This window comes from Idiotropiscis lumnitzeri, chromosome 13 (assembly GCF_059441095.1).
Source record: "Idiotropiscis lumnitzeri isolate Australia: NSW breed Sydney's pygmy pipehorse chromosome 13, RoL_Ilum_1.0, whole genome shotgun sequence".
Classification (NCBI taxonomy): domain Eukaryota; kingdom Metazoa; phylum Chordata; class Actinopteri; order Syngnathiformes; family Syngnathidae; genus Idiotropiscis; species Idiotropiscis lumnitzeri.
This window is the reverse complement of record NC_142403.1, coordinates 13,094,278-13,157,424: the sequence shown is the minus strand read 5'-3', so window position 1 is coordinate 13,157,424 and position 63,147 is coordinate 13,094,278. Positions and strand designations below refer to the sequence as shown.

At 42.0% G+C, this 63,147-nt stretch overlaps 3 protein-coding genes across 3 annotated transcripts; 1 reads left to right on the top strand and 2 right to left on the bottom strand.

Annotated features, from left to right (window-relative positions):
• Positions 1–18,668: 18,668 nt before the first annotated feature.
• On the top strand, positions 18,669–21,880 carry LOC148324448 (Rieske domain-containing protein). Its single transcript, XM_088312628.1, has 3 exons — positions 18,669–19,003; positions 19,508–19,623; positions 19,801–21,880. The coding sequence occupies exons 1-3, from the start codon at positions 18,814–18,816 to the stop codon at positions 19,897–19,899; spliced, it is 405 nt and encodes a 134-aa protein (XP_088168754.1). The 5' UTR covers positions 18,669–18,813; the 3' UTR covers positions 19,900–21,880.
• On the bottom strand, positions 21,670–38,658 carry cilp2 (cartilage intermediate layer protein 2). Its single transcript, XM_088312627.1, has 10 exons — positions 38,512–38,658; positions 33,662–33,736; positions 31,958–32,227; positions 31,610–31,792; positions 30,254–30,409; positions 29,860–30,177; positions 28,742–28,850; positions 28,198–28,355; positions 24,365–26,790; positions 21,670–24,283 (listed from the first exon to the last, which is right to left on the bottom strand). The coding sequence occupies exons 1-9, from the start codon at positions 38,573–38,575 to the stop codon at positions 24,377–24,379; spliced, it is 3,747 nt and encodes a 1,248-aa protein (XP_088168753.1). The 5' UTR covers positions 38,576–38,658; the 3' UTR covers positions 21,670–24,283; positions 24,365–24,376.
• Positions 38,659–42,727: 4,069 nt separating this feature from the next.
• yjefn3 (YjeF N-terminal domain containing 3) lies at positions 42,728–51,380 on the bottom strand. The gene is made up of 5 exons (XM_088312327.1): positions 51,180–51,380; positions 47,411–47,521; positions 45,286–45,399; positions 44,274–44,424; positions 42,728–43,286 (listed from the first exon to the last, which is right to left on the bottom strand). Exons 1-5 carry the CDS (start codon positions 51,378–51,380, stop codon positions 43,090–43,092), a joined length of 774 nt encoding a protein of 257 aa, XP_088168453.1. The 3' UTR covers positions 42,728–43,089.
• Between the last annotated feature and the right edge of the window lie 11,767 nt (positions 51,381–63,147).

Genomic DNA, 63,147 nt, shown 5'->3' with positions numbered 1-63,147 from the left:
CTATCTATCTATCTAAATGAATAAAATTGTATTATATTGTATCTATTTATTCTCGGAGTTCTGCTGTATTAATGTGATGTGTCCACCAGATGGCAGTGTCGCCTTCGTAGTCACATCCAAAATTGACAGCTTATTATACACATTAGTTGACAGCAATGTAAGTAACTACAATGTAATGACCCTAATATAGTCGAAAATAGATGTAATATTGCTTTTGTAGGTTATCCCAAACAATATGAACAAAGCACACATATTACATAAATCAAATGCCTTTAAAGAAATTGTAATGCTCAATTTTGATTTGCTCGATATGCTTATATTGTCAAAGTAGCTGTTTCCATCGCGAGTAGCCATTCAATGTCCACTTCTGGTTCCTTGTGATCACATCAGCGTAAACCTGTTTGAGCTGAGAAGACATGTATACAAATATATAAATTTTCCTTCCCGGGTAAGGACATTAATGTGCAGTAGGTTACTGTTATGCGTTGAGCAGAGGCTTATTATGCAGGCGTGTGGATGAATACACGCATCACATTGGAATTATTTGGAGGATTACAGAAATTGTATTTTTTACAAATCACATAATCGTAAGTGTATGTGTACACGATGGATGAAAAGAATACAGACGTAAAAACAAGTTAAAAATGTCATGATGGTGAAAAGAAGAGAAGCTCTTTAGAATAACTCCTGGCATCTTAAATTTGTGGCACAGAAAGTACTTACTTTCATATAAAAGAAAGAATCTTGATGTATGCAGCATCTGTGCGTCCTCCAAAGGTTTACACGTAGACTTTTATATCGATTGAAATTGCTTAATTAAAATAAGTCGACACTTAGGCACTATCCACGCCGTGGACAGTTCAGTTGATGCTAAAGTCGAATTGTGTCTTGTAGCAACTTAACCGCGACCATCACAGGTCAGCAGATGCTTTCAAGCGAGCTGGCATCGTCCTCACCATTTCATTTCACTAATTCTTCCTGGCTTGCTGACAATCTTGATAATGCATTGAATTTTGAGGAAATAAAAATTCCTCTCTGTCTCGTGATGCCGTTTGAAAATTGCCCATCACAGCTTGTCTGCTCGCAAACGAAGCGGATTGGAGAATGAATGCAAATTTCACAGTCCATCCTTCTCCGAATTTCCAATTTTCACTGTCCACTTTTCTTTTCGCAGCCCACTTGGAACATGCCGTGCATCTCCTCCAGCTGCGAACATGTCAACAATATGCCCACTGTTCCAGAAGTGAAAGTTATAACTGAAACGTGAACGGTGAGTAACCGCGTTATTTTGTTCTCTTTCAGTATCGTTGGCATGGCCTCAAGTACACGTGCTGGTTCAACCAAAACACATTCAAATACAGTCAACCCGCATCCATCCAATATCGCATCAAAATACTGGGCCTCTTTTTTTTTTTTATAGGATTTATTGCACTTTATGATTCAAAAGCAAAAAAAAAAGTTTTTTAAACACACTTTATTATTTGTGTTGAGAGTACATTAATTGAAATGCAAATTGAACATTTAACCCAGTAGGCCTCTGAAGTCAATTAGTGGAGTTCAGATTTCAAAGCAAACGTGGCGACGCGGCATTTAAATGTTATGCTGCATGCAAATGAAATAAACTGCCAACAGAAGTGCAGTCTGAAGTAATACAACCATGTTCAACAATTTATATTCAATGTTTCTTTGGTTCTTGTAAGATTGCACCTTTTTTTTTTTGCAACATTGTTACATGAATGTAAATGGAATTGGATTTAAACTTAAGTGATTTCGTAGAACGACCCACAATAAAAACAGGCTGTGGGTGTAGCCCCGGTTGGGGATTGTTATTATTGTCATTTTCCGTGTTTCCTTACAAAGGCTGCCTCTCAAATAGACGCTCTATTAGAGTTCTGGAAGGCTCTCATTTTCTTTCCTTTTTTTTTTTTTTAACAAAACCGCATTGCAAGCTGCAACACTTTGAACGTAAATGAGAACACATGTAAGAGGCTGTGATACAATTTGTAGGAGTTTAATGACATCTTTTTGAGATCTCTCGCATCCTTTCTCGTTCAAAGTTTCAACATTGTCGTTATGTGCGATATTATTGTTGTAAAGACGCGCCATTTGAGCTCGAGCCTGACCTACTGGAGCAAAGACGGATGGAAAATGGGCGGTCATCTTAAAGTGAAGTATTAAAAATGCCACAGTAAAATTATTATTTTTATTTATTTATTTTTTTAGTGTGGAATTTTTATGTGTGACGTAAATCACATGCAATTCACCTCTGCTCATGACTTGCCTTAGCCAGTTTAGCGCAAATTAAGAACAAATGCACTTTTGGAGTGGGAGGGAAAAAAAGCAGAATTTGAATGACTGGAATGGATGTTAAGTTTGCTAATTAATTTGTGGTAATCCAAACATTTTGCACGTGACGTGTCACATCTTTTTGGGAAGTGCTGGTCAATTCGTTTTGTTGGAAAGTTTGTCTTTGTGAGAGGCAAATCGGATGCGGATGCCGAGGAGGTAGGAGCGTGCAAAGGGAGGTGAGTTCCTGGAGTCCAGGGCAATAATGGGAATCACAGGACGAGGCCAAGTTCTACCAAGACTCGTAGAAGGAGGACCTTGACCAGAAACACTTTGTGGTGTGCGCATCTTGGCCACCAGAGGGCAGTATGATACAGACAGACAAATAAATGAAGGCGACGGTCACAATTGCTTCGCAAAATATTACAATATTAGTCGTTCTTTGCAGAGGATTAAGAAGATTTGAGTATTTTTTTAATAGAATCTACATGTTGCTCCACCAATTAAAAAAAAAAAAAAAAGAATTAATAAAGAATTATAATTCTTACCTATGCTGGTCATTAGACCATCCATGATGATTGTATTTTATTTTTATTTTTTTTAGCAGTATTGTGTCATGTTGTTTCTTTATCTAAAAGAGACGGTGCATATAAATGAACATAAACATAATTAAAAAAATTAAACATTTAAACTGACACACTGACAACAAACCAAAAATCACATAGAAGCTTTCATTTAAATATTCCGAAGTTGGGTATCCCAAGGCACCATTGTGTGCTACTGGACTCCAATTGCTTGTAGATGCAAGCGTAAGCGCCTTTCAACCCCACCCCAACCTTGCACACACAACAACAAACACACTAAATGTTCCTCAGGCGATCACAGATAGCATGCGATGTAAATGGTCTCATTGCACGAAGGCTTGGTGGGTGTGCTGAGCGCCCCCCAATGCCCGCCCCCCACCCTACAGGCTGCCAAACAGAAGCACTTCCCGGTCACACAAAGGACACGACGTGTCTGGATTCCGAGACCAAAGCTCAGCGTCTGCGATAGCCTTCGGGAGGGACGGGAGAACGGTTCCCAGACTGAAGCCGGCGTGTGGGCGGCCAGTACTCACGTGCGCAGACACATACACGGCCTGCTACTTAACTGCAGTTGCTCGTTGGCCCAATTATGGGATGCTAAATGACACCTGACCTAGTTTGAAGGCACTGCCTTGTTGACCTGAATTATTCCGTGATGTTGTTGATGTCACTTTTCATTTTAATGGTGTTAATTTCATTCACAGCTGCTTATAAATACACTTGAATGATACACGCACATACGCAAAGTATTCAGAGGACTTTTTACAGCCTGGTTCCAAAATTGACAAAATTAATTTGTCCGAACAATCCAGGATGAGAACGCAAACGATGTGAATTATTTGTTTTAGATTTTTGTTAATTTATTATCAATGAAATTAAATATAAGAAAGAAATACCACGTGCACAAGTATTCGCTGCTTTAGTTCAATATTTTGTTGATGCATCTTGGGAGTTTTATTGATGCCACACGTTTGGAAAGGCCCACCTTCGTTTTTGCTGCACCTCTCAAGATTCGTCAGGTTAGATGCTTTGTAATAATAAAATAAATAAAACAAAAAGAAGAAAAAAATAAAAAGTTAGGTGAATGAAAAATTTTCAGGCCACAAGCTCGGAAAAATTATTTTTGAAGTTTTGCTGTTGGGAAAACAAGCTTTCCTGCAACTTGCTTGCTTTGTTAACCGACTAATTGTTGCCATGAATGTGAATAATTTCTATTTTAAAGTTCTTTGATTACTGTTTTGCTCCTAAAACGTCTAGATGTGTTTTATTTTTTATTTATTTATTTATTTTATTATTATTTTTTTTTTTACAGTCTAGTGAGTGTCAGTTACCATTCGGAAAACAATGCCAATTTTCCCCCACTCCTAACATCCCATCTGATTGATAAAGTTTCCGGTAATGCTTTTTGTTTTAGCATTAATTTTAAACACTTAAAAAAAAAACATCAAAAATAATTGATCAATCCTAATTGCTTTTAATTGTAAAACACACACGCGCACACGCCTCCATTATCATGCAATGGACTGTTCCATCTTCTCACAGTGCATTTTCAGACTTGAGCCCGGAAGGTTTCAAAACAAACTTGTCGAGTAACCACTAAGAGCAAGAGCCAACAACTTCTTGCCAGGAGCAGTAGCACTGCTGTCAGTGTCGGTGTCGGAGGATGCAGTCTAGGCATGAAGTGGAGCGCGACATGAGCGACGCGTTTCATCATGAAGTTGATGATTAAAGCAGTCGAAGGTTCCAGCTTACTGGCGTCCCGAATAAACCGGATGGATCATAATGTTATGGGAAGAAAGATGCAATTCGAATGAGGGAAGATCAAAATTTCTAATCTGTATGTCCAAGTGCGAGCTTCTCGTGGCCTGTTTGCTGGAAAACCGCATCCATGACCCTTAATGAGGACGGCTCCATAGAAAATGGATTTAATTTTTTTCTAAAGGCTGCCGATCCACTATTAAATCAAACAAAGCACTGATAAACATTCCAATCCGTTTTAGCCACTTTGCTGAACTTGATGTAACAGATTTGGCCAAGCGCCCCTCAACATTCATTACTAGAAGCCATGAAACATTTTCCACACCTGAGCGACGACACGGACCACAACAAACTTGTATCTTTGTTACCATCTCAAAGTTGACAAGGAGACTTGGTCCAAAGTGGGCTTTGCTGGTCAGGCGCGAAAAAAAAACAAAAAAAAAGTGACGTAATAAGTGCTGACAATTTAATTCGTGGAGACGGCATGAGTGCACATCTGTGCTTTCTTTTCACCTCACGTGTAAAAAGCAAACCTGGATGCTTATCGTAACCGCTGCCAAGAACTGAAGGCTTGAAACAAACCCTGTTTAGATGCTGACCAGCATTTTCCACAACATGTCGTTTGCAAAAGCTACTCAATACAAAGTCATTCCTTTGATTTTTTATTTTTTTTTTTTATGGTTACCATTGCCATAATTTCACATCTGGAAAAGTGAGTCCGCTCAAATAGCGCTGGCGCTGGATGCCTGCAGAAATTGTGTATGCAGAGTGAACACATTCTCAGGTGCACCTGTGATTGCAATAAAACATGTCTGGTCCAAGTAAGGCCATAGACTGCTTCGACCAATTTAAGCTTGGATTTGTACTTCTTTTTCCCAGTGACCTTCTCCACACTTTGCATTGCATACATTGGTAAGCCATAGCAATACTGTCTTGCATAGGCTCATCAGATGAATGCGGTGGATGATTTTAGACGTGCCAAGTCAATTCAGACATGTAACTTTTGGAGTGTGGATTTTAGCTACTAAAGAGGAAAGTGAAGAGCATACTGCCCCGAACAAATAGGATGGTTGGATGGATGGGCTCATGAAAAGATGGCATTTGAACAGGGTGTGTAGACTTTCTTTATCCGCTGTATAGATCATATCAGTGGTCTCTCATATTAGTGTTAACACCACCAGCGCTATTGCTGCAGACAATATATGCCCATATACGTCTTTGTCTTTATTTGTTCAAACAGACAACTTGCAGTCGTTATTTATTTCTTAATTCTTGTTTAAGCGAATGGACAATAGACACTTTTCCTCACTGCATTAAGGTTCCCATTTTTCCTTATACACTTTTTGGGGTAAAAAAGAACGCAATTTACATTAAAAAAAAATTGGACTGACTCAGTTTCGCCAAACTTTCTGGGTCGGTTTGCAAATTTTTTTTAATGTCTGAAACAACCCAATGAAGGCTCAAATTGACCCTAGTAGTGGCTCGGTCCAATTTTTTTACTTGTTGTTTTTTTTTTGTTATTTGTTTCATTTTTTTTTTAAGTCAAAAATAGCCCAAGATTAAAACTGATGCTGTAATGAACAAAATGGTTGCATTTCTGAACACTAGTGGTTCATAAAGAAAAACCTAAAATGATTCCTTACGTCTTATTTGTCAAATCACACAACACCGACTAAATGAAAAAGTTCTGATGGACAGCAAGCACGATATTAACAAAATTGATGCTTTCCTCAAGTAACAGAGCTCGACAAATAATTTGAGCCTTGAGCTACATAAATTAGCTCCGCTTGTGTTTTTCTAACCCGCTCAATCCCAAAAACATATGCTGCTTTAGACATGTGATTCATTTTTCCTCGTAGATGTATCACATTTAAACCGCCGTAATAACATGTCGGGGAGTGTTTTTTCCCGACAAAACACTTTTTTTTTTTTTTTTTTTTTGGTGCGAAACGTGACACAAGCAACTAAAAGTTTGTGCTCTTCAGCAGACATTTCACAAAGGGAATATGATACAGAATAAAAACATGACTTGCATGGTGGTCCATCTCAAGACGCTGTTTAATTTTTTTCTGTCCAGAACTGTATGACAAGTTCGAAATTGATTTTCAAGGATGGCTCATCTAATTGCTCAGGATCTTCACTGAAGTCCACATGAAGCCACCGGACTAAGTAGGATTTGCTTTGGAAACCACTGGTCCACTAAAATTATTTTGTTTGTGTGTGTGCGTGTCCATGCATGTGTGTGTGTGTGTGTGTGTTCGTACTACATAAAACAGCCAATTTAGTTGAGGTCAAAATGATCAGTACGTGCTTTTTTCCCAGCAGCTAAAATCTCAAAGTGATCTTCTTCCAGCTTTTGATGCTTTGCCGGAGCGAGACATTGAGATTTTTGATGATCTCTGTAATGGAAATTTACCAGAGCAGACCACCACATGAGGTCAGATATTAATGTTGTCGTTGCCTGACATGGTGAAGCAGCATGTGGTTAATTGGCCAAGGATATTTTTTACCTTGTGTGTCAAATAACAGCAAAGAATTACTTATGTTATTTGTTATTCTTACGTTTGATAGAAGTATAACATCAGCCATTGTGTCATTATATATATATATATTTGTCCAGTTGAATGCTGGATACGTGGTATAAAAAAAATGGTGGATAGACTAGTTGTTTTGACAACGTGACAAATTATTTCAAAGGTCAACCACAGTCATGGAACAATTTGTACTGAACTTTCAAAGTTTCAATGCATTGTTCATTATAATGTTTATAAATGTGATTGCGAGGTGAGTTCACACTGATTTTGTTCCTTTTTTTATGAATGTTAACCGCGCAGTCTTTAAAAGAGTATTTCCTGTGACTAAACAAATGGCTATTGAGCAGCTTTTGGCTGCCTGTAAAGTCACCATTGATTTATTTTGTCTGCTTTGACACCCACACGTTTAATATGCACTGACCTAAGCTGATTCAACAGCTTATTTTGCCACTGTGGCCGGATGGCAGTAAAACAAAACTCACATTTATTGACTATGTTTTTTTATTGAGGGCGAAGCTTCCTGTTTCTCAACTCTCCCTATGCTCCCGCTATTGATCGCTTGCAGCAGATGGAAAAAGAACAACAGGTATCTGCGGTATTTGGCATGAGGGAAAAGCAGATATTTGGAAGATGGCTCCGATACAATAGCGTGTGTTTCTTAAGTAACCCAAATAAAGATGGAGGAAGACTCAGACGCTCTGCGTGAGTGATTAGCGAGTGATTTTTCAAGTGAGGAAACAGACGAGTGCTGATTCACCGATCGTTCCCGACAGCGGTGATTGGGCACAGGGGAGCGCAGCGTATTTATGTGAGGGTATTTTGTGACGTCAAACGTCTAAAATTCATGGCATTGTACAAATCGGTGTCGGCTCGCGAATGCAAATCAGTGAAGGAGACTATAAGCCATAAATAAAATGGCATTATCTAGCTAATTAAAATCATCAAACGTAGACTTGATCCTGCTTGAATTATGAGTGTGTTGAGCAACGTTCTGGATATATGCGGATTTTATTTCCTGAAACCCTGACTGTGGATGGTATGAGAGACAAGAACTTCTCAATTACAGAGGTAGTTGTGAGCATGTGTAGGCGTACCCAGGTGTACAAACGTGCAAGCCAAGAATGCCAGGGCCGATTTTTTTTTTTGTGCGAGTCTAACCCCTTGTGTGTGTGTGTGTGTGTCTCTGGGTGACTCTGCAGGAGTGTGTAATCTGAATCACCATGCGATTTCTTGGTGGGCTGAGAAGCTATATGTACTGCTCCGACCCGCTTGTCAGGCTTGCGGATCTGTTTTGAAATCAGCAATCAGATAAATAAATAAAACAATTTAGTTAACCAATTTTAGGGGAAGAATCGTAGTTGCCCTTATTTTGCTTATGCCTGCTCTAAAGTCATTTTTTTTATGAATATTTTGTAATGGAGCTGGTTAAATTGTACCCAAAAACATTGCAAGCCTGCATTTTGTCTTTCCTGGCCTGATGTCACCCAGATAGTCAGACACATTTTTCATTCCCCACCCCTGCTGTAGACTGACCTGGCCCTGACTCCATCTGACTGCTTAAAACCAAAAAAGCCATCCCGGCTATTTTGTTGTGAGGACACTTGGAAAGACGAGGGAGTCACCAGGAGGGAGCGTGAGAAGTCAATGAAGTGTAGCCTTGAGCGCAAGAAAAAAGATGATGGGGATGGTATTCCCATCACTCCCCCTGGTGTGCACAAACCAAACACATTATACGCATGAGAACAAATAAACACTCTTTGGGGAGTGATGGTGGCTGTTGAAGTTGACGCGTTAAACTACAAGGCTTTCTGGATATGATAATAATCTAATTGCACTTTATCCACTAAATTAACCATAACTTTTTATTTCATTTACAGCTATTCAGTAAATACATATTTTTTTAAATAAACATGAGAATTATGAGTAAAAGAAATCATGGATTGGACACACACACACGCACAATCTGTACACGATCACATTAGACAACATGATTAGTGGCTACTACTGGCTAGCAGCTAGCTGTTAGCATTAGCAACACGTGCTAGCTCCCCCTGCGCCCCAGCACTGGTTGTCGGTCCGCAAAAGTTCTGCATTTGTATGAACTGGTCCGCGGCGGAAGAAAGGGTGGGGACTACTGCATTAGAGTACTGCGTTACAGCAAAATGTGATAATTACCGTAAGTGTGCGACTTGTCATCCCAACAATGATGAAGTCTAATCATCTCGCTCAGACCTCCGTTCTGCTCAACCATTAAAATTCTAAAAAGATGACTCACCTAATGACTTTAATGCACCATCACGCGTACACGTAATGCGCAGCGCTCCGTGTGTAAGTGTGCATTATCAGGTGCAACTTGACCAGCCTCAAGTGCCCTCAACAACTCACTTGGAAAAAAATGTTTTTGCGTCAAACCACATGCTGCACTAAGCTCTCGGCTCTCCACTGTGATTTATGCTTCACGTGTCTCACGCAGGCTGCCCTTTGCTATTCTTTTGAAGGTTACGTACGCAGTTGTAATTGTTTTACGGGTGACCTGGAAAAACATATTGTGGACTACAGCACCAGGTCAAACGTAAGAGCTGGGATGTAAGAATCAGAAATGAGCATGAAATGATTCAGTTGGTATTCACAGTGATTGTGTTTTCGGTTTACAGACCCTTCATTTCAGTTCTGTTATAACCTTTTGGCATACTGCACGAGGGAAACGGACTGGTGGATAAATTGGTTATTCAGTCTTGGAGGTCGGGGGGAGGGCGGGAGGGGGACTAATGGTTAATTCTTCTCCTACTTTCTTTTTGCGTTTGACCAATACTTTTGGTGCATTACTGCCACTTTCTGGCCACCGGGGTTATTGCACCAAAATTATTTGCCAACCGCCAAAAGAAATTAAACTCTGGTAGGGCTCAGGAATTTAGGCTGCTGCTTTTGACCGAGCTCTAATTTGTTAAAACAGCACATCTGGCATCTTGTGGATGGGCGTAATGATGGCAAAAACGGGAGGTACAAAAATATCGGGGATGGAATGCTGAAAGTTGAGCGAAACAACACATTTCACAGTTTTCTGTCAGCCAGATACAAAACTACCTCCTCGGACTTACAAAGCGACTGTTGACAGACTCATGACTCACACTGGTTGTACTAATAATGGAAGCAGTTGCAGAACTATTTGTGTTGGCAGTTCTGGCAATTATGTAACAAATCAAATCTTTGTTTTTGTTTATTACTAGAGGCGCTTGAATAACTGTTCTATCAAAACAAAATCACACACAAGGTTGTGATGTTGTACGTTAGATATCAATATCTATGCCTATTCCTTTCCTACGATTGGCTTGCGATCATTCCAGAGTAACGTAAATGTCTTGTCTTCAGTCTTTCTGTAGACTTTTGGATATTTGAGCGCTTCCACTTTGATGGAATGTAAAAGTAATCTATTGAAGATTTACTGACAACCAGTCCACTCACTTCCTGCACGAAGAATGATCAAGCACGCAAGGTGTTGCAGCCGCTGGAACAATCTCAAGATGTGAAGAATAACCAAATGTGACCACTGATTTGGAATCCAAAGAGAATCACTTCCCTGAATTCTTTCGCATTCTTTCTGGAATTGTCATGGACGATACATGCGCAAGAACCAGACTCACTCTGATCACCTTCCCTTCACTTTTCCGACTTCTCTGGACAATTACGTACTGGACCCTTTTCCCCCTCCGGCCCGAGCCTGGAAATCCACGCGGCACCTCGTTAGGAGTCGGGCTGTGGCTCCAATGCAGCTTACCTCACCGTTTGAAGGAAAGTCGGGAATGACATTGAGGATACCCTGAGCCTCGCGCAGGTAATTCCAACCAGGTAGCTCTTGAAATCACCCATTTCTTCCAGAACCTTCCCAGATGCAACGCTCAGACTACGGCAGACGAGCGTATCCCCTTCATATAAAGATGCGTCCGCACGTGGGACATTTGCTTTGGATAAAACAAACTCTTCTGCGATTGTGCTGTTTATTTGAAGAGTAGCGTTCAAATGCTGATGCACACCAAACCCAAGTGGATGAAACACTTTATGCAACATGTCTTCTGCATTTGCAGCGTCCACAAATTTGCAAATGGCCAAGCACACATGTTATGTCGATGATGAAGGTGGCTGTACCAAGCAAAAAAGAAAATAAAATAACGGAGTGGAAAGAGAAAAAAGGGAGGGCAGCTGCACTCAGTCTTTCCACAATAAGCCTTGGCAGTTACTTGGAATGTTTGTCCGCGCTTAGCCCAGTAAAACGATTTTCGCAACGCAGCCTGCGATTCACATTGGTCGTGCAGAAGCTGCCAAAGTCATATACATCCACCGTTGACAACGCTGATAACGCTCTGACTGATATCTGACAGAAGTAGAATAATGTTCGTGAAGCCCAAATCATGGCACACAAAAAAAAACAGCCGACATCTTTTGCATCTGAATATTCGCTTTCCCCAGACGGACGGACGGACGGACGGACGGATCTCCTCATCCCCATTAAGTCCCGCACAGAGACGGCCTGGCTGGAGGGCTTGTGATGTGGTCGGACGCCGTGAGCCAGCACGGATTCCATCTCTGCTTTCATGGAGTATCGAGTGTTCCTTTATAGACCTGGCCTCTCTTCGCTCCAGTCCTAAAATTCAACGGGACAGGCTCAAGCGGATAATGATGATGATCTATAGCTGAAATTTTACGATCACTTCGATCCGAGCAATAATGGAAACGTCGCAAAAGGTTATCGCCAAGAAGGTATCTCCAATCATTTTTTAAAATTTTTTTTATTCCCTGTGTCTAATAAAAAGAAAAAGACATGCCCTGATGAAATTCTTGTTTACCTTGTCATAAAGCCTCAAATCTCCCGTGCCCTAGACTGTAATATTCTCTCATATTAGGCCCATCCGCTGTTACCGGCGGTCAGGAAGTACAGTTAAGAGCGCTGCTGTGGGACAAATGCAGATTACTGAGGCTTGAGAGCAAAAAATAAGATTTGCTGTAAACCGAGGCTTCAAGCAAAATAAATCAGTTTGCGACGGCTCCTTTTTATGATCCGTCTACGGATAATCTCTTTTATTTTCCGAGCTTTAAAAGAAATTAACATTTTGGAACGCTGACTCACGTACGTGGCGTCATCAGTCTGTTCTCTCAGCTCTGAATTTGTGTCACACGCGTTCGTTAGATGCCATCTTCGGTTTATCAAAACTGAACTATCACCCTCCTTGTACGTATGCGTAGCTTTTTGCAGCAAGCAATCATAAAAGCGATTTGCTTTTATATTTTGCTTGGGTCTCGTCCTGGCGTGGCATTAACACCCCTGAAGTTTTTTGTTCATGGTGGATTTTAGTCATGGCCTTCCTGTTTTAAAGCGCCTGTCATCAGAGCCGCCGGGTTCTTGCTCCATAGCCGACTCACCAAAAGCATTTCTTGCATATTGTTGAACAGGATGTTGGACTTTGGAGTTGATCAACTTTAGTTTCAAAGAGCTAATCCCATCTGGTTGCATCAGGAATGTGCAACGGAGTCATCCTGGACTGGAAGTTTCCTTTCACTCAATTTGTCAGTGACAATGCTCGTCACCAGTGGCCAAGTATTTTGATTTCATCATTAAACAAGATTATGAGACATGACGTACGCCAATTCAATCACATCGTTAATGGATCATTCCAGGTTTCTTTCGTCTCGTCAACATTTTCAGATGGTGCGCGCCTGTATGTGAACAACGAGATGTATCGTGCGCTTTTTTGCAATCACAAGAAGAGGAATGTACATAGCATGCGATGTCTCTTGCAGACACAAATGTGGTGGAAGGCGCGGACAGACGGCGGAATGTAGCAGAGTGATCCAACATATGGGTGCCGTGCCCTCCGTGTGCCACCGGGACAATTTTAGTCGCAGGAAAAACATTTTGTGGTTTAAGATGCGTCTGAGTCCAGTCGGCTATACTTCACTTAGCAACACTGTTTGGGAAAATACTTTGGAATTTTGCATCCTCTCACCGTTTTTGTCTTCTCTCTGTGTGAGCAAAATTCCCTCCAATCGGGCTATACTGCAAAACTCCGCAGAAATCCGCGGCCTTTCAACGCAAATCTTTGCAGTGCAGAAGTGGGAACGATTGTTGAAACGGGAGTGAAAATGACTGACGTGCTGACAGGTTGATTGGACTGACTTGGAGGAAAGGAAATGTGGAAGTGTAGGCTTTTACAAACATTTCAAGGCAGTAATCAATAATCAATAATTTGGATGACAGATTTGGAGTGCATGAAATCTGTAGGTGTAAAATTACACGTGCTTTTTTTCTTTTTTTTTTTTTAATGCAAGCTGCTGATGTGTGAAAATGGGTTTGTAGGCAAGTAGTTAAAATTTTGGGACTATTGTGAAGTAATAGTATTTTTTTTTTTTAAATAATAATTTCATGATTTCTCTTCCCATGACTGGAGAAGATTTATTTTCCTTTCTCCCAATTAACAACAAAATAACATGATCATTTTACACAGAAATGCAATATATTAGCGATCCTCAACTATTCTTTGCGGTTTCACATGCAGAGCAATATTTTATTTACTACAACTGACTTTGATGCTGAATGTAGTTGATTCAGAAAGTGGCACCTTGCTTCTCTTCGGTGAGGCCCTTTAGCTTTAAGGGAGGGGAGGACGTTTTACAAGAGTTTTTTTTAGAGATGAAAGGGTTGAAAGGGAGTAGCTTGTTGTGTAAACAGTCAGTTTAGATGCGGAAAATAAAGAGACATGACTCACCTTTGTCTCCTCATCTCGTCATTTACCGCAGTATTGATTCGTACAAAGGCACAAATACCTGATTTTCAAAATAAATCATCTTTCAGACACTGATGATCACCATTTTTTTCTATAAACACAATATTTGGGAGATTTTGACTTAAGTCAAATGACAGAAATTTCACAAAGACACTTGAGAAAAAAAATGCCCTTGAACCAAAGCAAATCAATCATACAACTGATACTTAATTGAAAGCCAATTAGCCGCCAAAGGCCTGGTCATTGTCCGATTCAACACGACTTTCCAAAACCCGGACTACAATTTGGAGTGCCAAATGATGTTCTCGTATTTCACCTTTTTTTTTTTCTTCCCTCGAGCAGCTTTGTGTTGGAGTGGGAAAAAAACGTAAAAGGAAACCTTCAGTCTGCGTCAGCCGCTGACAACACTTAAATATTGCGGCTGCGTGATCTTGTGAACCGTCCTTGTCTATCAGCGTTCGATGGCTGCCGCTTGCGGGTATTTCATGGACAGATGAGTGCAGAAAAGGTTGAAACACAATTCTCACCATGTAAAACTGTTTTCTGACCTCCTGATTTGTCACTACCAGGCAGTAAAAGACACCTGAGGCCTTTGTGTTAACAAGAAAGTATCCGTGTATGTCAGGCTTTGTGAGGACGCGCCCAAGTGCAGAGAGGCAAGGTGTGTCAATAAGTATTTATATCCAAATCCAAAACTACGCATAATCTAATCAAGAAAAACACAAAAGTAGATTTTGATGTGCTTTTTTTTTTATTCAAACTTGATAGTCTGGATCTCGAGTGCAAGAATGTAAGAGGCTCCTCGGAGGTTGCTTTGTTGTCATCGCCAACTGTGATGACTACGTGATGACATCAGGCACAATTTTCGGAAATCATTGCAAAGTAAACGGCTTGTCTACGGCTCGTGTTACGCCGGCGCTCCTGTCATCATTCCTGGATGTTCGCAATATTTTCTCCTTTTATTGTTTCCATCCAGCATGCGGTGATTCATATTTGCACTCATTTTTATTTATTTATTTTTTTCATTATAGTTCAATTGTTTTTTATATCTATCTGAACACCCATTTCATTTAGCGCCCAGCATGTTTGTAAATGTTGATGACAACAATAATGTAGGAGCTTTTTCCTCTCTCCGTTCTCCTCGAGTAGCTTGATGACATCCGACGGAATACTTGGCCGCATGAAAATAAACACGGCCGCTGCTTTTCAAAATTGAGCAAGGTTCTACAAACTGCGTGAAAGCTCTATTTTTCAATATTTGCTAGACCTTTTTTTTTTCTTTTCTTTCCTAAAGGCTTTTTTCAGCAGAAATGTCACAGTGATTTGTGTCTCGCTCTCGACTAACTGACTCGGGGATATTTCACTCCACTTCACTGGAAAGCCAAAATGCAGATGTCAACACGTGCTCGCCTCGAAAATGTTCACAAACACTCAACATCATGAGACGCTTTATGAGATCCAAAAATAACAAATATCCAGCGCATGAAAGTGAATAGAATTGATTATATTTTTAAGTGCCGAATTGTGGCCACCTCGCATTTACATTTTTCATTCAGTAAAACGTCTTATTTTACCTTTTTTTTTCCCCCTGTGACTTTTTGGTGATCCGTGAAGGGTGTATAAACCAGCTCCCACCCAAAGTCATCTGGGATATGATCCAGCTCGCCATGCCGGCATAATAATTGAGGATAAGCAGCACAGAATGGTTGAAATTGAGCTTTTTGTGGAGAGGTGCGTGTAAAATTGATTCCTTAAAATGCATGTAATCATTTTTTTTGTTGTTGATATCTAATTCATTCATGTCAGTTGATTTATTGTAAATAATGCTGCAAAATAAAAACATGTTGGTAGAGTAAAAAAAAAAAATTAATCCAAAGTAGTATTTTTTTATTTGAATTAAATAACTGATGCATTTTTTGCTACTATTTTAGAAATATTCATCAAAGGATGAGTAGTTTTAATTTCTTTCATTTTTGTAATGCCACAAAGGTTATTTTTACACTTGGATTGCTGCTTGGAAAGTTAAAATGTGTATTTAAACATTTCCCTTACTTGTAGTTACTTTGTGAGTTGTTATACCAACACCTTGGGCCTTGAACACATGAGATAAATAAATAAATAAAAGAAGCTTTCTTTTCAAATCCGAACAAATCAGGTTGATCACAGTCCACAAGCTGATTGTTGAGCTTCCACCACCTCAGTACGAAAAATTACAATTTTCAAAATATTCATTTGTGTTCCTCAACCAGCACCAACATTATAACTCTGAACCTCCAACAGCTGTGATTTTCCTGAGTGTCATTTTACTCGTTTTATTCCTTCATTTCACACAATATCCTATTCAGTATTATTTTCCATTGCACTAACTATTCTCTTATTTATCTCATTTATATATTTATCTGAATTATTGTTGTATTGCACTGGGGAGGGGAGCTCTCTAATCTCGTTGCACACTTGAGTGCAATGACAATAAAGGGATTTCTGATTCTGACAATGTGGCTGTTTTTACCACGTCAACACGGCCCTTATTAGAATTGGACTGCACTCAAGCTGCACGCGTTGCGTTCTAGCACTCCAAACAAGCGGTCTCTGTTATGCTTCAGTCTACTGACAGCCGCCTTGGCAATCACGGACGCGCCTGCACTTGGCCACCAACGGCAAGCACATTTGCGGTGGAGAAACGAGTACAAATGGATTAAAAACCATTTAGTTTGACTTTGACTACACGGCGAAGAATTTATTACATGAACTGGAAGATTAAATTGGTTGATTTTTATCTCACATGGCTCATTGACTTTAATAGGCTGCATCTTCCTGAGGTTACTTTTGATCTATTGGGTCAAGTATTATTATTTGGAAAGAAATATTTTCCCAGTCACAGAACACGTTTGACAGTGAGGCTCAACAGAAGTGCCGGCTCAGACGCAGAGCTCCAAAACAACTTGTGATGTTAAGATGCACCGTGGAAAGTTAAACCCCCTCAAACGCGAACCTGCCATCAACAGAACGAACAATAAATAACGAGCTTTATGTTTGTACATCCACAATCACATTTTGCATCACTAATTTTTCCACTTTTCCCTCCCGCTTTGGGGCCAGTTTACCGGGGAAAGCTTTTCCATGTCACAGAGCGACCTCCATCATGGAACAGGAAAGGGTCTGTGTGTGTGTAATAATGCAAAATGTGCACTTTTGAACAGCAGCAGAAGCAAGCTCAGCGTTTGGGTTCTAACCGGTGGCGGGCATGCAAAGGGCAGCTTGAGCGCTTGTTTTGGCTGATGCTCGCTTTGATTTCTGCACCAGCTGTTTCTCCAAGTGCTGCAGTCACGGAGTATCTATTGATCATTACCTCCATCAAGGAGGTCAAGTCTGGCCACTTTACTTCCATTTCTCAGTGAATGGATGATAATGACAACATTCAGACGTATGCGAAAAGTGGAAACTCATTTTGGTTTGGCCTTGGAAGAGGTCTGAGCTCAGCTGAATGCAATTGCAATTTTCATCCGTTAACTCCGAGGAAGTTTGTCATTGTTGTTTTTTTTTAGGGTTCAAGCACACAGGACTGCTTAATACGATACTGATGCATAGTGAACTTTCCCACCCCTGCTGAGTCAAAAAATCCATACATTAGGGGCTCTATTTTCTTTCCAAGTCTAGTGCGCAGGGCCAGGCTAGACTGGATTTTGGTATTTTCGCGGACATGTAGAGCTTGCCGCAGTTAAATACAGGTGTTTTGCGTCGTTGTGGGTATGAGCACAGCAGTCCTCACGCCAGCAATTCTTATTATTTCTAGTCTTAAAAGATTCATACTTGCGGAACCACTGGAGTGATGGCGATGAACGGATCTGCTCCTTCTTTGTACAATAATGACACAAATATGTCAACTAGAATTTAATTCATCATGCGTGTTATATGATACAATACACGCATAAGCATTCCCGCGTATTCCATTGCACGCACCTGCTACAACTGACAAAGTGGACTAGACATTAGACCAGACAAAAGCAGGTCTAAGTTTTGGTGCGGATGGTGTTACACGAGTTTGGTGGATTTTATCGAGGCTCTGGCAGACAGATTCTGAGCTCCGCGGGTGTGTGTGGTGGACGTCATCATATTTCATTTATAAATATGACAAAAGCATGCACATATCCCTCTGAATCATTCTAGAAATCAATTAACTGAAAAAATAAACTATGGCGGCATTCCTTTTAAATGTACTTTGCGCTCGACTTCTTGCATGGACTCCAGTGAGCCATTTTATGCTTCTGCAATGTCGACTGCATGCTTCTCCTGCACAAAAGGGAATGAGTGGAGCTTCCGTTGGTCAGGAAACAAGTCGAGTGTATTCATTCCCATGTCTGCTCAAATGGCAAATTCTACCTGTGTGTGCCTCAGAAATGACCAAAAGAAGGAAAACCCCTCATATGCACACAGTTAGACCGCACTTCGCGCTAGACTTGCGCTGGGCATGATAATAAGGCACTTTACTTGAAACCTTTGGGGGTAGAAAATAAATTGAGGACAAAAAATCTTCAGTCTTGCAATCCAGCTGACCTACTTCTAGTCATCTGTTATGTTTTGTTGAACTAATAACAAATGTCCAGTAAATTTAAAGATAACAATCCAAATAAAAATAAGATCCATGTTTTTATTATGAATAATCCGCATATTAATTCTCATCCATGTGAATAAAGTGATAGACAGGAAATAGTCACGAGCACCGCGCGCGTGCACGCGTGGGGAAAGGGAAACGCTGTGACGTGACACTCGGCCTTGAAACATGAAACAAGTATCAAACGAAACAGCACAAATGGAGGTGGAAATACAAATTACTGCGACATTAAACATTTGGAATGCAAGCGACGCCGGTTTTTGATGGCTGCATCCCCGGGAGAGGGCGAGGGGACCGTCGGGGGCGTCGCGTGGAGGCTCATCGGCGCATCCTCGGAGCTTTCCGGCAAGAAATGCCGCCTTGTGTATTCGTCCTTCGGCCGCCAGTCGGACGTGTGCCTCTTCTTCGTCAAGGGGGAGTTCTTCGCCATGGATGCCCGCTGTGCACACTCCGGTAAAAAAGAAAAAAAAAAAAGAAAAAAGCTCGTTTCAAAAGCCGCAGCGTGGTTACAGCGGGCTAGCCATGTTATGGTTTCCCCTCCCCGTTGCCAAAACGGATTTCAAAGTAAAACGGGACGTTTCGATTAGACATGCTGCTAGACGTTATTAAACGGTCGTTTACATTTTAATACAGTTCATTAAAATGCGCATACATTTCATTTGTGACTGACCGCATTATGAAATAAGACACTGGGTGAGTGTTATTTCATTCCGAGGCGACATTTCAAAGTAAACGCTTCTTGAAAGCCTCAAGATACTTCACAAGAATTCAGAGTATGAGAAAAATATATATCATTCAACTAGTCAGGCATTTAATGTAAATTACACATCAACGTGACATCAAATTCCATCAATGAATGTCATATTAATGTTGAATTGACATCAGACGCCCTAATGATGCTAACTGGAATTAATAAAGCACTATAGTTTCCTGATGAACATCTCCTATGTTTCTCAGGAGGCCCATTGTGTGAAGGCGACATCGAGGAGGCCGATGGAATCCTGCGGGTTTTCTGTCCGTGGCATGACTACGACTTTGACATCAGAACTGGAAAATCAGGGACATCGTTGAAGGTGAGAAATGAAAGCGAGATGAGTCTGGAATAATTTTGTGCATTGTTTGAACCCTGTAATGTTGTACATGCTCGATGATTACGCATGGACTCTTGATGCATGTCGCGTAAATGTTGATAGGATGCACCTGAGGATTACTGTCTAAAATAACGCTGATGGTCTAATGTTTTTCATCAGCAACAAGTGCATGAAGTCAAGATGGAGGACGGTGACGTGTACGTGAAGCATGCAAGCTGTCTCTCCTTGCAGCCGTTTCCTTTCCATCCCAAGAGCTGAGCTTCAACCTTCCATACCCCTGACCGGGATGTCAAGTTGCTGATTACGGGCCGTCCTGTCGGTAGCGAGCACATTCGGGGCTATTTATATTTATTTTCCCTGCACTGCGCAGCCATCTGAAAGCATTCCTGAGCCTTATCTGTCAGTTGCTCAGACTTTGTACTTTGATTGCAAGTGAAGTCAGACAATGATGATATCAGGCAATTGTCTGAAGGAGACATCAGGACATGACTTCACATAGACAGACAAACATTTGGAGGGGTGGGGACTTGATCAAAAGTCGGAACTAAACGCAGAAGAAAAATATTTTACTGTTCTCGACTGATACAAAATATTGTGGAATCAAAATTGTTTTTCCAGTTGATGATTTGTTTTTTTTACCTCATATGTGGCCAGTAACCTCTCCGCTACTTAACACTGAGGTCAGAGTTGAGGGTGTGGGTGAGCTGGAACCTATCCCAGCTGACTTTGGGGAAGAGGTGAGTTAAAACCCGGACTGGTCGCCAGGTAATCACAGTCATGCGGACATATGGGCAATTTGAAGTCTTCATTGATCGGGACATACATGTTATTTTTTTTATTCTTCATTAATCCAACCATGCACGTTTTTATTTTCTTTTTTTGTTCTTTTTTTTTTTTTTTTTTAACCATTCTACTGACGCAGTAGGATGGAAGTCTGGTTTGAAAAGCGCCACGTGAATGTTCTCAACATCAAATGAATCATTGACTGAAAAAGTGTTTGTTTTTCTAGCCGTGCGCGTGTGTAATTATTTTTAATCTTGAGCCGCGGTTGCTGTTGCTATATTTTGTGTCAGCTCCATTTTCTGGCAGAGGCACAGCCACCCAGTCACGAAGGTGTTGGTGCCTTTTATATTCCGATCATAATTTCACTGGTTAGACCTTACTCGAGTGCGCATTTGAGGTCTTGCTGTGGGCTTTATTACTCATCGCTCTGATGGCTACACACCTTGGTGTTTAATTTTGTGTGTAGATGCACACAAATGATTTTATTTTGGGTGTTCTTGTCGTCTTTCACAAACTTTTTTAGACAGAAAACCCTTTCTCCATCGTGTCAGTGTTGGTGCACCCTGTCTTGTAATTTTCTTTTGAAGTTCCTATAAGGCGGAAATAAAAATAGTGTTGTAAATTTGACACTCCGCAGAGAAGAGTAATTAAAAACCCTGCCAATTTGAAATGAAATGGAAAAAAATGGCCACGTATATAAAATGAGACTTGAAAACCTCCGAACTTTCCTCACTCAACTGTCAATCCAATACCATTTTTTCGTGTTTGAGCTACGAAAATGTATCTGCTCAAAGCCTCTGCGTGTCTTGACTCCATCCCACTGAGTCCTCATGGAGGCTTTCCAAACCTTGACGAGAGGCGCTTGCCACTAGCTAGCTTGTGTGCTAACTTCCTCGCTGGCTTTATAGATGTGTAAGCTCACACTTTATGACAAACATTTTGCCGTATACATTTCTGCTAATTACAATCCCACAATGCTTTTCGCACCAAACGTGCAAACGGTTGTCTGAATACCACAAAATACATAACACTTGGGACGTTTAAATAATAACATCAAGTTGATTTGTAAATTACGGCATCCACAGACAAGACATGGCTAGCTAGCTAACCCCTCGCTATAGTGGTGAAGGAGGGGCGAAGTGCGTCATGGTCCCTGCACAGGAAATCTGAAAAACTGAATCTTCGTTGAATGAGACAAACTCACAACTTCATCAAAAAAAAAACATTTATGTACAGTTTCTTAATCATACGACAATTATACAATACACCATTTACACATGAAAAGTGACCGGTGTCACCATGCAAAAGTTAATGCTATCAAAGCTGCAATTCAAGGTGGCGGCTTCCTGCAAGCAGAGTGGCATGTGCAATTCTTTTAGTGGGAGAATATTCAAGGATGACCTCTGGAGTCAACTAGGATCGCTCTACTGTTAAATAATAAACATTTTGCAATGTGTTCTGTATGTGGCTCCAGTTACTTCAAGTCTATTGCATACGACTCATTCAAATACTCATATTGTAAAAAAAAAAAAAAAACAGAAAAACATTTGGTTCACAGGCTCTCCTGAAGCGACAACCAATGTCAAAGTTTTAATATTACCTTTGGTGGATAAGTGCCAGAAAAAAGGCTTTTGTGACAAAATTGAAACGACCGTGGCCATTTATGTGTCAGGGATTATATTAATAATATTTTATACTAAAATCAGTTTCTATTGTGTGTTTAACATGTAGTGCAGTGGAAGAGCAAGCGTTCTGGTTTTACGTAGATATAAATATCAAACACTTGAGATTCGAAATTATTCGAAATGTTGCCAATAAGCATACGTCTAATTCCAACAAGTTTGCTGGTTTTCCCATTCTTAAAGCTACAATTCCTCCATCCGAAAGATGAAGACGTTAAATCTTTGTCAGGCGAACATTTTACAACGCTCCTCCAAGTGAAAATGTTATTACGATGACTGCCCTTCCCACTGAGATCAACATTTTCTTTCCACACAGAATCAATCTTGTTTTTGTCTGTTGGAACGGGGCTTAAAGTCGCATCGTTTCATCCCCACGACGCTGCGAATGTTTTGCCTCTTAAGTGTCCTTCTCTGTTCCAAGTAACAGTTTGAGCAACATGATTTGCTTTCCCATGCGAGGCCTTGGCCAGCCTATTATTATTGTTAGGTTGTCGCTCAAACTCCCCCCTTGAAATGTTGTCGTGAATAAGCCGCCGCTGCTATCAAAGCATTCTTCCAGCTTGCATGTGCAACCACTTGTTGTGAAGCCTCTTACGAAGACCCCAATTACTTCACTTTTTCCTCCTTGACCAAACATTTCATCCATCAGCAGCTCTTCTTTCTACGGATGTCTGCGCAAGGCTAACGTTTCCTCCAGTTGCTCTGCAGATGTTTGACGTGACGATGAGCTGACAGACCGTTGCTATAGCTGCTGGATGCAATTATCGATCCACCCAACAATTGTGTTTTGGGGATGTGGGAGAAAGCAAAAACATGCGAACACCACACAGAGATTGAAATTTAAACCCGGATCACCTGACTGACTGTCGGCGTGACCGTTCGACAAGTACCAATGAGATTTTTTTTTTTTACCTAAACAACGTGACACTGTTCAGTATAAATCTTTCATGCAAACTACTACCTGGAAGAAAGCCGGTTCCCTTGTGATGGTAATGACTTAATCTCCTTGCTTTAATGACTTTTTTTTGTCTCCAAAATGAAGTGTGACTGTTAATGAACGTCTTCGTCATATCGCTGTGATGGCTCCCAAAGGAATGCACCGTTTATTTTCTAATTAACTCCACAAGTGTGTTTTTGTCTCAGCCTGTCCTGGGTTCCCCATGGACCGCCGTCGCCCTTGGATGATTTTTTTATTTTTGGGATTAGTTCAGCATGGAGAGGTTATCTTACTATTAGCGCTGCTAACGCTCCTTTTTTTTCTGATAAACATGTTTTAATGTTTAAAATGATGACAATAAAGATAAACTGAGTTACAGGAACATGTTCAACTATTGCTACTGTCTAAATGTGGTCGAAACCTGAAAGTTTAGTGTCGAAAGGAAGAAATTAAATTCCCTTGAAAGTGGCTGTCAGGAAAGGAAAATGATTGGGAATAACTGTAATGACCTCTTGATTGACGTTCTCATTCTCACGCTGACATCAAAGTTAAGTGTTGAGCTGAACTGTCGCTAACCAAAACAGCAGCACCCACCGGTGTACGTGAGTGTGAAGCTGTAAACAATCTCTCTGTGCTGTATTAAAAGTAATCCAAAAGACTCTTGAGATGTGACTCTACGCAAGGTTGCCTTACCTCAGCAGACAAATTGGCGTATCCATGCACAAACCTGAGAAAATTGCCAGAAAAGATCCACTGTTAGTTGATGGACTCTCTCGGTTTGCAGAGAAAGGACTCGGTGTCTGCAACTTTTAGGGACGTTCTTTGGAAAACAGTTTTTACATGATTGGGTGCCACCACCATAAACAGTTTGCTTTTTGATTCAGTCGCTGTTAAAAAAAAAAAAAAAAAAAAACGCCACCGGATACCACAAATGAGACCTATAAAATGTACATTCGCAAAAGTCAAATATGACTTTCAGACATAAAATGTGACCAGAGCTTTTAGATACATGCCAGGTACTGCTTTTCATATAGCCACAGGATGCATGTCTTTCAGGAGGGAGGGGTAAAAAAAAAAATATAGCAAACCCTTCAAGTCAGTATACGATAATTGGATATGTTCAGCCAGGCTCCACATTTTGCTGTTTGTCAGAGTTTGGTGATTTCCGTGGGAAAGAGGAAGTTCCTTCAGCAGAATGTCAGCTTTCACTTCCACAACATGAGTAGCCCGGAGTGAAGGTCTGGAAATGAAAATGGGAAAAAAAAGGAGTATGTTATTGTTCTACGACTCCCGATGGGAATACATTTTGCTTCAAGCCTACCTCTTGAGGCTATCATTGGCGCTGTTGCGCACGCACAACCGTCCTCCTCCTGCTTGTAGTGACAACCCTTCGACCCTGGGTCCTGCCCTGTTGCTCGGAGGGATAGGTCATCACTCGAGTGGATGACCTCTGCACCTGCATGCCTTCCATCTCCCTCATGTCTCTCGCCATCTGTGACAGTGTCTGTCCCGGGTTGGTCTGCAGCCGCTGGAAGAGGCTTTCCCTGTTGATTTTCCTCTCTGGACAGCTGAAAGTCAAAGCCACTCCTGAGTCGGACTTCATCTCTCGGGAGAATCCATCCGAGGTACCGTCAAAGCAGCGGCCGATGGCGATTTCTTTCGCCACCCTGGGATTCTGGTCTGTGACGGTGTATATGCCGTAATTATGTCCCAGAGGATCCACAGGTGCTAACATAGTAAAGGCATGAGAGTCGTTGTTTTGTGCAACTGGCGGGTGTTTGATGAGGTACTCCTGTAGCAGACTGTTGGTCGCAATCTTGCGACAGTTGCCTTGCGGGATGATTGAGATGAGCGATCGATCCACCTCGGCTTGATCAAACAACATGCCACTGCATTTGAACTCAACGCAAGCCGCTGAAGTGTTGGCCTCTCGCATGTCCCGAGTGCTGCGTATATCTCGGATGCCGTAAAGTTTGCCTCTCGTCTCTGGGTGTGATCCTCCCAGGTTTCTCGACCTCACCATCACTTCCTTTTGTCCGTGGACCTTAACCTTGATAAAACATGCTCTGAACTCTTGAGGGTTAGGCCACCATGAGAGGTAGTCCCCCATCCAGGTTGTCAGATCCGTCTCCTCAAAGGGTACGACGTTGTATTCATATTTGTCCTTCTCCACTCTGAAGAATCTGAAATGATTGGCATCAACAGGTGCATTTTCGCAGGCTATTAAATTCTGATACGGATATATTGGCCCATTGGTTTCATCGAAATTATTTTGGTTGGGTTTTGCCAAATTTATTCTGAAAGCTGTTTTCTTCAGAGCTGGGTCTTCATGGTCTGAGCGCTGGTAGTCTATTTTATCCAGATAAGGCTGAGACACACCGATGATGTTTGGATTCATCTTCGGGGAGGAGGGCGCTGCCTCCAGTTCCTCACCACCCATCATTGCTGTTACAAATGCGGTATAAGCGTCAGGCCTCTGGGCGTCACAGAAGGCCGGCAAACAGGCCCCGTTGTGGCCAGTTATGACGCTGTCAAAACGGCCCCATGCTCTTGGGTTGGACGAATAGCCAGGCTTGGGTTCAAGGTTGATTAAGCTGATCACGACACCTTCCAGCTGTTCAACGGGAAGGAATTTGTCACTCATGTAGGCACGGACTTTGACGTAGCAGCGTCTGTTTTCAGGCACATCCAAATTGAAGAGCCGACGCTCTCGAATCTCCATGTTGCCGATGAGAAAGGTGCGCTCCTCACGCTTGCTCCGTCCATGCCCGCCTGTCGTCGTCGTGCTCGAGAAGTCGCCTTCCTCCTCCCAGACGCCAGTGTCAGGATTCAACGACCATAGTTTCATTTTGGGAATGTGCTCTTGCATTTTGACATGTTGCGTGTCAAGAAGGACCTGCACTGCTCCGGCCCCGAGGACCTCCTTGTTGCTCTCGTCACGGAAGTCGACAGAGAACATGCCATAGGTCCTCAAAGGGAGCATGTCACCCTCAGGGTCTACAAAATTAAGGTCGCCAGGGGTGGCAGCAGCTGTGGTGATGTTTCTTGGGTCTATGAAAGTGACACTGGCTTTTACGGTTCCCTCGTAAACTTCGCCGTTGTCTTTGTGGAAGGAATTGGCTGGAATGACCAACTGCCCAATCGGGTCTTCCCCTTTCATTTCTCCCAGGTTGATAGCATTGGTCTCACCTGAATCAATATCAATCGGAGCCTGCTTCCTCATGACCTTCACATCATGGTAGATTGATCCGCCCTTCTTGTCTAAAATGAACACCTTCGGAGTGTCAATGAATTTCTCAGTGGGGTCAACAAAATTTACCACCAATCTCTGCGTGTCAGGAGTCACTTGTATGGTAAAGCCTCCCTGGTATCCGGTGGTGCCCGCTCTCTCTTTGCCAATGTAGATGTGACCGAATCGAAGTGGCTCACCGTTGTCAGCTGTGACCACTCTGCCTCGCACAAGCACCGTTGGCTGCACGCACTTCTGACAGCTGCACTGCGAGACGGACCGGATTGGAAGGCTGTAGCTCCCACAGTTAATGGTCCGACTTTCCATCGCTTGGACACCGCAACAAAACCCGGCGCCATCTCTGCAGCGCATATCAAAGTCGAGTGAGCCAGCACATTTGTTATGAGGGCAGCGGCCAGCGTTGTAAAACTTGGAGTTCGTCCCGGGTTGTACGCAATCCAGCGGGAGTCGGATCAGATGCGCCTCAGGAGTGGAATTGCACGCTGGAGCTCCTTTTGCTGTGGATTTGCGATAAACCAGAGTAAGGTATGGTGATACGACACATAAAAATGAGCAATTGGAGACATGTGAAACACTACTTGTTCTGAATACACCCAAAAGTCCCCAAACAAAAACATCTGAAATTGTGTCTCCAGCACCACTCCTATTCAGTGGCGTAAACTTGCAACCTGAGGTCACCAGGATCTGCAAATTGTCTTTTTTTTTTTTTCCTCAGAATGACATTTGCATTATGCGTGTGTGTGAATAAATAGTGTTGCACACTGTTTGGAACGAATGTGATGTGGCTGAAATAATTCACGCTGATTTGATTTGGCTCACGGTTGCCCCCAGTGGGCAGTATCCTCGCCTCACTCCCCATCCCCTAAGTAGTTTGGTAAATGTAGACGCCAGGGGCCATGTTGCATACCTTGATGACCGACAGTACTCAAAGCTTGATGATAAATGGTGCCAAGTCTCCAAAGTGTGGGTGATTAAATTCTGCAATATTCAGTACATAATATAAAAAGAAATGGCCCTGCACACTCATAAAACCTCAAGCCGTGATAACTTGCTCGTGCTTTAATGCCGTTTGCTCATTCTTAAACCATTTATTGAGCCAAAGCACATATTTTGCATTTGAAAAGTCTATTGGAAGAATGAAAGAATGATGATCTCTTCCCCATTCCAATTTGGGCCTGTTTATTTGAACACAAAGCTGTACTTGCAGGAACTGCTAGAAAGACTCATCGAGATTTTACATCATAATTTTTCTCACCAGTTTTGTGACTGACTCGTTTCCCGCAGCGCATCCAACGATGTCTCACAGTGCTGAACTAAACTAAATCACTGTTCTAAACGAAGAAATGTCTGGAGGAGACACTATGTGCGTAGCGCTACTACATTTAAACGCATACTTGTCGGATTCTCAACAATAAAGGGAATTTATTGTCAAGTTTGCATTTCATCTTCACCTTAATCGTTTGTAGAACTCGCGTTGCTTTTGAAAGTGGCTAGAAATAATAAAAGAAATGGTCTTGAACTTCAGCCAGACTCTGATTATCTTCCTCTTTATCCCCTCCCAAAATGAAATGGCCCATAAAATGTTTCCCCCCGCTTCTCTGAGATGTTTTTTTTTTCCTCTTAATGCACGGACACGGCTCACAGATGAGGTCGAAAGCTTGGGGTCACTTGGTCTTCAGTTGTAATATTCCGTCTCTAAAGACCTGGAATGAATTCTCCTTTTGCTCGATCCTGTGAGGCATTTCGAGTCAATTTGTGGAGTCAGACAGATCGTCACGTTTATCGCACCACTGTGCATTGACCAAAAAGGGATTTGTATCAGTCGAATGCTGGTTTTGGCTGGGTTTTTGTGTTAGGAAAACAAACACACAGTAGCTAGGGCATGATGGATCTTCAAGACTTACCCATGACAGTGAGAGATGCTGGGGAGGACTTAATGCTGCCTGCAGAGCTGCTGGTTTTGCAATAATACTGTCCCGCTTGCTCTGGCTTCAGATCTTTCAGGACAAGCTCCTCTTGGTACTTGTACACTTTTCTGTCCAGTAGAGTGCCATTGTGGTACCTTGACCAAACCGGATTGTAAAGTTATATATATAATATTCCTTCCAACACAATTAAATGCCTAAAAAAAGTTATTATTAAGGCTGGTGTTTAGAAATTCGATAAATCGAATTGAATCGATTTTCATAGCTCAATACTGATTCATAAATCCATACATTGATACTTTAGATTTGTCTTTTTTTGAGTCAACACTAAAGTAAACAGTCTGCTTCCATGAAGGGCAACTGATGATGATGATTTACTCTTGAGAGAATGAAATGGACAATTTCAAGTTAAACAAGGTCTCTGAACAATTAATTGATTCGCAAAATAGTTCTCTATTAATTTGATAACGATGAGCTGGAATAAATTTGCGGGAATAATGTGTTGGCAAAAACTTGGACTCACCAGGAGTATTTGTCAGGCATTGGTGATCCGGTTGCCTTGCAACACAGCTGCACGCGCCCGCCCTCGTAACGCACCTTGTCCTCCGGGTGCTTCACAATGTACGGCTTCTCTGTGGGGAAGCAGCAGAGCCTGAACGACTGCTTCGGGAGCTCGTAACACTCACTTATCTTACACATCATTCATGTGTTTTTAAAGTTATTTGGACTTTTGTTTTGCTTTTTAGTCGTTTCCATGCAACCAAATAAGTGCCGCTGTGAAGTCGTATGAGTTTGGGAATTGTACTTGATGTGTTTGTCAGTTTCATTATGAGAGTCCTTGAACTGTTAAAAATCAACGGTATGATGTGAAAGAAGAAAATGTCAATCTCTGTTCCACTAGCAATGCACCATATGTAACTACACCATGGATATAGTAGTGATGAACTTAAATGTTGGAGGGGGCCATCATTTCACCACACACTTCCTAAACAGATATATGACAGAAATGCTATTTTAAATATGGGCAAAATACGTGCAAAATCTGTGCTTTTAATATTTTTGATACTACATTTTTCAAAGCATGTATGAAAGCCACTATTCTAAACCAAAAACAACAGCTTTGTAGCAAACAACAAAATAATCATTTTCTGTATTGTTTTTTTCCAGTGCAATAAAAAAATTCTGTGTGTAAAGTGCAAGAACACATTTTTGCGTTGTTTTCCAAATTTTAGGATTTAATTTTTTTTTTTTAAACTTATTTATACATTTATTTTTATCATTTTTTGTTTTCCCCCGCGACACCCCGCAATGTTTAGCAGCGTTTTTTTTAAAGAGTTAAGAAAAAAAAAAATCAAAAATTAAAAACAAAAAAAAAATTGGGCCGTTAAAATGAATCTAAGGGCCACGCAGAGTTTGGTCGGTCTGTGGGCCATCAATTGCTCATCCCCACAGTAATCTATGTAATTCATTATACCGTTGGCCGAAAATAAGTGTTTGGGAGATTTGATATTCTGGTTACAATTATTGCGAGAGAGAATTTAGAACTATGCTCAGTTTTGCAATTTCCAGCATTTTTTTTTTTTTTTTGGGGGTTGACTTATAATTTGGACAAGCACTATAGCAATGAATGTATCTACTAACCAGCTGATCTGAGGACAGCCGACACCCAGGAAATGCCTGTGCTGTTACTGCTGGAGGAGACGGTAACGGGGGCAAACTTGTCTTTCCTGATGATGAGCGAAGTGACGTCAGACGAGCAGATTCCCTGCAGCCTGAAATGGCCTTTGGCGTCCGTCCGGGCACGGATGACTTTGGGCCGACCGGCAAATGCCACCAAAGCCCCCGCCACAGGGACCCCCGTCACACTGTGGACGTCGCCGCGCAGAACGTGGCCATCACACACGCAGCGGCCGCAGTCCTCATCGGGACGGCCCTCTGCGCACACGCGCTGGCATTTTGCTGTGGAGACGATGAGGGCAGGTCAAAGACGAATGCCGCCGGTGATGTCAAAATATGTGGCCGCCCTACATCATACCTGGACATGGACTCTTGCCACATTTTTGAGTTTCAGCAGGGCGTCCGGTGCACTGTACTGTCTCCGAGGTCTTCACGCAAGTCCTCCTTCGGATCCTCCGACCCCCGCCGCATGTCACTGAGCAAGACCCCCAGCGACCCCACGGACTCCACTTAGCTGCTTACACACACAATCGGGAAACAATTACTTTAAGGGAAATTAACTAATGATAGACCGATTATCGGCCAGGCGGATAATCGGTGCCGGTTTTTGACATTTTGACAATTATCGGCATCAGACTTTTTTTTTCTTAACGTTGAAGGCTGATAAATTAAAAGCTGGTGTATTTTGACTCGCTGCACCACACTCTCTCTTTCTCTCTGTCTCTGCTGGGCCTGCAGAAGCAGATTGACCCACCCACAGCAATAATGTTTGTGCATCCCTTTCAATTTGACGTCTGCATGTGCGTAATCTGGCTTTCTCTGTGCTGTGCAATACAAGTAATGGGAATCAAATTTTCTCTTGAGGGATTATGTGTATAGAACATTACATACAATCATTTTAATTTCCATCTTGAATAATAATGTCTCAGTGAAGCAGCATGTGGCTCATTGCCCAAGGTTATATGTGTACACTCGTTCCAAGCAACTGAAAACAATTGTATGCTTGTGAGCATGAGGCGGTTCATATTTTGTGTCTATGTGACGACAATTTACATGTTACGCGTCAGAAGACCTTGGATGCTGCTTTCCACATGTCTGTGCAACAGTACTTTGTGCTATTTCGCTCATTTTTGTAAGAATAGGAAGAAGACAACTCTTAGTGTTTGCGGGTCACTCAGAACCTGGTTGAGGTGGCTGACGAACAACTCGAAATTCATCGTAATATTCTAAAAGCTTCAAAGTCCAAAAGAGAATCTAGAATTTGTATAAAAATTGCACACACACACGCACATCTATAGATACATTTATTCCCGTGAGTTGATGTTCTTGTTATTGCATCATTGCAAAGGGCCCCTTTGTAATGCATGTGTTGACCAGTTTCACGAATCAACACTAAATAGGTTGGACATGTTTGTCATAACAGGACGCACGAAAAAAGTTTAATAGCCCATGTGGGAAAGTGTGCAGGAAGTCAGTCATTTCGGTTTCAAGCCGGATGAATTCCAAGTCTCGTTCTTTTGCAAACTCTTACTGCAGGATTTGGAAGGATTGCGAGGGCCCAGTCATCGCTGCTTGTAACTTTAATGATTATAATCACAATTTTTTTTTTTTTTTTAGAATACATTTGAGACAGTTAAATAACGAAGGAGCAAATCTTACCTGTGCCACAAATAGTAGCTAGGCCTCATGTTACTCAAATGAAGGTTGCAATCACCTGTGCATGGAGGGTTGGTGCACTCCCGCCTCTCTGAATGGTGGCCATGGCAGGCAGGAACCAAAAGCAAAGGCAATGGCTGCGTGCTCATGCATCTCCTCTGGCGGACCTGGATGCCCACATCGTTGCAAACTGTTGTCGTGCATGGGCCCCACTCGCCCCATTCGGTCCAGAAGCTCTGCTCTGAAAATCAAGAAGGAAGAAGCATGTTAGAAGGGGGGAAAATATGCACAGTGCAGTGCTAACCTTGACTTTGACGGTTCATTTGTTTTGTGACCAAGCTTGTGACAGAAAGCAAAAAAATGGACCAAAAGGTATTTTCAGTTCCTACTCTTGGACCTCGACTACCTGGTGGGCACTGAAAGCGGACATGGTAGTTGGAGCAGGTGCGTCCGTCGGGTTGCTCCTTGTTGATGCACCAGAAGCCCTTCTCCAGACTGGAGTGGACCACTTCTCCCGTGTCTGCCGCAGCCACCCAGTCAGTGGTGCGAGCCTCCATCGCCATGGGCCTCGAGCACACTCTCTCTCGGTAGTAGAAGCGGATGGCCTCAAGGCGCTCGTAATCTCCGTTCCCACCAGGGTGGTCAATATTAAACCACGACGTCCACTCTGTCAGACCTGCGGGCAATCATAAGGATACAATTAGAAATAGAATAAACACAAATATGGAGTCATTGCATCTTGCTGGTCAAAATCAAAGATGGAGCTAAGCCTTCATATCAGAAAAGATCTGCTCATCTCATTTAAGATGAGCACACGTCGGGGAGTCATTGCGAAGCAGATGAGGCCCGTAGTGCATTCAGCAGGAAAATGAGAGTATCGACAATAAATGAATGCATTGGCAACCCATTCATGGAATGGAGCATTTTTTTTTTTTTTTTTACAACAGAGTAGACCTCAAGGTCTGAAACATTTGTCACCTGTGAATCATTGACTGGATGTCTACCGGCTGGAATCGTAATCACTAAAAGGCGCTCATGTTTCATTCAAACAGTAAGAACTTCTGGAGCCCAGATTGGAAAATGTAATAAACTCAAATGACATCCTGATTAAAAGAGATTGTTTAGATCAAGATGTCGAAATAGAATAAACTGAATTTTCCTCCAATGATTTACAGTAAATTGCCATAATACGGTACATTTAAAAGAATAATAATAGTTTAAAACAAAGTGACAAAAACCTTCATTTATCTATCAACCTGCAAATAAAATTCTAATACTGTTCGAATTATAATCCATCAGATAATTATTACCACTTTTGGGGGGTTGTTTGTTTTGCGAATGAATGTGCCAATCGAAATACTGTTCATGTTTGGCTCTCATTGGTTGTTGTAGGAAATTACAGCCATCTGATTGGCTGTTGCTAAGCTAGTCTCGCGCATCTGCAATTGCTCCATAGCAGGATGAATCGGCGTGTGACAAGATTTACGTCAGACTAATATTAAAGTTGGACTTTTGTCAGTCTTCAAACCTTAAAGGTAATCTGTATGAGACTGCCTGGCAAGAGTTCACCGCTCGAACGGCGTCCTGGTGACTCGGTAAGTGACGCCAATGCTAATATTGCTCACAAATTAGCCACACACCGGACGCCAGTAATGAGCATGCGCAGTAGCAAGCTGGGGAATTTGTCTCTGTTTTGACTGCAACGTGCATGAAAGTTACAGTCACTGTCTTTTCAGTGTCTTCTTTGTTGAGTATTTTTGCAATCTTAAAATCAAAGTATTGTGTGAATATATGCCTCAGGTCAGAGACAATTTACAAAAGGTATTAGATACAATGATGGCAAAGGAACTCAAATGGGGAAATGTTGTTGTAGCTGTCACTCTAAATGGGTGACTGCATTTTTCCACCTGCATTTTAATTTTATCGACTGAGAACTCCTTCTTCCCATATGCCAAGACACTCCAAAAAACATTCAAGACTCAAATTGTCCATTGGTGTGAAAATGAGTATGAATGTTTTTTTTCTTTTCAAGTGTACAGTGGGGGTGCGTGTGTGTGTGTGTGTGTGTGTGTGTATTTTTTTTATTGAATTCCCGTCAGTAGTTCTATACCTGTTGTTTGCATATCAGAAAAACTGTTGAGTGTTGCTCTCCCGCTCCGGACCGATGCACGCTCCCTCCGAAAATCTGTAAACAGAAAAGAAGTATTTTCGTTAGTGCAAACAACATGAACTTCATTCTGATTCCTTTGAAAACAGTCGTCAGCTGGCAACGAAAAAAAAAGTTTGTTTGGATCGGGCAGTAAACTTAAAAACTTAAAGCACGGTAACGGGAATAAAAAGGTGCTAATGCGCCGTTTGTGTGCATGCGTCTTATTATAAGTAACAGGCAGCTCCAGTGGTGAGCATCTCTCCCAGTGGTTGATGTTTTTTATGACTACGCCTCGAGCCTTTCTTGCAGTGCCAGCAGCACATTAGTTTGATGGATTGAGGAAAGTGAGATGTCAACGCCGCCGATCAAACGCCACTCTTAACAAGCCAAAATGCAGCTAGTGACGAAAGACTGGATTGCCTTCTGGCCCGGTCCAAGAACAACAAATGCGATCATTTACAGGTCATTAGCATGGCGTAAACAAGTGATTTGCTGAAAAATGAGATATCTGCATTTGATCGGCAGAGCAGGAGCAGCTTTTGTGGCTTTAAAGCAACAATACAGAATAGTTTATAACTGTATCGACATGCAACGTTCCAAGCTTGCGAATGAGTGGGAAAATGAAAGACTCTTTCAGACTTACAAATTCGTGATCGTCGCCATTGGAACCGGTAATCAGTGGGTTTTTTTATCGACATGTTGGAAACTTTTGGTATGTGCTTTTGAGGATGCATTCATTGTTTTACACAATTCCATTCTATACTTATTTTCTTCTAAACAAACAATGTATCGGTCCTATTGGGCTCCATTCTACCACAGTTTACAAAATAGTTTTGTCCAAGTCAAATTTTCAGTTGAAGTCCAAAGATTTTGCTAATTAAAAAAAACAACAACCTTCTCTAATTTTCATTTGTATGGATATTAGCAGCTTATCATCATTTCAAGATGTTTGCTGACAGAGGCTGTAAACTGGGAAATTGCAAAGAGTTTTACAAGGTGCCTAATGGTTTTAATAAGGTTGAAAGAGGAAATTTAGATGCGCCACGGCCAAATGTTTTGCGATCAAAAGACTTTTCTTTCTTGTATTTTGGAGAAATATGTGAACACGCAATGGACTTTTTAAGCACGTGCCGTGTCACGTGACTTCAGCTCACTAAATTATAACACAAGCCAGAACGACTTATAATTTCCGACGTATATTTTGTTTCCTTTGTCCTTAAAATTCTCACGTGTGCTATTTCCGTCTGCTTCTACGCTTTTCGCACTCGTGAAGTTTAACCTTCAACCTGGACATTTCCAACGACTTGTCAGAAGTTCAAACGGAGCATCGGCCAACCCACCCCAGCGACCCCTCGTAAAGCTGGACGGGAAAAAGAAACATAAACGACACGCCAAAGGCTGCAGGGCATGATGTGCATCACGGGGCCTGGTTAGCAACCCGGTTCCACTTATACCGGCACCTGTGTGCCACGCAAGCTTCCGGATTATGACTCCGCAACAACTGCGATTCTTATTTTAGCGTGTTTTTTCCCCAGTCGCGTTTGCGACACAGTGGCTCTTTGTGACGCACCTCTTCTGCTCCATACATCATGCTGCTGAGAGGGCGCCAAATTAATAAAAGGGGAACGTGCGGAAAAGGCCGAGGTGTCACCGCAAGTATGACTGTGCCAGATGGATGCTGAATGGAAGTCTGGAGCTTGTTTATTACCCCTCCTTCCCTTGTTACATAACTTCTTGGCTTGGACTGCCAAGCTTGCAAGGTTGTAGTATAAATTGATGCATCTTACTGCTTGACAGTGCGGGCAACTCTGGCACGTTGTGTGTTCAGAGATGATCTGTTTGCCATATCATATGGAAGTTGTTTTTATATTTGGCGAGCTTCTTCATCAGGCTGTGCATAGTTTTTTTTTTTTTTTTTTTGCATTTCCCCAGTTTGGATTCCTAAAGCAGCTGCGCCTCATTATGATATGCAATTTTGCTCCTGACATTAGCTAATGATGCACATCAGCTGCATGACTTGTTGTTCTTTTACTGTGCGATGAAGTGTTAGCCTTGTAAGCCTGATTCCGTTCAAATATTATTGAGCACATTCAAACGATCTCAACGTCCTTGCTTGAACTGAAACTAAAAACCGCCCACAGCACAAAGAATCTCATTAGCAATACATTAATCCCACATGTAGACCAAAGATAAGACATTATTTGATTATCATACAGTATATAAAAAGTCATTTGTACTCAAAAAAAAAAAAAAAGCATGAATCAAAAAATGTTCTGCATTTTATAGCCAAATTCCATTCCTACCACAAAGACGAGACCAGAATTTGTCGGAATGCACTGTAGTCAATCAAAATCCTACGGTGAATCATTATTTGGATGAAAACACTTTAAGAATGAGTATAAATGAAAAGGAGGAAGTAGAGAAGCCATGACAAGGTTGCTGAGTGAACTCAAAATGTCGGATGTCGGTTCTGTCGTAAACCAAGAATCCACTTTGCAGTTATACCTTGATTTATTTTGAGTTGAACAGCTAATCGAAATCAAATTATTTCTATCGAATTCAAATCACGTCAATCAAATCCCATTTCATTTTTTTTATTTATATCGTGTCAAGATAAGTTTGGCGCACATGTTTACAAATGACACTTTTATTAAACTCGTTAAAACGTGTGACATTGACGTGATGAAGCCGCGGACTTGACTTATATTGAATTAATTCATGGATTCATTCGTTAAATATGGAATTAAATTAATCAGCTGAATAAATAACTACACCGTTAAATAATTCAATAAAATTGTCATGAATTAAATGTTTCATTCATTAATTAATGACAATTTTAATTAAACATACCATGGTGTATTTATTCGTTTAATTTTGGCACTTTCAGTCCTCCACAGGTAACAGGAGGAATCTCTGAATGCAGATCATCACAAGATATGATGCGGAAGCCTCTTATGTGATGTCTTTGCTGGTAGCTAAAGCCAAGAAGCCGGCTTATTCACGATCGCTGAAGACCTGAGAACCGATCTCTTCTATGATCCAAAAGAAATCAGACACTGATGGCAAAGTTTTTTTTGTTTGTTTTTTTTAAACCCAAAAATGCTTTTCTGTGGTTCAGGGGTTTTTGCCCAAAAACTATTTCTCACGGGGTACATCACTGAAAAAAATGTTGAGAACCACTGGTTTATAGCAATAGAGGTTAAAAAAAGAAATTTAGTTTGAAAAAAATGCTTATTAAATAACAATGGAAATATCGATGAGCAAAATCGCATTCGTTTTCAAAAATTCCACTTCACCAGCACAGTTAAAAAATCTGACATAAAAAGACTTCAACGAACAAATAGCCTCATAGGTGAGAAAGTCAAGAATCGATTTGTTACAGCTTAAGCTACTAGCCAGCTCTAATGACCCCTCTTCTTATCCCGTCCAAAGCCATTCAAGTCATCCGGCCATTTGGATCATCTGGACACGCAGCCTTTGCAACTTCAAGTCCTCCTCCAACTGCTCGTCACCCTCCACGTGCAGTCGCACCATTAAGGCGAGCATGTTGGAAAGGCCTCAAAAGCAAAGCAGCGCCACTGTTCTCCTCTTTGAGCTCTGCATCCCAAAGCCGCCAAACAAGTCGCTCAAGGCGTGTCTGACGACCGAGAAAGGAACGTGCCACTGACGACCATACAGATATTTCAACTCACTCCACCCGTCCTTTTTTTTTTTTTTTTTTTCCACTCTCTCGTTGAGCCGGACTCCAAGCCAACAGGTGGGAGAGTGGGCTCCATGCGGTACTTAGTTGGCGATTTTCGGAAGGCGCTACTGGCAAAAGCGTTGCTAGGGTGAACTGAGGACGAATGAAGCAAACTTCACAGCAACGTTTTGCTGTTTGCGATGCCAAAACAATTTAAAGTTTGGAGGAAAATGACTTTGTAGGGAGCTCTTCCTCTGATTTTTTTTTTTTTTTTTTCCGGACATTCATCTATGGCTATCTCAAAATGTTTACTTGCGTAGGTCTCACAGTCCAAAGAGAAAGTGGAGCTGCAAACGTTTATTTGGCATCAGTGGACGATTTAGTACAGATTTATTCATCTGGCCCACATGTTCATTTTTAAGACTTCTGTTTTTTGTCGAAATTGTTCTAATTGATTTACTGTCACCATTAAAATGAAAATTGGAACAATATTTGTTAAATTAGACATTCCATCTTTTTCTTCTTTTTTTTACCTAATCTAAGAACGATCTGGCCCATCAAAAGTTTGGTTTTGTCAAACTCTTTGCGGAAACACCGCACTACGTAAACTTAAAACGAAATACAATAAATATAAAACTATATTTATTAAAAAAAAAAAAACGGTTAATAAAGCAAAAGAAATATCATCACGATATGCCCGGCCGGGCACTGCAGCCATTGCCCATTACATTTTCCAATGATTCTCACGCTTGAATTTACGAACTCTGAATTTATCTTGAATGCTCTTTTCCGCCCTTCATTGGCCAGTATTTGATAACTTCTAATTGAGTCAAATGCACATCACATTTAAGACAATTTTGAAAAGTGAAGAAAGCAAAGCATGGCGGGAGGAGGGAGGGGCGCTCTGCTCAGCTCCTCTGCTATCAGCACATGTTGTTGATTATCTTGTTGCTGGAGCGTGCTCGTGTCATAATATTGGAGCGCACGAGCCTCAATGGTGGTCCTTACCGTACAATGCATGCACACGTGCGCTCTCGCCCTTTTGTACTATGAGCTCACCACCAATTTACACTCACAAATCAATCATCTCATCAATTTCAGGTGAAACTTCATTCTTTCAGTCACTTACCTTGACTCAAAGCCGCGGAAGCCAGGAAAGCCAGCAGGAAGGCCGCTATTTTTAATCCCGACATGGTTCCGCTCGGTCGCTCAACAGCACAGGGGAGTGAATCGGTCCCTGGTCCCTGGTCCCTGGTCAGGTGAGTGTGATGCTGAGAGGTGTTGTCGCTGCTCAGGCAGCAGTTGTCCAGTCGGGGGCGGGAGGCCGGTGGTTTTTAAAAAGATGGAGCAACGTGGGCGCTCGCCAATCCGGCCCCTCTCTGCTCACCATTGGTCAGCAAAATCTGGGTCCCCCCCGTATCGTCTTCCTCAAAAAGTTATAAGGGAGGAGTTGGGGGTTCACACACAATGCAGAGTGAAACGAGGGGGGTGGAAGCTAAAAAGAACACCGTTATTGAATTGTGGCATTTTGGAAAATGATTTAATAAATACGTTGAGCCCCACATTCATCATGGGGGATGAATTCCAGACCCACTCACTTTATGTGGAAAGCTGCCATGTAGACAGACGTGACAAAAAAAAAAAAACGTCTTTTAAGTACAGTTTTACCCCTCCTATACTTTGAAAATACTTTTGAAATGAATAAATCACAATTTTTAAACACATTGAAAATATATTTGAATGCAAAAGCAATCTGTAGACTGCTGTGCGTCTTGTCATGTGACATCTCCGTTTTAGATTTGGAACCTTAAAAAGGCGGGGCCTGGTTGAGTCTTCGTGTGAGTGTCTGGGTGTGAGCTGCGGTTCGCAGCTGCTCTCGTGTATGCTTATATTTCGGTCTCTTGTGAAACATCGGACTGATCCCCTCCATCGATTATGAAATGATTAATTTAGAGCAATTATTCTCAATTGGGGGAATTGTGTACCCATTTTAGCTGGGTCACTGACAGCTCGGAAAGGAATGTCATAGCGGACCTCATAGCTAGCAAGAGAAAAAAAAAAAAACGTAACACGTCTGCCATATTGAAATAGTTTTTTTATTCCTTACTGTCTCTGACGTTCTCCGTCTGCACTCGGCCTCTGCTTCCACTTGCGGTTTACGCATGTAACTTTTTTAACAGTCACTGATTGCGCGGCCGTGCGCTGCCAAAAGGATGGAAGTGGCGTCATATGTCATGCCACTCAAAAAAAAAAAAAAAAAAAAAAGCCCAGCGAAGGCAAAGCCTCCACATGAGCTTATGCAGCGTAATATTGGGCTTGTTTTGCGGCATGCGAAGCGCAGCTAATGAGGAATGTTTGCTTGTTAAAGGCTCGCTTACAGCAAAGCATTACATGTGTTTATCTGTTTTACACAGCCGCTGGGATTTCAAAATGGGGTTATACAATATCCAGCCATCCATCCATCCTCCAAACCGCTTATCCTCTCATTTTTTAATGACTGTAAAACAATCTGAGGTATGGGTCATGATATACGTAGTATGTTGTTTCGCGGTTATAACGGGCGGACAACGCACAACGGGGCAAGAATACGAGACGGACCGCTCAGTAGGTTTTCGTGTGGTCGACGTAGAGCTTCAAAGTGTTTTTCCGACTTATATTTTACATTACTGTCATTATGACTTTCGTCATGTGTTAGTGTAGGTTAATGATGGATTACGGCGCATTCCAATTTACGTATAAATCTGAGTTATGGAACGTCTACCTAATGCTTAGTCAATGCGGATGTTCCAAAGAAATATTGTTGAGCCAAATCATACACAGATGCGCAGTGGTGGTATCTTGACTTATGAGTTGAAATTGTTCCGTGATTAAGCTCATCGCTCACATTACTTGTTTATAATTCAATTTTACCATTTGAAATGGCATTGAGTTGTTCCAGCCAACCCCCCCACCCCCCCAAAAAAATGGGGTAGTAAAAATTTCTCCATAATATATTTATTTAAAAAAAAAAAAGCAATGATACAGAAGAATTTAAATAAGTAAATGAGTTTGATAAATTCTACTCGTTTCTCCACTTGCGTTATTGAAATGCTGTTATGCTGTTGTTCACATGGAGCGCGATGACTCCGACATACCGAAGTCCATCTGTGTAAGCAGACCGAAGCTATGATGAAGTCTTTTACTATCCAGAACCGGAGTTTTGTAAATAAACACACTCATCCCCGTGCCCTCGAGCTATGTGGATTCAAGATGATTTATTTACATGTGTACGTTGTTTATGCAACGTGAGGTCATGTTTACAGTCGCCAATTACAGTCTAAATGTTCCGGCAAAGGCCTATTATGCTAATTTGGCCTTGCTGACGAAAGGCACGGTCATCGTGGAGCCTGAAAGTTGAAGGAAATGTTTAGAAACACCATCATCAACCTTTCTAATGTTTGCTTAAAAACATCATGTAGCTCTTCAAATAATGAAGTAAAGGAGGACTTGTTCAGGTATAAATGCACTGACAACAAACGTGCGTTCTTCACTTTATGGAATTTGTGTTTGGGACCGGAAAGTATTATTTGGCCTTAATCCACCGTGTCTATTGAGGTATTTTAACAGTAATCTTTTACAAAATTTTTTTTTCTTTTCAGCTTCTGTGTGTTGCCGTGTCATTCTAATCTGCTCAAAACTTTGATAGTCACTAGTGCTGGCAGATTCAACTCAAACTGTCGTTTTTAAAGACCAAGTGTTAGGTAAACTTGACCTACCATATTTTGAGTAATAAATCTATTTTAAGACAGCTCATGTTAGTTTTGTTTTTGGGTTTGTTTGTTTTTTTTAATGCAAACATCCTAGATTCATTGTCAGACCCATAGCAACACCCTAGCAACGGTATTCCTCGGTTTATTATCCGGGGAACTGCTCAACTGACATCGTTTTTGCTTTTTCCGGCGAAATGCCTCTGCGCTCTGTGGCGATGCATTGTTTGCATTCTGGGAAGCATCTGAGTGGCCAAAAACTAAAAAAAAATAAGCACAGTTTGAATTTGCCTCACAGGACATCTGTGTCAGTTTCTCTCATCTGACTGGTTGGTTAGAGCAGTGCACTGGGCCACGGCCCCATACTGGTCCGCGGGTCACTTTGGATGCAGAGGAAAAAAAAAAAAACACCTTGCATTACGATCAGATTACGCTAACTTTAAACGCACAAGCTAGCGAATTGAGTTGAAACCATACCACGTACGAAGCTAGCTCTGCACGAATAGAATCAACTGTGAGTAGGGATTATGATGCACATTCCTACTTCACTTTGCACATTGCTTGAAAACTCCAGAGGCTTCAAATTCTTTCGGCAGCCAAAACATGTTAGTTGAAGCGCACTTTAAAAAAAAAATCTGAATGGTGACGCCTTGTTTCTTGACAGCTATGAAAGTTTTTTTGACGCGTATGTCAGCTGACAGTTGAATGCCAACGAGTGGGGAGAAAAAGGTGACTGACATTCCATCAGACTGACTTGCACACACCACAATGCACATTTAGTTTTAGTGCATTAGCATTCAAATTTGACTCCTGTTTGTGCAATAAACACCAATGACCTCATTCATTAAGGCGCTTTCCTCGTCATTTTTATTGAAACCAGAAGTTCAAAGCGCCATAATGACAGAACTTGCTGCTTATTGGCCGATCGCTCCTGTTTATGACCTACTCCAAAATGCAAGCAAGTATAGCCTGACCTTAAGGCTGGATTTTATTACCCCATTCCGATTTAATTTCTCTAGTCACGTGTGCAAGTGTGTACGTGTACTTATCACAACACATTAGAGCAGGGGTGGGCAAACTTTTTGATTGGTGGGCCACAATGAGTTCTAAAAGTTGACAGAGGGGCCGGACAAGCAGCACATGGATGGAGTGTTTTGGTTACCTCACTTCTCCGGAGAAAAAAAAAATACATATAGTATATAAAGAAAATACATACTTTAATTTTAAGTGAAAATGAACTAACTCATTACAACAAAATATCTGTCTTAAAGTGCGCCTCCTAGTGGGGACTCCTCAGAATTACAGGGAAAATAAAACATGAACAAGGTTTACTTATTTAATTTTTTCAAGTTTGGCGGGCCGGATTAAAACGTTTAACGGTCCGCATGTGGCCCCCGAGGCCGTAGTTTGCCCCTGTCTGCATTAAAGCAACGTCATTCGATTCAGGTCTTGCAGTTGGAAGATATTGAAGATAGCATAGAGGATGTCCAAGTCCATGCGCGCTTTGTTGTGTTTCCACTGCCATGACGAATGTAAGGTCAATCCGGCTGCAGTGAAAATGCCGTTGATTAGAGACAAGTCAATGACAAAAACGTCAACAATGTTTAAATTCATATTTTTATTATGTAGACAACAAGAACTGTTTTTTTTTGTATAAGCAAAAGAAGAAAAACAGAAATATTGCTTTACTGCCAAAAAACAAAACAGTTGCACGCTCCAGTATCAAACAAGAAATTGTTCAGTGAAACGAATGTTTTTTGTTAAATAGATCCAACATGTATAATGCTACAGTTCTTTTTTGGAGACTGACACAGAAACACCTCAAGCTTCACCCTAAAAAGACACCAGGTCACAGCTTCTAAATCCTCCTACTGTCACTGAACAGCAAATGCGACTAACTTATTTGTTTGTCATCTGTAAAATGCAAAACAAGAGACGCTGTCAAAATGTTTTCCCGTGCGTTACAGTTCGATGAGAGAGTCTGTGCCCGGGTAATCTGGGAGGTTGAGGTCATATTTTCTCTGGATATCGTAAGGCAGGAAACGTCCGGCCAAGAAATGCTTTCCCGCGAAACTCATGGCGCACTTTTTTGGTGCCGTCAGAGAGATGAGCACTTCTGGGCTTATCCCGTCCTGACCTGCCTCTTCCACATCCCAACCTGACAAACGAGAGAGGAGACACCGTAAGCAGATAACGACTAAATTCCGAGTCGGGTTAACTTAATCTTTAAGGTTGTTTTTGAACAAGTGCAATTATTTTTATTCAACTGCTATATGCAATCGATACATTTTCATTGAACCAATCTTGTCCGACATTCGTAAATTATGTTGTGACTTTCAAATACCTTATTAACTCATTCAATCCATAAGACATACATATGCCTTTCCAAAAACGTAGTGCCCACCTCCCAAAGACGTATTTACACGTCTTAGCATTTTTTATTTTTTTTTGCCACATAGCGTCGTGTTTTTATAGCTTTATAACACAAAATTCTGTTGGCCATGCAAAATCAGTCAAAATCCAGAAAAACGCTGGTATTGAGGGGTTTCCTCTAGTGAAAACGGCTGGCTTTAAATCAGTTAATGAATATGTGGACCTAAAACATTTCTATATTCTATTGTTGCCATTGTGGTGGTATTTGGAAAGTTAAATCATTTTTGAGATGGGACAAAAAAGGTTTGAGAGCCGAAAAAGTTCGTGGCCCACCCAGGAAAATTGAAAACTTTCATAAAGATTATGTATATATGGGACAATGGACGGTCACTACCGCATCCGTTTTAGCTTCTATTCATTCTTTGAGATATTGGATACTCTCTTTGAAGTACGGAAACTTCTTAAAAAAAACAAAAACAAAAATGAATGAGCAGTAAAGTAGACTAAAAGATCTAATCAATCCATCACACAGCTGTAACATCCTCACTCATTTTCTCCCACTTTTAGCAGTTCAACTTTGGAAGACTTTAACATCCTGCTTTGTGGCATTCAGGTTCCAAATTTTCATCAAGTTTTGAGCCGCAGATGCTCAGCAAGTAGTTGAGTATAATGCGTTCACACTGTGCTGCCTGTAACAAATTTATCCTGCACATGGGCCTCTAAACTCGGAAAAACGGAACCCCAAAGGACGTGGCGGGAGGTTCAAACTCACCCGAGGGCACATCCACACTCGCTATGGGGATCTTGACCTGCTTGAGGGTCACCAGAATCCCAGCGTAGGGCTCCTTAATGTCGACGGCGTCGTCCTCCGGGCCCAGCATGGCGTCAATCACGAGGTTGTAGGCGTCGTTTATGAGCTGGACCTGTGAAAAAAAACACACACCTCCCCAAGGGTGAATGACTTCATTCTTTTTAGGAATCGGGCCCAACAGGAGGCTGGAATGGAAATAAGATGCGACACTAAAAGAGGTTCAGAAGAAAAGTGCCGTTCTGTAAATCTGCGCTAATTGTATTTATTTAACATTTATTTATCTCGGTAAAACAATTGAGAACAGATTCTTATGTGCAATGCCGACTTGGCCGTTTGTGTGGCTATGGGACTGAGACTTGCCGTGAATCACAAAAATTGGAGGAAATGAACCTTAAAGAGGCGTTAGTCCATAGCGCTGCCTCTTGAATGCGCAAGAGAAAAGCTGCTTCAGTCTCTCGTAGAATACGTGCACAGCTAGACTTGCCAGGGGACGCCCTCATTTAAACGTGTTCCTGTCACGGTGTGTGCATGATGCTGCGTGAGTCACACACTTAAATCGATGGGAAAAGTGCACGGCAAAAGGATTCCACAAAAATGTTGCAAATAAATACAACCTAAATTGTTAAATAGCTCTGCATCCATTGTTACTCATTTCGCTAGCGTGTGTGTTTAATATTAGCATGAGAGCGAGACGATTAGCGTCTTGAAATGCGTCAAATGCAATTTCTCTTTTTTTTTTTTTCATCTGTGCGGCCCAGTTCAACGTGGCCCGTGGCCCAATAGCGGTCCGCGGGCCGGTGGTTGGGGACCACTGCTCGGCATTATCTCTGAAATTGTGATGAACCAAATGAGTGTGGTTTTTTTTTCATCCTAAATGAGTCGACCTTGAATGGTAGATGCAATCGAGGGCGGATGAGCATTTATTAGAATTGTTGCGTATCAATAAAATGAATGTCGTGAAGATGGCGCCGACCTCTGTGGGGAGGTACGAGAGGAAAGGGATGTCCATCTTCTCGCACTGGACTGTGAAATCTTGATGCAGACTTTGAGGCGATCGCTTTGGGTGGTAGATAGTGGGCTCATATTCCTGAATATAAAAAAAAAAAAGGAAAAATTTGAGGGGGGACGTTATGTCATCATCTGAGCAATTTCTTTTTTTTTTTTGACAAATGGCACACTGTACATCGCCTCGGTAGCTCTCAACACGAACACTGAGCAATGTTTGCGGTTTTCTGCTGTCTGCTTCCCGAATGAATGTCGGCCTTATAGACGTGAAAGTAGAAATCCAGACGCCCGCGAAACCAAGACTCGGGGATGTTCGGCAGGAAACACCTGTGCTCTTTCACCTTTACACACTTCTTAACGCACACATTGGTCATCCCTGGGATGAGTGTGTAAAAAAAAAAAAAAGAAAAGTGTGAGTGAAGTTTCTATTTGATGAGCCGTCTCGGTGTGTGTGCCGATATCAAACTGCAGCTGAAATGGAAATAAACATGTCACCTTGGTGAAGCAGCATGTGGCTCATTGCCCAAGGATATTTTTGTTCTCCATGTTCCAAGTAACTGTAAACAATTGTCTGTTTTGATTTCGGGCGCGATTCAGGTTTAGTATAATGTGTTTTTTTTTTTTTTTTTTGATGCGCCCCACTCACGTGTGTGCCTGTGTGTCTTCCAGCTGACACAGATCACAAAGCAACCACAAATAACACACACTCTGGCACCACGGGGAGTGTTCTTGGACCAAAGCGATCGAGTTTCCCCACTTGGAGAAAACGATGACAAGTGTGCTCCCACAGGGGTAAAAAATGCTAACCCTGAAAAGATGACGTCACATCATAAGCGGCGAGTTGAAGCGGTGTAATACACGGCACTTTGCGCAACGCACAACCTTTCTGATGAACCACCAATAAATTGCGGTTGCGAGACAGACAGCTGGTAAAGCACGCAGACCCGTTCGGCGGTAGAAATCAAAGCTGCAAATCTGTTTTCAATTTTGCGTTTGATGACCTCCGACTGGCCTCCAAAAACAATCATTTGTCTTGAAACGTCCGCGGGCGCGAGGACCGATGGGCAGACGTGACGCTCGTGACATCATGTTCACATGCAGACAGCATTAATGAGAGTAACAACGGCGTGATGTCACGACTGTCTGAACGCTCTTGCCGAGAGCGTAACGGGATAACTGCTCAGAGACGTTTACAGGAGCTCAAATGATATTCTGGGACAGCCTGTTAAGTCAAACGTGGATTTTTATTTTCATGGTTGAGAACAGTTTGTTCTAGATTTGGAGAAAGGGAGTGATCATGTGATGTTTTTATATGGTTTGCTAACTACTTAGGCAGGCTAGCTAGGCTACATACCAGGAAAACTCTCTTTTTACACGTCAGTGACCATTTGAAGGCTTTTGAAAAGTTTCAAAAGTAGGGAAAAGCTGCACTGCCGATATCATATTGTCTTATTTGAATGTGAAAAATTGAGAACACCGCGTCAGCGTTTATGTGTGATTTGAATATGACCAACTTTGAAGCCCGTTCTTACGTGGCAGACCCCGTCACAATTGAGAGATCATCCAAAAAATTTAATTGCATTTTCTGAAAAATATCCCAGCAAATTATTATTATTATTATCATCATCATTATTATTATTATTATTATCATTATATTTTTAAAGTCCATTTTCAGTTAATGAAATGAAATTATCTGCACCACGAGTTACGAATCCATCAAAGATGGATAGAACGGAGAGAAGCTTGTCACGTTTCAAAATAATATCTATTTTTTGTCTCTTTTCATGAATAAACCAAAAGTACTGCAATTATTTTTTATTCTTTCATCTCGGTCCAAAGTGGTTGGCGACCACTGATGTAAAAAACTACAAAATCGGGACTGTAAATTAATTCAAACTTAGTTCCACAGTTGATTCGTGACTTTAAGATAAAATACGTACGTGAAAGCGCAAAATACTTTTTCTGCGGTTGTGTAATCTTCTGAGGCACCGACCCTCACGCCTCACATGAAAAATCTCCATTAACCAACAATATCGCTATTCCTAAATTGTATGCATTCAATTCATTTCCTGGGTGTTCTGCTTTCTACTTACAAACATGCGCAGGTGTCGAGCGCACACCAGGCCGATGGAGCCGTTCTGCTCCGGCCCGCAGATCACCAGCACTGTTGGCTGCTTCTTCGCTAAAGAGTTGAGAGGGTAGGCCTGGAAGAAGAGCACAAATAGAAAGCTCAAGCTTAGAAAGCTGCGCAAAAGGTTCGTCGGGGAGAAAAATAGAAAGAAGAATGCAGTTCGTAGCCATCCGGCTTAAAACATTCTTGTTCACGGAACATGTTACGTGATCTGCGCACATGCCATCCCGTCGGCTTGCCAGGCGCACCATCTCTCGGAAAAAATACCTGCGCCTTTACAATGGGATGCGTACGTATATATCCGACTTTCTGTGCTGTTACCAGGGTCAAAAATAACCACGGTCAACAATTGAATACAAGTTGTAAAATGTGGCAGGCAAAAGGTCACTGCTTTTTCATTCATTGAATACAAAGTCAGCATTTAATGAATTTAAATTTCCATTGTATTTAGTTTGAAACCTATCGACGATTTAAAGAATCCTTTCGTGCGGGTTTGATTCACGCAGCCTCAAAATATTCTGGCTTCACATTTTGGCTTTGACCACTAAACGGGCTACACCAAAAAAAACTTCTCCACCTATTAATAATAATAAGGTCATTTGGTAAATAGGTCATCTCCCTCCGGATCGCATTTACGCGAACGTTGAATCCAAGCAGAAGAGACGGCAACCGCTGTCTCCATCATGGCGCCCTCTCAATGGCAATACAGACGAGGCCTCTGCGGCCTTCGAGAGCCACGAGGGCAGATGTCGTTACACGATCAGGCCGGTGGAGCAGGAGACTTGAAAATATTCATTTCATTCCCAATAAGAAGATGCATTTGTCGACGAACTGATGTTCGAGATGTAATGGCAGGATTTAAGCTTTGAAGTTAGAAGCGAGCTGAGATGACGGTAACTGTGTGCTAAGAATCTAACATTCACTACATCCCCCGCATCCATCATACCGCTGTTTAAAAAAAAAAGGGGGCGTGGCAGTCAAACCGCAGATTTCCTAATGGTTAGCAGTTTATCTACTGCTAAGCTACCATGTGGATGTGTCAGCTGACCGACAATTCTGAGTAAATTGGCAAAAACAAGTTTGATGTTTTGTGTGTTCAGCTGGTGGAGTTGCACAGTTCACTGCACCACAAAATAAAATATCGACATCAAATATTGCGTGTTTGGATGATCAAACTAGATTTGTTTGGCGGCTTTCTTCCCTTTACGATCTCCTTTTTATTGCGCGCACTTATTCAAGTCAAGCTCTCATCCGAGCAAGCGAGCGGGGCGATGCTTGATATTGGCCGCGGAAACGGTTTTTGATGCTGGAGAAACTATTACGAAGCCGAATATTGTCGAATGTGAGCACTATCAAGGGAGCAGAGTACAAAGCTCGCATTTGATGCACGTGTGGTCAAGTAATTAAAAAAAGAAGCTCTGTGCAAAGCGCAAACTAACAAATAGTTTTTCACTTCCTCAAAGTGATGTCGTACGATAGTCTGCCATTTCTTGACAGCAAAAGAGAGAGAACGGGTACTAAGGAAGACTATACCCTACACCATGTGTGGGCAAACTGTTTGATTGGCGGGCCACAATGGGTTCTAAAATTTGACAGAAGGGCCGGACCAGGAGCCGATGGATGGAGTGTTTTGGTAACCTCACCTTATTGGAGAAAAAAAAAATACATTTGGTTTTAACTGAAAATGAACAAAAGCATTGCAACAAAATATATGTCTTTGAAAAAACACAGTATTTAGAAAACAAAACATTTACAAGGTTTATTCATTTCATTTTTTTCAAGTTCGGTGGGCCGGATTAAAACGTTTAACGGGCCACATGTGGCCCCCGGGGCGTAGTTTGCCCACGCCTGCCCTATACCCATACAGTGGTCCACAGTTGGTAATTAAACTGGACAGCACAGAGGACGACTGGTGAGGCTAATGTGGGCTCCCGCCTTCCCGTGTGGAGTTTGCATGTTCTCCCCGTGCCTGCGTGGGTTTCCTCCCACATTCCAAAAACATGCATGGCAGGCCAATTGAACACACTAAATTGCCCCTAGGTATGAATGTGAGCGCAAATGGTTGATCAACTATGTGTGCCCTGCGATTGGCTGGCAACCAGTTCAGGGTGTCCCCCGCCTACTGCCCGAAGATAGCTGGGATAGGCTCCAGCACCCCCTGCGACCCTTGTGAGGAGAAGCGGTTAAGATAATGGATGGATGGATTTACAAGTGTTTTGTAGTGATAATGCCATCGTGTAGCACCGAGCACAGGATGTGAAAGCGGCTTCCGGGTAGAAGTGAGCACGGCCAGAAGGCAAACAGATGAGCTTCAAGAAAATAAAACGATCACGTATCCACAGTTCAAATCGAAAAGCGGTCTATTGCTTCATCAAAGTTTTTGTCCGACCACAACGTAAACGAGGCCTCGATGGGATGATGAAGAGACAGACGGAATGTCAGCTCGCTCGTACGACCGTCGTGGGGATACCTCGCATGCATTTTCACCTCCAATCAAGTCTGGAGAAAACACTATCAGGCCCCTAAAATAACAAATACGGTCATCCCGAGCTCGGCCCCGAAGTTTTTATATGAGAAAGTTCAGCGTCTGAGCTGGTGTAAAGTGGAGATTTACTGCTGCGGAGCAACAAAACGTCTCCTGTCTCCCCTCAAGTGATGAACGACCTCAGACTGATACCGAAGCCCACAGTCTGGTTCTGCTGAGCGCGGGCGGCGGTGGAGGGATTGATTTACAGACAACCTATAATCTGTCTGGCACGCTAAGGTGTGCGCCGCGTGTTATTGGTGCGGTATTTCTGGACACAGTAACAGCAGTAGGCCGGCAGTGAAACAAGCCAAATCAGACTGTCTAGCATCTCCTTTGACTGTAATTGTCTTCAAATAGCGGTGATGTCATGCGAGCGGTGGCGTGCCGCGGGTGGCTGCGGCCAGCAGCGGCCGTCCGGTCGTGTTTGTTCAGTCAGGCAAGGCTGGCCATCTTGGCCACTGGGCCAGGATGAAGTGAGGAAGTGGATGCGGTGGTTTCACTCGCATAGTTGCTGTCTCGGATCGTGGCAGATGATGCCACTCACGTCTTTTTCCGTCGTTATTCACTACGCCGGGGGTGTCCGGACTTTTTCTCGAGAAAAATCGGAAGATGCGAGGGATACTTTCAGGGCTGTGCAATTCATCGCAATTCGATTATGATTACGATTTTTGCGCACAACGATTACAAAATTACGATTATATTCAGTATATATTTGATCTGATACACAAACGCGGTTATTATCATTGATATTTTAAAAATTTGGCTTTGTGTCTGCTTTTGCGATGGCCGCGCGTGAGACGCGGAAATTATGCTCTCGACGCTGATTGGCTTTGGCCGACGAGGGCCAGACGGTCTGGGTCCACGTGGGTCGGCTTGAAATACTGACGAGAATTTAGTGATGGACAGACGTGGCAAATCTCTGGTCTTAAAGCCATGAGTGTTGTAATAAAACAGCTGAAAAGCACGAAAAATAAAAATAAATAAAATAAAATTATGCATAATGCAAAGCACCATTTTTTGTGACTGCCATATATCAGGTGACGCAATTCAACTTATTCCTTTTCCTCTAATTTCAAATCCAAGATATTCCATTCGTCTAAAACTATCTCTACAGATCCAGCACATCCTCTCTTCCATAAATAGCTGGGAGTGGATGATGAATGAAATGTTTTGTGCCTTTGCTAAATCATGACGAAGCGCAAACCTTCGAGATGGCGAGTGCGCAGGCGTGTCCCCAGATCTCGATTAGCTGCTGTTGTCCAAACTTGTAGTCCCGCACAAGCTCTGTCTCGATGGCGCTCGCCTCACCTTTACTACAACACAGAACAGATATGTGATCACTCGCCAAGTCAATATGCACCATCAAATGTGCAAATGTGCCATGGATGCCAAAAATTATGTCCATGACTATCACAGTGCAGATGATAAAGAAAATCAGTTGTATTAAGATAGGGTGAATGCAACAAAACCTGATTTCGTAAACTCAACTTGGAGGCGGTCCCAAGTCGACGACATTTCATCCATTTTGCAGTAGAAAAATCTCATGGCACGGGCATCAAACAAAAATGTCACAAAATGTATGAATATTGAATGCTGAAATAATGATGACCCTGACACATTTAATTAACATCGTGTGAAACCTGGGCCTGTAATTAAGACCGTACATCTGAACTTTTGGACAAATTAAATGAATATCAAAACTGCCCATAAAGAGAAGTTGATATTGGGCTGCATTCCTGTTATAGTTTGTTTGCTACCGTGTATTGTCAGTCAGCAGCTTCTGGGAAGTGTGCTCATGGAAAAAAAAAGAAAAACCTTGAATGAGGAATTAAGTGAACGTTTTCGCCCTATGAGTGAATGAATATGTCATCGAAGTCATACAGAGCCCATGTTGCTCTCTGCATGACGAATAGTGCCACTGTGTGTGAGAGAGCGTGACCGCATCAATGGCAGCAAACCTTTCAATCGACACCCATCTAGCGGTCAATGTTGGCACTACACCCCCTTGCAGATGAAACAAGCGTGTTCCCAGTTGCAGGTCTTAATTGATCCCTTCAGAGGATTGGAGGAAAACATCTGAAGGAATAATGCAGCAGCAAAATAAGATCTTTTCTCTTTTATTTTTTTTATACCATAGGCAAAACACTGCACGTCGTGGATTTCATTCGGAGTCCGCAATGGAATGAGATTTGATACGACAATTATTTTTCAGAGGGAATCACGTTCATTGCCACGTGAGGAAATTTATCAATCAAAATACCTAAAGGATCAAATTTTATGGCACACTGTACGCACCCTATTTATTTTCTTGATGAAATGAGTCTTTTTGAAAAGGTTAGCCCGGTCTCATGCAAGTGAGCCACCGAACACGACACCTCATAAACTGCTGGGCCAATAGAGAATACGAATTTGGTTACCAACATACATTTTTAATGAAGGAGGCAGCGCTTCATACACTGCACAAATACCCCCAATCCACAAAAGCACAGCGTTGACAACTTCATTGAGCATTCTAGTATGTGCTGTTAGTCAGTGGCTAACACTGTCAGCTGACGATGTTCTCTGCACCCAACAAAATTGACATTCATGTAATCCTAATTTGCCGAAATGCCACAAAGTGTAAATATGTACGACGTCCTCTAATTGCATTGCAAGAAAAAAAAAACATTTTGAACTCAATTCACTCAAAACTCAGCATCTACGCCAGGTGTGGGCAAACTACGGCCCGGGGGCCACATGCGGCCCATTGAACGTTTTAATCCGGACCGCCAATCTTGAAAAAAAATAAAATAAATAAACCTTGTCAATGTTTTATTTTCTAAATACTGTTGTTTTTCAAAGACACTGATTTGGTTCACTTTCATTTCAAATTAAATGTATTTTTTTTTTCTCCGATGAGGTGAGGTTACCAAAACACTCCATCCATCTGCTCCTGGTCCGGCCCCTCTGTTAAATTTTAGAACCCATGTTCGCAGAATTTTTTTGATATGCTTTTGAGTTGATATCATTTGCTTATGTTACCACATTCATGCCTGGGGGAAAACAATGAATATTTCATTTTTTTGTTTGTTTTTATTGAAATGTCAACACTTTGCTTGCTGTTAACCTTGAAGATAGTCTGTTTTTGCCGCTGTTGAGAGGTGAACTCCAGTTCGTTTGATGCGTCGCTTGTGTGTAGAAAGTAGCGCATTCGTTCTGTGCCACTTAACTCCCTGGTGACTGTGCTGCTGATGCTAATCTTATTGGCCTTGCTTTTAGTTTCCTTTTAGGCACAGCTGTGTGCGCGCGTGTGTGTGCGCGCGCGTGTAAGCGAGCATGCTAGTGTATCCAAGTGGGGCTCATGGCATTTACCTGAGCCAGTGAAGCGGCGGCAGCTGTCACCCACAGCTCACCTCGGGGATGTTTCCTGAGCAACTGAGACAAGTTGATCTTTGCAAAGATCACTTCAAGCCACAGGGTCCAAGGAGACCAAAACCACGTCGACTTCAAGACTACTGCACTTGTTGCCTTTGCCCTTGAGGGTCATAAAGTGTGAGTACAAAAAGAAATAATAATAATAATTCTGAATGTCGTTGGACGTTTGTGTGTGTTTTATTGTCAAAATATGCGTCGCGGAGATACCGAATGAGAGCCAGTGGTGGGCTGCGAGGTCCAGCAAGGTCGTCCATGTTGGCCTCAGCACTATTTGAAAGCACTGAATGACATTTACAGCCTGAATTTGTGTTGATTTAATCCCAGCAGTTGATTTTTTTTTTTGTCCAATCAGATTTGTGCTGCCATGTCAATCTAATCTGGCCGGGCCTTCAGAATCATTCGTACCGGCTGATGTCATTTCAACTATATCAGCATTCGGCGGTGTTTCTTTAACCAGTAAGATTTCAAATTCACCTCCCAGGGCCAGCCCACATCACATCATTACGTCTTCTTATTGGTGGGTGGTCGAAGGAAAACTGTGACATTTTATCAAGCCATCCATTTTGGATAGTGCCTGCCCTCAATATTTTTGCAAGGTGAGTCGCACTCAAATTCTGGACACCTTAAGAATCTTCTGATTTGCACAATTTAAAGCCCCATCTTTCCATAGTTTTTCAGTTCAAGTCAAAGTGTGTTCTTTTGAATGTGTTGCCACCAGGGAGCAGCACATTGTTGCAGACCGGGACTTGTCACAGGCGCCAATTCTTAACACTTTAGTAGGGCACTCGCCCAGACAAACCTTCAGTTTCATAAAAATGACATCTAAATATAGTTTATACTTTACGTTGGCTGTATTCATTAAAAACTAAAAGCACGATGCTGCTATTTACTGAGTGTGGTGTTTTCATCCTTTTGCATTATAAATGTTCCCATTTGCACTTTTAAACAAGATAGTGGCACCATGCAACACCCTAGGTTTATTACACAGTATTTTATTTTTTTTACCCTGAGTAGTATCTCTTGTTGCATCTCCCCCCAGGAGTACCGTAGTTGATTTCCCCCTTGGTGCATCCGATGCACCCCTCCCTCGGGGACTCGCACCATCATTGTAAGCACTGCTCAACTGTGAAGCCAAGCAGCTTTTAATGAATGTGTTTGCCTTACTCTTGCATGAAACTGAAACTATAAAATGGTCCCTGTTGGTTGGGGGTGGTGGCAAATGCGATGCGCTCGGCCACATGAACCAGAAAAAGACAACAACACCTGCTGAACAAATCAATGATTAATGGCCGTCCTGTTCCTATGACGAGAGTCTGCAACATATAAGAAGCAAATGCTCAAGGGGACAGAGCTGCCATTTTTCACTCACGCTGCGGGAGTGAAAACAGCTCAACCCCCCCATCTCGCTTCACTTCATTTCCACTTTTCCAGTGTTGATGTGCTGTAGCGATAAGGAGCTGGATTAAAATAACCCTGGCAGACCAAGCACCAGGCTCCAAGCAAAAGAAATGTGCCTTCATTGTGAGAACAATGGTCACTTTTGATTCAAACTGTCAAAAAGAGGCAAAGAAGAAGAAGAATCCTTTGCTGGCATCATTTTGCATTCGGCACACAGAAGCACGTCGCACCTCTTTGCTTTGCAATGCAAACAGTTCGGTCCAATAATCCCTGGCACCTTGAGATACAAGCTCATTCCTCCTTTGACTACACTCGCAACTCAAAATATCTCGTCTTTCTTTTCAATAAATGCATGGGAATACTATAAATTTGTCACAGCCTCCACCCTAAGGAAATTGTTAACTCATGTGTCTTTTAATGAAAATAATTGCACTTAATAATATTAAACTATTATTTTAAAAAAAATACAGTGACATCATACTTGAAGAGAATGTAAAGAATGAAACAATTTAGTTTTGCGTCAATTAGTGGTCATTGTGCTGCTCCTACTGGTGTGCGCTTTGACCACTTGGGGGCAGTAAACTGCAGACATAGAACACCAAAAGTGTTTGATTATTATTTGATTAAATTTTTTTGCAAAGAATGAAGAATATATCATTTTTGCAGTCTACCAAACTGCTTCTTGTTGTGAAGCCAGTTCAGTTTGCTTTTTGCTCTCAAGTCAAAGCAGAAAATTCAACCGATTACAATTAAATCACGATCACTGATCACCCCTCCATCTTCTGTTGTGCTTCTCCTCATTCGGGGTGTGGCTGAGTTGGAACCTTTTGCGGCTGTCTTTGGGCTAGAGGCGGGGTACAGCCTGGGTCAATTGCAGCGCGCACAGATAATTACATTTTGCTTTGATTTGCTACAACAAAAAAAAACACATTTGGAAATTGCCTCAGAACCGTTTGTGTCTGTCCTTGACCACTCTGAGGTTGATTATTTCATCCATTCTGCCAGAGTTCAAGTAAGTGCATCCTGCAGCTCCTTCAGGCCCGCCGTTGTGTAACCAAGTCGATCTACTTGTGAAGGCTCAGAGCTGTTCTCTGATCAAGGAGTTTGTCTTTGGTCAAGCCGCTGTGGGTTTGGAGAGGACAGCGAGAATATACCGCCAAGCACACCGCTCATTAGATCCAATAGTGCGCCACTCGCCGCATTATTCACATACGTGCTAGTTCACGCTCAATTCGAAGCAGCCGAATCAAAATGCGGTGTCAGATTAAATGTTCGATGAGCTCGTTCATTTTGCATTTTGTCGCCGATTCCCGCCGTATTAGCAGTGTCTGTCAAGTGTTCGCCTTTTCCTTTCAGACGCAACTCGTGTCTGCTGTCTTGCCCCTGCATGGGGCGCATTTTCAGCCTCGGTGTTTTTTTTCTTATTCAGGTAATTGGACGCTTGTCAGCGTCAAAAGTTGTGACAATTGCTTTCAACGCGAAGGAGCGTGGCCAGTGAGTCTCAGGTGTTCAACTTCACACTCGTGTCTTCCCGCTTTCCCTTCGCACCATCTTTTTTTTTTTTAATTAAATTATTATTTTTTATTTCGACGTTACAACAGGCCGATGGCAATTTGTCAAGTAAACAGGGAAACCATACTTGTTTTGTTTTTTTATTTCAAGGTTAAATAAATTTGTTTCCATATAATTTTTGCATTGTACTCCAAAAAATAATCATGTTTTCAATTATTACTAAATTAATCGTGATTAATATTTTTTTCGTAATCAAGACGCCCTAGTTCATCATACATTTTTAAGAATCTATTAAGATGAAAAAATGTCACAAAACCAATTCACCAAGAAATAATAATAAACGTATTATCATGTATCTATACTGTCGATGTTTTGCAGATTAGACTCATGTGGCTCTGCCATTCTGCCCAGTTCGCGCTCCCATTTCCTGTCTTTACGCTCCCATGTTCTTCCGCCGCCGTCATCTATCTGTAGTTGAAGCCTTTCTACACAGCACGAGGACGCAAACGCAACGGAGATGAGATGACTCACCCCATTTAATTGGATTGATTTTGTGGCAACGTAGCCCACTTTTAATGGAACATGACAACTTTTTTTTTTTTTATACGTAAGGAGCTAGACAAATTCTATTTTCCTCCCTGGAATATTGTGACAAAAAGGCGAATTACTGACAGATCTGAAGAGCATGGCCTTCACGCTGTCATTCTAAGCACATGATCAGCAGGTGTGCTTGCATGTCATTGAACATGACCACTTTCTTCATGAGTCACCCAGGGTGTGAGCCCACACCAAGTCCTGCAGCTGACGACCAAAGTTGATGTCAAGGAAAATAATCGATCAATCATGGTCACAAATATATTATTATTAAAATTGAGGGTGCTTCATTTTTCTTTCTTGTCCTGGTGATTTGTGTTTCGGATTACACAAAGATTGAGCAGATCTGCACGACAATCGTCGTTGTGGCATCAAAGTTCTTGTGATCTCGTGAAACGTCACGTTGATTTTTTTGCCCTTTTGTCGTTGTACGGAAATATGTCGCAGGTAATGGAAGCAAATATGGTCCACATGTAGGACCTCATCTGATTATTCAACTTATCAGCAAAGACGTGAGGAGCGAGGCGGTAGAAGGTGTCTTGGGGTAAATGAGACAATCGTTATTCGATGATGTCATTTCCAGAGGACGGAATGGTCCGTCGGTTTGAGAAAGACCGACGCCCATTTTGGGGGCGGAGGATAAAGGACAATATCTATATTTTTTTAATTAGGGTTAAAAGTAAAGATGAAGCGCTTTAATAGGACAAGGACGGAGGATCTTATTTTCACAAAGTGTCTAACGTGCAACATGTTTACGTTCCAACAATCAACCAAAACCAGCGTCAAAGCCAAGGCTGCAATAATGTGATGACTGGCGTGAGGATCAGGTGGCACAGCAGTCGCCTCAGCTGGCCAATGAGGTGGGGGAGGAGCCTGTGTGCCTCCATATGGTTGCGGTGCACTGTGTGAGCGCCGTCAAGCTGCTCATTGGAAGTTTATCGAATCAGAAACTTGTGATTCACTTAGGCTGCTGCGATTGATTTGAGGGGGGGGGGGGGTAAACAAAAGCCATCATTTGCACCCATACGATCATTCAAGTCAGCCTTAATCTATTTATTTAAGATTGCACGTCACTCATTTTATTCAACCGTGACATCAGCTATCATATACATGCATACATAAAATAGTATGCTGCACAAAAAGTGGCTTTATTTATCTCCATGAGAGACACACGGTCAAGCGGCTTCCAACCCGACGGCGATGAATTACTACCTGCGCATATTGAATTGGGGCTAATTTACATCTCCATGGCCATCGTACCGCTTCTTCTCTTTCAATTTTACTACTGCCTAACATTTGCGCTGCGTCACCGATAGCAACGGCAGTCAAATGACGCTCGTTTAAACAAATGAGGAATAAATACAATAAAGGCTGTTCACTAAGTCTATTATAATGCAAGCAAAAGATTCTCAGATGACTGCGACGTGATCACAATACAATTGAGGTAATTACACGATAAGAATGCAATGCCATCAAATGAAATACCACTCTGATGCCACACCATGAACATGTCAGATTAGAGTACACTCTTAATCGTGGTTGATCATGATGGGCCAATTTCCGAGGAAAAGATTGTGATCCGCACGTCGATCCACGCCGTGCATTGCTGATCACAAAAAAAAGTCGACCCGCGAGTCGTATTTTAACAATTCAAATAATCCCACTGCCGCTATTCCTGAATAAGAATGAAGGAGGCGGCGCAGTGTTTGATTGCTTCTCACATCTGTTTCACGCTTCTGAGCTTCTGCATTTGCCAGCTCAAGCGTTCCTGTGCTTGTGTGGGCTTCCTTCCACGTTGCAGAATCAAGCGTGTTTGCTTCATTAAACAAATCGAAATTGTTCATAACTGAATGGGTGTTGCGCCCTGCGAGTGGCGCGCAATCAGTCCGCGGTGTACGCCGCCTCTCGTCGCCAGCTCACCCGTGACCCTACTGAGGATTAAGATCTATGGATGGATGGATGCCTAAAAGAATGAAATCGTTCCAATTATTTCACATGATTCGACAGACAGTGAAGGTGAAGGAAAATAAGGAATATAAAACGAGCCACGCTGCACGATGTCTCCTCCCGCCTTAGTCTTATCGCGGCCGTTCACATTAAAGAAGTAAAAAGGCTAATAACAATCATCGCTATTCTTGCCTCTAAAAAGCCATCAGCGGCGTTAACTGCAGCTTTTGCCAAATTAATTGCACATGGGTCCGCGACGCCGTTCTCGTGTGGCTAATTGGAATCGTGAGGCGTCCGGCGGCTGCGGCAGAATGTAATTAAGTTGAAGAAAGTTCCGCGTCCTTGCAGAAAATGGCAATTTGTAATCGCTAAGGAAGCAGCAGTCGTACGAAGAAGAAGAGAAAATAATGCAGCTCATTGGTACAGCATAAAAAAATGCAATCAGAATAATACAGTGAACAATCCAAATTTGAGTTAGTTAGGTGCCGAGGTCTGACGCATGATGGCTGCCTTCCAACTAAAATGACGCTAAACCCAAACACGTGAATATCATTTCAAACTCATCCTACATGACCCTCAGAAACAAATCATTGGATTTTGAAAAACTGCCCTCAAAATATGAAGCTGGTGAAGTATGTCGTGCAACACTATAAAAAATTGCTACTTTCCTTTTAGACATTTTGTCACTATTTAAACTCAGTTATACATTGATATTGTATTAAATTAAGACTAAATTAAGAGATGACGTCAAAGCTACTGTGAAAGTAGTAATCGGTGTCAAGGAAGTACATGTCGATCTGATACATTTTAACTGTTCAAATGTCATCAGTCAACTTTCCACCTGAGTCAAAAAGTTCAACAGATTTTTTTCCTCCTGGCTAGGTCACACAGTTTATGGTGTCTTGTCGCCAAGCAGAATTTGTAAGACCAATGAGCTATCTTCTGGTCGGATTGGTGATTGGTTATCATTTAGTTTTTTTTAAATTGCTTGTTTAGTGATCGGATGAAACATCCTGATCGTGTAAAGCCAAGTTGCGATTATCGCAAACACACACACCGTCAAGTGTAAACAGACACACAATATCCAGGTTGTCTATAATTGATGAGAGCAGCAGCAGGCAGAACCACAAGAGAGCAGAAATCCACCGCGATGAAACTGGCAAACCGCCGACCTTTCCCGGCTAACTCGGCTTGACTGGATGTGTTTTTCAGTAAGCCTCGATATTTCTTGATCGCTCGTGCTCGGCAATTGCACATAAGAGGACGAAGAAGATTTACCCTTGCAATTGACGCCGCGTCCAACAATACAAAACGCACAATGCTGTGGAGTGAGGTGCAGACGAATCTTGGATTTCATTCCATTTAAAAAAAAAAAAAAAAAAAGGTACCCGCTGGCTGAGAACAAGCCAGCCACATGCTGCTTCACCGTGCCTCCTGAAAAAGATAATCTGCTCACGTCATTGTCTTTTTCTGGTACATTTGCACTGCATTATAATAAATGAGCATTTGGGGGTTCGATGATTTTAAGATTTTTTTTTAAAGACGTGCTTAAATGCTGTGACAGGCTGGCTGCATGTAGCCGACCTTTACCGGCAAGATTTTGTGTGTGCGCGTGCTCGTGGGGGGGGGGTGCGCGTGTGTGTGTGGACAATGTATGGGTGGCAGATGGCGCCTGTGGTGCTGCTGCTGACGACGATCAAGACCTTCCTCAAAGGTACTGTGGCTGAAATCTTTGACGGCGAAAGGCCAGCGTGAAACGCAGCCCTGAAATGTTGGACATGGGGTTCGAGGAGAATCACATGATGAGATGAGATGAGATATAATGAGAGGAGTGCTTATGCAGAAAATGTGGATGGGGGCGGGGGGTGCATGACATGGAATGGAAATATATCTCAACAGTCTGGTTTCACTCACGTATCTTTCTCGCTGAGTTCATTTTCATCTGATATAATCTTATAAGAGCTCATCGAAAAAAAAATTGACAGAGCGTATTAAAATGACTTGAAATGAGAATGAGCAGAAACACAAGACCGGTCCCGAGAATAAGATCCATAGCATCGTGTATGTTATGTTAATCCCGCGAGCCAAATATTGCCCCCTAGAAACAACTTGGATATATTTGGAGTCCATTGTGAGGCTCGTGTCAGCATCAAGTAGCAATTAGTCAGCCCCTTTTGGTTGAGTGCTCATGATGATATGTTGTTAACATTTCAACAAATAGACATTAAGCTTCTATTAGCTGCAGCGTGGCCCAAATGTCAAACAGTCCCATCTTGGCCTTGTACGGTTTGCAGCTGCTTTGCTTTGATATATGCGCGTGGCGTTTTCCTCACATTGAGGTCAGAATGTCACAAGAAATGCAGCCTGATAGGGAGGGGGAGGGGTCGCAATGCGTACAGAAACAACAAGGATGGTAGGATGTGATGTTAGGCAGAATTTGGGGATGTGAGGAAGGATCGAGTCTCGTTTCCTGGTTCACGACTAGCGCTTCATTAAATCAGCAGATTGCCGTTGTGACTCCTGTTGCACTTAATCTGTCTCATCAAAAGGTCATGCTCTGACGATGCTCTCTTTAGGCGACAGACATTTATGTTTTGTCGAAAATGAAAGCGCGTGCCTCGTTCGACACTTTGCCGATGACGGGGTATTTTTCCGTCAAAATTGCGCTGGGGGAACCTTGCTGTTGTGGCTAACTGCGCTTGAATGTGGCGAGGAGATTTTTCCACCGTTTAGCCACATTGGATAAAAGATTTCATGACCAACTCTGAAAGTCACCAAACTATTCAGTTGTAAAAAGCCACGGCAGCATTTATTATTATTATTATTATTATTATTATTATTATTATTATTATTATTATTATTTATTTATTTATTTATTTATTTATTTATTTATTTATTTATTTATTATGTTGAAGTCGTTCAACTCAACGACTCTCAATAAGAGCATTCTTGAGATCCATTGGACCCGTTTTTCTTGAGTTTTATTTAATTTACTTTTTTTTGCAAAGTTTATTCCAAAATGCTGCATTTTTCTATCTTTATCAATTCTGATCATTTACAAACTATGATGTCAACAAAGCAGAGGTAAAGTAGGAGTCATTCCACTGTGGCACGCCCAAAAGCCTACCTGGTCCACCTCGATTATGGGGCAACACTGTAGGTAATCCTGGGTTGCTATGGCAACAGCGGAGAAGGTATCCTCATTATTAAAGTGTGGCATAGCATTGAAGCTGTTCTATTTAAGTCAATAGCAGCAGTCTGTGTGTCATGTGTGTGCGTGGCAAGACTTTGACTCCCAATAGAATGAAACCTTAATCCCCTTGGAAGACATTATATTTATGAATCGTTAGCGCTGCGCAGTGGCACATAAAGGCAGAGTGGAAGAAATGTATCTTGACAATTTATACGGTGTATATAAAGCATAAAAAAAAAACACTGGTGTGGATGGAGATGCAGGCAAACCTTGGTCTTCATTATACTCTCATGACGAAAATGTAACTGCCGGATGGAATATCAGACCGGGAGTGGGTGGCAGAAAGGATTGCATTAGCATATATATATATATATATATATATATATATATATGGCTATGGCTGTGGATGCTTCGTTACGTCTTCGTGTTGTCCTCAGTGCAAAATGAAGGCAAGGCTCCTTATGTTCGGTACGAGTGACAACAGCAGCTTGTGTACCGAATTCCGTCTTGGAACAGGCGGAGCCACATGCTGCTTCACCGTGTCATCTACTCACCTCACCGCCTGCTCTGTTACATTTCTACATCTTCTCTATTTTATTGTATGAGGCTTTGCGGGTTTTATGATTTTATGCTTTTCCTCTGGGGTATTTTTTGGGTTCAAATGTTCCGGCAGGCTTTGGCCCTCAAGCTTTCGTCAAGTGTCTGTTCAAACAGCAGCCTAATTCTTCTACTTCCATCTCAACTGCTCCGCCGGTCTCTCTTCAAATTGCCGTCTTTATCTGTCTACGCCTCTTCAGCGTCACTATTAACCTGTCGGCTTTCAGACCAGATGAGGGAGGACGGTGGGAGGGGGTGGGGGGCCTTAGCAACCGCCCATCAACACATCCAAGCAGCGAAAAATTCCACTGCGCTCATTCCGACTGCCTCATTAGAGATGCTGGATTGGCTGAAAATAGAGCTCAGCTGAGGTAGTCTGAATGGTGAAGCAAATAAGTTTGAAGGGGGAGGGCAATCTTGAAATAACATCCTACAGCCACAATAGTTGTTATGTGTTCTATCACCAGCTCGGCTAACTTAATTGGTTTGGTCCGGTTTCCCGAGAAAACTTTAATTA

Bases quoted from the DNA above. Each gene is read 5' to 3' on its own strand.
- LOC148324448 (XM_088312628.1), top strand. From the start codon at position 18,814: ATGGCTGCATCCCCGGGAGAGGGCGAGGGGACCGTCGGGGGCGTCGCG. The intron at 19,004-19,507 runs GTAAAAAAGAAA...TATGTTTCTCAG, and splicing joins TGCCCGCTGTGCACACTCCG to GAGGCCCATTGTGTGAAGGC. The intron at 19,624-19,800 runs GTGAGAAATGAA...GTTTTTCATCAG, and splicing joins AATCAGGGACATCGTTGAAG to CAACAAGTGCATGAAGTCAA.
- cilp2 (XM_088312627.1), bottom strand. From the start codon at position 38,575: ATGTCGGGATTAAAAATAGCGGCCTTCCTGCTGGCTTTCCTGGCTTCC. The intron at 30,410-31,609 runs GTGATTGCAACC...GTGTGTAAGCAG, and splicing joins CACCAACCCTCCATGCACAG to CTAAGTGGAGTCCGTGGGGT. The intron at 26,791-28,197 runs GTAAGTCTTGAA...GCAAATCCACAG, and splicing joins AGCATCTCTCACTGTCATGG to CAAAAGGAGCTCCAGCGTGC.
- yjefn3 (XM_088312327.1), bottom strand. From the start codon at position 51,380: ATGGACATAATTTTTGGCATCCATGGCACATTTGCACATTTGATGGTG. The intron at 45,400-47,410 runs GTAAGTAGAAAG...TTTTATATTCAG, and splicing joins CTCGACACCTGCGCATGTTT to GAATATGAGCCCACTATCTA. The intron at 43,287-44,273 runs GTGAGTTTGAAC...CTCGTTTGTCAG, and splicing joins GAGTGTGGATGTGCCCTCGG to GTTGGGATGTGGAAGAGGCA.